We start from the raw sequence: 72089 nt of genomic DNA on the forward strand, positions 1-72089 counted from the left end.
TGTGTGTGTGTGTGTGTGTGTGTGTGTGTGTGTGTGTGTGTGTGTGTGTGTGTGTGTGTGTGTGTGTGTGTGTGTGTGTGTGTGTGTGTGTGTGTGTGTGTGTGTGTATGTGTGTGTGTGTGTGTGTGTTTCTAGTTGCTTATCAGGACTTATTCATACCATCATGAGCGTCAGGTTACTTTTCATAGGTTACTGTTTTCCACTTCATGCATCACACGCATGGGCTTTGTAAACCGAAGGCGTGAATAAACCAAATTCAGTTAGGTGACCGGACTTTGACTCGTCTAGCTTGACCTAATCTTGCCTCTACCTTTAAGTGTTGACATGATTTTGTAGCCCCACGCGACATTAACATAAGATTGACGATAATACAACACTCCCTTTGCCTTCATAACAGTTGCCAAGGCTCGCGACGATCGTGACGCGTAGTAGGCTAGAGCTGCTCCAAAGTTCTGATTATCCTTACAATATTTTTCGCTACCAGTGGCGTCTTCAGCTACGTTCCAGTGCCAACACGTCACCTTTCTGAATGAGATCAATACAACGCCTGCTCTTCCATTTCAAAATGGGTGCCATACGAATGTCAGGGGCCCGCACAAGAGAGGTCTGCACGGATACATTTGCCGCGGTTGTTTAATCAGAGGGATACATTTCCAGCAGTTGTTTAATGGGGGTTACATTTGCCGCAATAGATTAATCTCACTCAATATCACATAACGTTCACATTTGAAGGTTTACTCCTAACTCTTGAGGCAGTCGCGGTTGGTGAACTACTCCGGTTTATTGGTGAAATAGCGCGGGTTTCGCCAGACGGTACAGAATTAAGCACCATAACGAGCGCTTTAACCCGGTGTAATGCTTCATTGCCTTATTAAAGCTTCATGCAAGCTTCACCGAAGTAAATTTCTAGGAAAAAACTTCAAAATTGGGCTTTCCGTTAGAGGTGCTGCTCACGTTTTCTGTGTCTCGCACCATGCGCTATGTCGATCTCATTGCCCATCCACCATTCCTAGATATGACCCCTCTGTAGCGCCGCCACCGACCTCAGCCCCCACGTCATCCACGCAGCGCAGAGGCGTCGGTCAGCCTTGATCCAGTCTCCCCTCCCGGAGCCCCTCGGGGGCTTGTCAGGCACCGCCCTGCCCCGCTGCCAGATGAGTCATCAGGGCGGCCGCCTCCCAGTCGGGAACTCCCAGCGCCCATTACCCCCACTGGCCCACGGTACTCTCCCCATTACACGTCGTGCAGGGCAGGTGCGGCACGGGCTGGCGCGAACGCGCGGCGGCCAGCTGGCGCCAGCTCGTCCCGCCTCGCCGGTCACGGTCGGACGGGATTTCCTGCCGCCGCGCCGCCGCCCCGGCGCTGATGCAAGAATCCCCAGATAGACGCTTCCCGACGCGCGAGATGACCATGAGACTGCCGCAGAGGCAGGTGTGTGCGCACGAGGCGCCCTGCTGGACGGCTCTGCGACGCGGCGCTGTTGGTAGCACGTGACGCGCGACGGGTGGTCACAGTGAGTCACGGACTGGAGCGCGCCCGTGACGTGTCGCCCCAAGTCGGGACTGGGGCGAGCGGGTGTTCTCACAGCGTAGCGTGCATTGATCAAGGTGTAACTCAGCAAACTACATCAATATCAGTTTGAGGAGGCGCAGGAATAATGTGAAACAAGTCAGTTTGATTTCAATTCTTATTATTAATTCATGAGACATACATGAGGAGGAATATGAAAAGGGAGATGAAGTGGGGAAATTGTACGTTAGGAAAAGTAGCAATACCAAAATAATTACTGATTTCATACCCGTCCCCGTGTTAACGGCTAACCTAACTGGCCCCGTGTTAAGGGCTGACCGAAACACAGACTGGTCAACCCAAACTTGGTCTCACTTTTTGTTAGTTTGTTTTTAGTTTTGGGAAACGCAGAGACGCGGGTGACCTAAGACAAGGAATGATCAAAGGTGACCTATTTGTTGTCGTTTTTTTGTTGTTGTGGCGGCTGGAATATTAATGATATCACAGAAACTGACTAAGACTGAGGAAAGTTTTCGAACGTTTTGGCGAGTTTCAAGGGCACCCAGTTAAAGTTGGTTTTACTAACTTCAAGGCCAGAGTTAATTCACTTCAGGGCCGTATGAACAAGGGCAGCGGTTCAGCGACGCCACAGCAGTCTGCATACTGCGGCGATGTCGCTGATACGTCCGACATCCTCGGCGCCAACTGCACTTCTGACAAGCTGGGAACGTGGTACTTACATGAAAAGACCAAGTGATTTTGCCTCATCCGACAGCCTCCGCAAACACAGCACCCGTGTTACCGCACCCTACACCTGCGTAAAGTCGCTGGTAGGGCTTGGCAGTGCCCCGTCAACAGCGAGCGCAGCACAACCCGAACGTGTTTACGTTTGCATCCATCGTGAACACGAATGCGCGAGCGCCCATTCTGTTCCTGACTTTGAGCAGAAAACAGCCAATGAATGGCGGTATTCGCCCCACGTTTCTATGACGTCATGCATGTATAAATGACCTTGAACTAGTCTGTACAAAATAGTCTGCACAACTTTCCGGGCGCCGAGTTCAGAAACAACGGGGATTTGAGCATTAAAAACCATATGACTGTAGACTGCATTGGATGATCTTCAATATGTTTTTTTCAATTAAAACACTGTGCCGCAACAGAGGCTGACCTGCGCTGCCCGACGCTGGTCGGAAGCTGGCTGGGAGGCGGCCGCCTGGTCCCCAGCGGAAGTGGCCGGCCCACACATCCGTGCCGGACCTTGGTCATGCAATATCAGGCCCCGTCGCAAAAACGACAGTGAGCCGCGCCAGCACCCGCTGATCGGTCACGCGCCGTTAAAAAACTGACTGTGAGCAGGCTTCATGGTATGAGGTATGAGGTATAAGGTAGAGATATGAGGCTGTATGCAAAGACGGTTTGCAAGAGCAATGCTCCCACAGATAATTTTTACAGACCATCAAGCGGGTAGATAATGGGTGCGAAAACTGGGTGGCTTTCTAAGGTCTGGCGAAGCTGACACTCGGAATGTGTTCATAAGTGTTTAAACATTTCCTTTGGCCAATGTCGTACAGCTGCAATTTAGTGAGAAGCTCAGTGGCCGATAGCCTGAAGCACTTAAGTACTCAGATCAATAATTAAATGAGAATGATTATAATTCCATACATAGCAGACAAGCTCAGGCCACAGATGGGCCGCATACGCTTAAAATACCGAGGACAGTACAACTCCCCAAATAAGTTTTCTACACCCACAGTCGATAAGAGGCCCCGCAAAATTCCGAATGCCACGGCGTTACATAGACTTGGAAACGTCTCCATTGTGATGCCAATGCCAACTTTGGAGTCGACATTTGCCTTGCACTACTTGAGGACCAATGCCGAATATTCTTAGGAACTGGGCGATACGGCCCTCTGCCCCCCCCCCCCCCCCATTTTCTTACGTGTATGTGTTGGTGCATGGCTGGGTCCCTCGACATGTTCCAAGGCCGTTGAGCCGGTCCAACGGGGTCCCAAGAACGGCCCTAACAGTCCCGAGAACGGTCTAGCGGTCCCGAGAACGGTCGGAGGTCTGGAACATTCTACAGGCCCCAAACTCCAGAAATATTCAGGGTCACGCTGTTACAAGAGACCACGGAGCAAGTGAGATCCTGATTGCGCCCCTTTACCGGGGCGGGCATCGCGCGGTGGCGGCAGCCTGTCTCCACCATCTCCATGCCGCCCAGCAGCGCGGCATTGCCAGGTCGCGGCGGCGGCCCTGACCCCAGGCAGCGACGCGTGACCGACCAGCGGGTGCTGGCGCGGCTCACTGTCGTTTTTGCGACGGGGCCTGACATTGCGTGACCAAGGTTCGGCACGGATGTGTGGACCGGCCACTTCCGCTGGGGACCAGGCGGCCGCCTCCCAGCCAGCTCCCGACCAGCGTCGGGCAGCGCAGGTCAGCCTCTGTTGTGGCACGCCGACGGCTGACGCCCGTGATGGCCGTGCCGGTCGTCATAATTGTGATGCAATTGGTGCGGTTTTGTTGTTCTCCGTGTCCATGCACCCACATTCAGTGGCGTAGCCACGTCCTAGCATTAGAGAAGGGGAATGGGGTATCAGGGTTTGTATCAGGGTTTGCATCAGGGTTTGGACTGGCACCTGACCTGAGATGATGTCGTTAACGGGGAAGTCGGGAAAATACGCTTTTCGCGCCAGTAACTCGCGTCGTATTCTTTTCTTAGGTGGCTCCGCGAGGCATGGTGCTGTCCAAGCGAGACACGGGGAACTGCCCCGCGCTCAGCCAGCCGCGCTGCCAGATCCTCGTGCAGGCAACGTAAGCCTCACCTGCCGTGACCCCGCATCGGTCTTCTCACCTGTGGGTGGCTTCGGCAAGTCAGACGGGAGAGGCAGTTGGATCGTAGTGATAGGCGCATATCTGTTGCTGTTCCGCTGGAGCGCACACCCAACCAGAATGCGTTCATCTGCCGACACATGCAGCCGCTAACACGCTAGGCTGAACATAAACACCAATGTCATAGCGTTTGCATTCTCATAACCAATACAACAGGCTGATCAGAATTGCTGAACGCCACTACGACATAGTAAGCCAGGACAGCGTCACGTATATTTGGCTGTGGGGGAAGGATGCGGGTTGGCGATGGGTGACCTAAGTCAGCCCGGTAAATCTGTGATTCCCCAGCGTGTCACTCTGTGAGTGTCGTCTGCTAAATTTTCGGGATCCCCTTACTTCCGGTAGGTTAGCTCCACCACTGAATGGGCATAGTCCTTGGAATTAAATGACCAGGTGAGCTCACGCTCTTCTTCGGCGTGAGAACGAATGCCGGGAAGACCGAGGAAGGCTTGTCGCTGGTTTGACACACTCTCAGTTGGACGATAAGTTCGGGAGGAAGTGGTGGAAAGTTGAATCAAATAACTTGTGTCTGTATAAAACTGCAGTCTACGGATGCTTAAACGTCAACTTTGTCCACATTGTCACATAAAGCAGGGTGTGCAAACAGGTAAATGCTACCGCATCATCTAATTTTAAGTCTATTTCTAAATACATTGAATAACTTGCACCGCCTTACAGCAGCATTGCGTTGGTTACAGTCGGTCCTATTTTAAAGTCCATGCTATTTTTTCCTAACCACAACGGAGTAAAAGGCAACCAGAAGTTCACTCCCACTATCCCAGCGACGCACAGAACCATACGTTAACACCAAACTGGATAAAGAACAAGCTGCAGCACTTCCTACTACGCGGTAGTAATATGCTAAAAAGGCGCCAAAAGCTGAGCAGGATCGGTGACAGGCCTACATACGCAGTGAGCTTGCTTAAGTCAGCAATGACTGCGCACTTAACCCAAGGGTGGTGAAAGTATATTTCTGTCCTCGAGCGAATTCCTATGGGCAACATCGTCACCAGCAGCTTAATCTTACACCATATGACACAAAATAGCAGTGAAGTCTGAAGTCAATGAAGTCAATAAAGTTATGTCCTCTAGGGCCATCAAGTTCTGGCTTGAATTTGCGATAAAAAGGCGCTTCTCATTGCCGCGATTTAGAAAAGTATGCAAACGCAGCCGAAATGATGATTCATACAATGTCATTCGACTAATGGCAGGATACATGCTGCCGCCTGGGATGTGGGCACATCGGCCCAATTCTGTAGGACAATCCGATCACCAAAGAAGTCTTCATCCACCGTCGGGACTTGCCGGGCTTCAGGTTTAATCTTGACCTACCCCTGGATTCCATTCCCAAAACCCTCAAATGCAAAAAAAGCGGGGACAAGACAGCAGTAATAGCCTTATTCTTGAGCGTAAGTTGTGTGAAAGTATGGGAGGGACATAGCTGGTGTCGGGGAGTCCATGCGCCCTATTCTTTTGAGATATAATGAATACCTGCGAGACGCTAAAAACAAAACAGGGAATACCCCTTTCGGTGACCTTTTTTTGGCAAAACACGCTGAGGCTGAAATCGAGGGAGGTATGGACCATTTGCCGCTTTTAGAGCTCAAAGTCATCTAGAGAGCACAGGACCACCCAGACAGGAATATATGTAAATCCATTCTTATAAAAAGTCGGAGACCAAATCTTAACGTACAGGGCTCATCATGGCCGATTATGCGAACGTGATATATGCTAGCTTAAAATTGTTCACAGGTGTAAGTGATGCCCGACGCGAGATGTGCGATGCCTGTTCAATTGAAATCGCTTGTATGTAAAGCTGATGTGCAATATGTGATGCCTGTGCACTTCAACTCGTTTGCATGGTTGAATGGAACGTGATGTGTGATGCCGATTTGCTCCAATTCGTTTGCACGTACACATATTTTTACGTATTCTAATTCTCAGATATGCACTGAATCGTGGTAATTGCTAGCAATTGCTCTTCGCTGAATCCCCTGAATGCTGGTGTCCTGTAAAAACTGTGACTTGCTGTTTCCAAAAAAAAATCCTGAAAAATCTAGTAGGTTCATCGGCAGACCATTTTGAATTCATTTCTGCTATTGTTTTCGTAAGTGCATGCTGCCAAAATATCAACCCAGCTATATTTCCATTCTCCTGTTCTTTTTCCGAGGAATAAGGCCATTACTACTGTCGACCTCTTTATGGATAATGTTCCTCGCAAGTGCACTCAGCAACTTACATAAAATTAAGGGAAATCTCAACAGCCGGGGCACCTGAATACCTGGCAGCATCGGAACCGGTGGGAGGCGGCACTAGGAGATGAAGTCCAATATTCGAGCCTCATCAAAGCAGTGTACTCTCACAGACATCCCATATACGCCCCGCACCCAAACTCAACTATTACCATAATCTCCAGCCTCCACCATACCATAAACATGCTCCCACACTGACGCGGCGACATGTGTGACCTGGTAGGAGCCCATCGCTACAGCGCAGCGCTCGGTGCACTGATCTAAACCGGTCTTCTGCGCTACCTAGAAAGGAGCAAAGAATATATTAGGTTCCGGGTTGGACTCAGATCGCGATTAAGGTGGCTGCGCGCCTGCTGGGCGAAAGGAGGCGAGAACGGCTTTAAAAAATCATGTGTTTGGGCCACGGAAAGGTACGATCGCTTGGCTGTTTTTAAAAGAATACCGGTTCTTTCACATTTTTATTCACAATCAGCCAAATATTCCTAATAAGGCACGGTCGCACTCCCAATTTAGCGGACTGTTACGTATTTTGACGAACCAAGTCCGCCCAAATTCTTTGTTTAACACCCGCTCGGGTGGGGGGCAAATTGATCCCCTTGAAGTTTTTCCGGAATGGTTTCCGAACGGCGCGGCGTAGCCGCGCCAAATTTTGCATACCGTAGACAACTTAACAGCGGATGGTTTGTTATGTGAAATTTAGATATGCCTTGTAAGGTCTCTGACCTAAGACAGGTCAAAGTCAAGCCATGGATGCAGCGAGGTCAGTTCGTAGAAACTCGTTTAATCGGATGCAACAACGGAGTGTTATACGAAGCCATACATCTCTGAGATACTTTCTTAGGCAGCGCGACAATAGCAGGAACAAATTCTATTGAACTAGGGTCACTAGAAACTAGAACAGGGCACTGACCTATAATACCTCAGGTCAACATTTAGTTTTTAGGAAAATACTACCAGGCGTAGTCGTCGTCATTTATTAAAACACAAGACGCAGAACAGTCTCGTATGATTTTAGGCACCATGACCTTCAAAAGGACAAACAAGATCACTGACCCTTAATGACCACTTGTCCTTTTGTTTAGAAAATGTGTCTCGGTTCTGAGGGTTATTTGGAGATCAGCCTGAAGTTTGATTTTGTTTGATCTTGCTTGACCCGAAGGCCATGACCTAGGAACCTAAAACCCTGACCTAAGTGATTCCACGCACAGGCCAACACACCCTGTTAATTTGGTGTCTCTAGCTCTTTTATTTCCTGAGATCTCAGCCGGGGCCAAATTGACCTCCCCACCCAAGCAAAGGGAACTCAACTGGCCGCCCGGGCGCGCGTTAAAAATTAGCTTTCTCATCGTTCGAACATGTGTTCCTACCAACCTGACGAAGCCTAACTATTGCCAATGTTTGCCGTCTCTTATACCTTTCACATGAAAAAGCTCAACATACATGGATTTATTTTAACGCGCCGAAGACGGGATATTTTGTTGTTGCCAAGCTCATCAGACCGTCAGTGCAAATAATCCACAAAAACTACAAAACACGTAAAAGATGAACAGCATCAACAACTTAATAATAACTAATCGATTTATATTTGTCCACAGAAGTTAAGCGCTACTTCTAAATACACGAAACAAAAGCCTCCAAAAATTTTTGCTTGATCATTGGTATACCCAACTCTTTTGAGCAGCACAACACCTTTCTCATGTCTCAGCCTATGGATCGCGGAAATCTTAGTTAACACGCGTTTATGAACAGCACCATGATGCACAGCAAATTTCCGTCCAATCTATACAGAAAGGAATTGGATGAGCAATGGGTATCATTAACATTTTCAAAAGGGTCCATAGCAAAAGCCCTATCTAGGCGCACCCGGTTCTGCTGGCTGATCCAGCCCCTCAACCTCGTCATAGACGTGCACTTCAATAGGACCAATAGACATAAGGCAACTCTATGTAGGCTTTCAAGGAGTCTCGGCAGGCAGGACTATAATAATACGTTTGTACGCACACCTGACATCAAGACTTCCTTTTTGTTCCTTTTTCCAAGATTTCCTTCATAGCTTGAACCACACACTATGCAACTATCTCAAAATGAAATTAGCCATTCCGGTGCGAAGCCATTGGTGAGCATCATGGGTGACGTGTTCGCGCCCCTTAAACCTGAACCTACGCTTTTCTACTATTTCATTTCTCATCAAATGCACTACCGAGTGACCTTGGAAAAACATGACCCATAAGCGCTTCCAGGGAGAAGCCGACCGGCGCCGACGTCTTCTTCCGCGTAAAGCACGTACCGCGCCGTACCAGCGTCTGCTGCGTCGCAGAACCATGCGCTGCGCCGGTCGGCCGGGCGCGCGGGCCGGCCGAGTGGGCGACACGTCCGCGGTCTCAGGGTCGCGTCGCCCGGCCAGGGGACGATCGGGCCCGATCGGAGGGTGGTCCCCCCACGCGGACGTTCCAGGTGGACGGCGGTTATTCCAGTGCGGAACCGGCCGCCCCCGGCGGGCTGACCTTGACACGCTTGGCCCGGCGTGCCGAGATAAAGGGAGGCCTGGCCGGGAAGCAGGCAGTAAGACTCGGAGGGCTGCGCCTGAGACGACCCACCGCCTGACGTCAACCACCCGAGGTGAGACGAGATGCCGTCTGGGGCAGAGACCAGTCCGAAGCACAGTAACGACTCGTCCCAGGAGTACGTAGAGACTGCGGGCATCGAACTGATCAGCGGTCCATTTTTCGACCTCTCCGATGCATTAGTCGTCCGATGTACTAGTCGTCCGATGCACTAGTCATCCGATATACTAGCGTCCGATGCACTAGTCGTCCGATGGCACTATTCTCGCATGCCTATTCGTCCGATTTACTAGTCTTCGCGATACACTAATCGTTCCCATGCAACTAGTTCCGTCCGAGTACTATTCGTCCCGTGCACTAGTCATCCGTGCACTATCTCCGATGCACTAGTCATCCGATGCACTAGTCTCGATGCACTAGCGCAGTCGTCCGAATTAGCCGTCACGATGCCTAGTCGTCGTCACAATGCACTAGTGTCGATGCACTGTCGTTCATAGCCGTCCCATCACTTCGTATGCACTTTCAGCCTTGTCCGTCATTATGACTTCACAGTTTTTACGTAAATCCATTGTTGAAACGTTACAATTTGCATAACTGGTTTTGCAACGTTGCGAAAGAAAAGCATTGTAGTGCAGCTGTCGGCAAGCCAAGGGCAGTATCGATATCTGACAAAACTAGTGATGTGCGTAACGGTATCACGGTCATCACGCCCCCCACATAGAATGCTTAGGATACACTGTGGGCTCTTGCCACGTGCCCAGCATGTTTTGGGACAACTGTTAGGCGTTTGTGTTTTATACGACCGAAGGACATCAGGACAAACAGCGTTGTGATCATTATGAAGGCTTCCGTGTTTGCTCGGGTTTGTGTCTCGTCGACCGTTTTTGTTTGGCACCTCACGCTCGTTTTATCCTGGTCCCGTCTCCACCGGCTGGCACCGTCCCGCTACAGTACTCTCGGGCTCTGACCAGGGGCATACGTCCTGTTTCAGATGAAGCTTTTGCTGGCACTAGCGCTGGCTCTGTCCGCCGTCCTCGGCGACGACAGCAAAGTCAGCTCCGACCAGCCGGCCAGCGACGTCCAAGTCGCGCTTTGCTGGCCGGCACCTGGGCGGCGTGTACCCTGGTACCGGGTACCCTGGTACCGGGTACCCTGGTACCGGGTACCCTGGCACCGGATACCCTGGTACCGGGTACCCTGGTACCGGATACCCGGGCACCGGATACCCGGGCACTGGGTACCCCGGTACCGGATACCCTGGTGGCAACCCCTACATACGGCCGTCGTACTGCAAGTAAGTTCGGGATGTCTTACCATGATCTCACAACGTAACATCAAAATCTTGCCCCGGCAATTTTCTATTCTGGGGTAGGATCATCCTGTAGTGATCAGTTCTGTCAGTCTAGGGGTTTTCATCGAATTTCACGCAGGGGCATAGAAATGTCCTTAAAGGGAGTGTTCCATGTTTATATGGGGATTTAACTGAAATAGCCATCTTAAAGACCTTTCGGTACTGTTTACAATCCTGCACTTCTTAAGACCTAAGCCCCATAGTTTCTGCGCTACATACCCGCGAAAGTGGGGAACGGCATTCATGACGTCATAACAACGCCATTCAGATCCTGCCGTTGCACAAGCCATGCGCCGGTCAAGGCCAATAAAAATATAATTGTTGAGACGTTCACATCCGACGTTCGCGAGCGCCATTTCCAGATATAACGCCCGTCAATTGGCACTCAATCAATGTTGTGACAGGTACTATGTCGAAATCAAACCATGACGCATTGAGAAGCAGCACTTACTAAACAGTGAACTATGCTGTCTAGAGCAGCCTTTAACCCCTCACAGTACGCCATTAGTTATAAGTGGGCTGTTTCATTGCATCTGATGTGTGCCTCTATATCTTCAAATGTGAAACATTTCCTTTAAAGTGCAAAGTGCGCATGTTCGAAATCAATTCTTTCCATGCGTCGCGGAAAAAAACTGAGGATGGGCGTGTATTCCCAATGTTTCAGATATCAGCACGATGCGTATGATACAGCATGGAAAACATGGACGCACTGGCGATTTGCATCCATGTCTGCCTGTTAGTTTTCCAGATAGCAGTTACATTTCTCGCCCTATCACTACACGACGGCACATGCACTCTCACCGAGTGACGGCGCATGCACCCACATCGAAACAAAATCTTAAATTTAGGCATTAGGTACACTTCTGATCATTTCGACAGACCCCGCTTTTATTTGCTGGTGGGAAGGGATGAAGTCTACTGTTTAGCTGGGGCTATAGCCCCCCCCCCCCCGCTAACTTGGTTTCCCTCCGCCACCCCCAAACTTGGGGAAAGTGGGGCAGATCCGGGGAGAGATCCGTTTGTTGGCGCATTTTGGGAGAATTTGCAAAACTTTTACTGCTAAGCCCCTTCACACACTCATTTGGCAGAGTCACTTGCACTTTGATATTTAGACATTCATATTTACGTTTCGATCTTGAACGCATAACAAATCTCAGTCTGACAGGATATGGACGCCCATGATGGACCTGGCATGGGTGTAGGCTTCCAAGCCAATCGTCAGTAACCATTTCAACGGCCCTGCAAAACTGGTTAAAACTGGTTGGCGCCGGCGTATCCATGTCTGCGCGAAACGACCAACCTTGACGTCTCCGCTCGGTTCTGACCGCTGTGCCCGCCGACAGGAACTGGTGCCGACGGGACAACTACTACCCAGGGCTGGGCCGGCAGCAGTACTACTGCTGCGACAGGCGCGGACCGGACGTGTACAGGCCCCAGCCGCTGGTGGTCGGCCCCCCGCGGCCCTACGTCTACCCCGGAGGACAGCAGAGTGAGTATGCCTCAGTCGCTGGTAGGCGGCCCCCCACGACCCTACGTCTACCCAGGCGGACAGCTGAGTGAGTATGTCCCAGCCGCTGGTGGTCGGCCCCCCCCCCCCCACGACCCTACGTCTACCCCGGTGGACAGCTGAGTGAGTATGCCCCAGCCGCCGGTGGTCGGCCCCACGCGGCCCTACGTCCACCCCGGAGGACAGCTGAGTGAGTATGCCCCAGCCACTGGTGGTCGGCCCCACGCCGTCTTGCGTGTACCCCGGAGGACAGCTGAGTGAGTATGCCCCAGCCGCTGGTGGTCGGGCCCCCGCGACCCCACGTCTATCCCGGAGGACAGCTGAGTGAGTATGCCCCAGCCGCTGGTGGTTGGCCCCGCGCCGCCTTGCGTGTACCCCGGCGGAGAGCTGAGTGAGTATGCCCCAGCCGCTGGTGGTCGGGCCCTCGCGACCCTACGTCTACCCCGGAGGACAGCTGAGTGAGTATGCCTCAGTCGCTGGTGGTCGGCCCCACGCCGCCTTGCGTGTACCCCGGAGGACAGCTGAGTGAGTATGCCCCAGCCGCTGGTGGTCGGGCCCCCGCGACCCCACGTCTACCCCGGAGGACAGCTGAGTGAGTATGCCCCAGCCGCTGGTGGTCGGGCCCCCGCGACCCCACGTCTACCCCGAAGGACAGCTGAGTGAGTATGCCCCAGCCGCCGGTGGTCGGCCCCACGCGGCCCTACGTCTACCCCGGCGGAGAGCTGAGTGAGTATGCGCTTGTCGCTAGAGAAGTCGACTACAGCGGCAGGGGCTCCAACTGAAGTGTTGTTGTGCCAACTATGTTCGCGCCTGTGGGCGGGGAAGCGGCGAGCAATCCCACGTCCGCATGCAGGCAGCAAACTCAGCTGACTCGAGACCATGTGTAAGTTGTATCCCGGCGACGCTTTAGTTTTAGCGGAGGATAAGAATGACTTCTCACCTGCTGTAACCCGACGGCACAAAAATAGGTGTGCCGCTATATGTAACAATTTGCGTCTGCCTTTCATGCACACAGACTGCACGCGACAAGATTTTGCATCAGAGGATGATGTTAACACCCCTTCACCCCTTTCGTGCTGTACTCTGTAACGTTGCCATGCACATACTAAAAAAAGCTTAGTATCAAGCACTGCCTGCTCGGTAGGGCGGGGCGCGGCTGGTCGGGTTGGTCGGGCGCGGCGGTCTCTGTTGAGAAGGATAAAGCGCAGCGGTGTGTGTTGAGGACAGCGCGCAGCAGTGTCTGTTGAGAATGACAGAGAGCAGCGGCGTCTATTGAGGACAGAGCGCAGCGGTGTCTGTTGACTGTCTCAGAGAACAGCGGCGCCTGTTAAGGACAGCGCGCAGCTATGTCTGTTGAGGTGGATGGAGCGCAGCGGCGTTCGATGAGAATGACAGAGCGCAGCAGTGTCTGTTGAGGATGACAGAGCGCAGCGGCGTTTGATGAGAAGGACAGAGCGCAGCTGTGTCTGTTGAGAAGGACAGAGCGCAGCGATGTCTGTTAAGGAGGACGGAGTGCAGCGGTATCTGTTAAGGGGGACAGAGCGCAGCGGCGTTTGCTGGGGACAGAGCGCAGCAGTGTCTGTCCATTGCGGTCGTATGAGTGACGCGGCAGTCCCGTTCTCGTTTTAGAGGTGTGCCCGCCGCCGCAGCCCGTCTGCCTGCGCGCCTACGGCCTGGCATCTCCCCCGACTGAGTGCTACAGCGACTCGGAATGCTCCACGGCCGACAGCTGCTGCTTCGACACCTGCCTCAACCACAAGGTGTGCAAGACCGCTGACTATGTGGACACGCGGACGGGGCCGTACTCCCCGCAGAGGGGCGGCTCCAGGCGCAGGCACGGGCAGAACGCGCACCGCCGCAGGGGCGGCGGCGGCGGCCCGCTCGCCGGCCTCCTCAGCGTCTTCGCGCGCGACGCCGCGCACGACGACCCGATTGTCGCCAGTGACGATGCGGCCGTCGTCAGCGCCGACGACCACAGCGGCGGCAAGGTGCGCTTTGCGAGCGAGAAGAAGGCGGCCCTGGATAAGACGCCCGGGTCGGGCGTCGACGCCGCGTGAGCGCCCCTGCACCCATTGCTCACCGGCCACCGGCCATCAGGTGGCTGGTATTGGTGTCAAGGTCGGTGGTGTCCCGTGGGTGTCGAGCGGCAGGACCGGTGCGTGAGTCACTGGGCCCACTGCCGGGTCATTTCCATTCTCCAGCGGCGAGCGGCGATGGTGCCCACACTGACCACCGCTTCCGCATGAGAACGCGACGTTGCGACAGACAGCTCGTACATTTCCGTGGCGTACTAGGAGGTGCTCTGTGACTGGCGGGTGACCTTGTGGCGACCTTGTGGTATGCATGAGGTGTGTGTCGCGGATAGCGAGAGTGTTGTAGTGATGGCTTTACGCCAACAACGCGGGAAGGCACCTGAGGGATCACGGGCATTTGAATTGTCAACACGTAAACTGGAGCCTTGAGAAAGCTTATGGCAATATTTTCCCGGGCGTTAAAGTTCTGGAAGATTGCCTCATTTCTCCTTTTTTATTTATGAACGTTTCCCAATGAGCGCTGAGATGTTAATTTATTCGAATGCAATAGGTTGAAGTGAAAAGTGGCGGCGTCGATAGTGATGTTGCACCATGAACGTTTGCCATTGTTTTGCTGACCTCTGTATCAATGCGTAAAATAATATGCGTGCGTCAAATAAAGCAGAAATAATACTACTCTCTGGAAATATAAAGCTGCGCTACTACAACCTTGATGTGGTGTCAATTGACATATCTACCGCCACGCAGGGGTGGAATTTTGCTTTTTTCATTTGGGGGGCCGAGGTCATGAACATTTCCCATCCTATCTCCCAGACGCCTTTCTTTATGAATTGGCATCGCACTGGTATGTTCGAAGTCACATACATACCGATCTTTGCAAAATTTTCGAACACTTCCCATACAAGACGCAGACACTTAGGAATCCGAACAGCGTTGCTTTGAGCGCCTTTGAAGTATGTGCAATATTTCACAGATGACAATTTGTGGGACAGCGGATGGGCTTTTGTATCCTAATTATGCTTTTTCGTAGATATTTCACAGCTTACGAAAACGTGATATACCAATTCTTACCTCAGTTTAATCCAAACATGGATTGGGTGTGGGTGAAAACCAAAACCAACCAAAAGTCGTTATAACATGATGCGATATAGACGGCGCTAGCGATGAGGGTAGCGCCAGCCATATAGGTGGCGCTAGCACTGCACTGCTGGTACCAAGAGTAGAGGGATGCTTACATGATCATAGATCATTTCTATTAGGGATGTATGTCTGGCGGCAAAATAGGTTTATGATAAGGTGCCGGCCTTTCACCCACAGCACCGTTGCTGCCTCTAAAATTTTGTCAGAGCTCCAATACATTTTTACTACCCTTATCGTGAAGGTCGTGTCACTTTACATACTTTCCGGTCTGTCTCCCCGCTCCAATGCTGATTCGAGCCCCCCATACTTATGTGAGTCTCTCGATGCACATGTGCAAAATTAAGTATAAAAGCAAAATTCAGGAAATATCTTTAAAATGCTGGTACAGCAGGTGCCTATCTCAAGGCATCGCTATTATATATTTCAGGTAAATTTTACATCACATCGTATCCTGTATGCATCTTATGTGCCTTCCTTATTTCTATTTCTTTGTAAGTAAGGTCAATCTGGAACCATTTCTAGACTTTTTACGCGATAACTAATTGATCGGGACAAAAATCACTGTCATGCGGCAGCTTTTAAGCAAAAGGTGCCCGCATGTATTTACCTGTCTGCGCAATTTTTAAGCGAACGGTGGCTGTACGCATTCACCTGTCTGCGCAGCTTCTAAGCAAAAGGTGGCTGTATGCGTGCACCTATCTGCGCAGTTTTTAAGCGAAAGATGGCTGTACGCATTCATCTGTCTGCGCAGGTTTTAAGCAAAAGGTGGCTGTATGCATTCACCTGTCTGTGCGGCTTTTAAGCAAAAGGTGGCCGTATGCATTCACCTGTCTGCGCAGCTTTTAAGCAAAAGTGTCTGTATGCATTCACCTGTCTGCGCAGCTTGCCACCAATGAGCGTTTATTTTATACATAAGCAAGTTGTTAACTTCACCGTTCTACGACTTCCTCATGAGCCTGATGTTTTCTTAAATTGGGGCACATGCAAGGCTACACAATGGAGGAGGGGAGCGCAACTACAACATGAAAACTAAGTTAAGCATGCCGCAGGCCGATGTTTTTTAAATGCAATCCTCGACGCCAAGAACACAACTGAAGTGGTCAAAATAAGTGAAGAAACCAGGTTTTGGGGTAAATGTTAAGTCAAACTTACAGGCTGAGCCACATAGCTGATTTAAAAAAGAGACACCTCTGCTCAAGATCAAGTTAGGGGCGAGGTCAAGATTGAATGCGAGGAGTGATCACAATGCCAAATGTAATGCCTGACATACAGTTCACGTGCACTAGTCAGGAATGGGGCATGAAACAAACATTTTGCCTCGTTCGTATCCGTTTACTTCTACACAAATACAAAAGAAATCGATACCTCATGCCAAGAAAGGGCCACATACTGAAAGCAATGGTCAACTTAAGTCAGTGACCTCAGATACAATCAGATTGCTGTTTAAAAATGAGGTTGTGACGCTGTTGTGAAGCTAAGTTAATCAGGCAAGACTACGACCACATCACAACGTATTATAGTGGATGCCATCTTCAACCATATTTTGGTCCGACGTGGCTTAGCTTAGAGAATGCTACCTATTTAAATGCATGGAAACAAGCATGAGATGTGATGAAATGAGCTCTTTTACAACCATCGGTAAACTTTGCAAGTGGAAAAGACTACTCTGGGCAACACAATTTCTCTACCTAATAAATCAGCCCCACAGTACGTCATTGTTTGATCGCGTCATAGTACCTCGCACAACATTTATTGAGAGCCAATCAATGGCCGTCGTATCTGTAAATCGTACTTTCGAGCACCAGATACGAACGACTCGACAATTATGTTTTTTCGGCCTTGATCGCCGCTTGGCCTTTGATGTGGCGGTATTTGAATGAGGTTATTATGACGTTATAAATGCCACGGTGACATTGAAGTAGTCGGCACATCTTTGCGGGCGTGTAGCTCAGAAACTAGAGAAATTTTGGTCTTACGGAGGGCATGTCTTTGAACTGCACCGAATGATTTTCAACATGACTTCACTTCAAGCACTTTACAAATATGGAAGACCCCCTTTAAACCCAACTAGGTTCCTAACCGGACATCCCATGGAATACAAGCTCGGAGTGCATTTCAAATTGTTGCAGGTGACGTATCAAAAGTATCAAGATGTAAACAGTAACTAAGCTGCAGCTGTTTGAACGAAACTGCCACGCAGGGCAACTGCTTAACCCGGCCCACCAATTCAAGGCTCTCAGAAATCGGTACCTGGGAGATATTTTATAGAGGCATCATTCACAGTCCCGAATGCATCTCAAGTTTAGTCTTCGGAGCTTTCAGATTCCAGGATATCTTGGAAAATATTTTAGTACCTTTTTTCGCCAGTCGCGATAGCTCAACTGGTTCAAGCGTGTGCCATCCGATCCACCCACCCGCTGCATGGTCGGTTCGAGTTACTTTGGGCGCTCGCTATTTTGTGCTGGACGGGAATGGCCTACGGCCGGTGGTAGCAACCGCGTTAAAATTCGACTGATATGAGAGGGTAGGACGCATCGTCCCCAACACTGCGGCGCCTAAAATTTTCGCAGCCAGATACTGATGATGACCTTGAGCTTTGTAATCGGGTAGCAGGGGGCTCGCACAACGAACACTGTTAAGCATGAGCTCCCAGAACTCCCAGATTTTTTTTCCACAACCAGACATGCCAAAACTTATGCCAGAAAGTGGTTCGATCGCTCATTCGTCCATTCGCTAAATCAACCGAAAGTGGCCCTTAGGATGCCTATTCACTGTCATTGGATTATTTTTGCGTCTCTGACTACCAGAAAACCATGACATGCTTGTTGAAATACGATGTCAAGCAATCATTAGGATATAGCATGCGAATATTCGACGCTTTAGATTAGTGCTCCTGGCCATGAGGCCCCTGGTTACGGTCGGTTTTGTCCGCCGACTTTCCTTTATACTCGGCGAGGGATTACTGAGAGTCACATCACCAAATATTTATCGTTTTTGATGTTGTGCTCCCATGATGCTGAAAATGATAGTGAAATGTTTCGAAATGTTCACCAATCGCCTTACTTGTAGGTACACGACTCCTCTCATTATCCGAGCTGTCGTCGCACACAGCGGTATCAGTGTTATCACACACATGGCCTCGTTTTAACAACTAAAGCACGGCAGCAGTTATTTGTGGTTAATAAAATACAAAACGCAGAAACATCGCCACCGATGTTAGCGCTGTTTATCTACATGCGATTCACCGCTTGTGAGCGGAAATCCAGAGCAAGTCAAAGATAGTAAGAACGGATATTTTACTTGGGTTCCCCATCTTGCGAAATAAGACACCATGTACAGTGTGTGGTGTATTAGATATGCAGCAGTTTTGGGCGAAGCATGGCAAGGAATGACTGAAAATACTCCGTGAGACACTTCCAACGACTGAGACATTGGTGTCAAATTTAGGGCAGAGTGGAGTGGGTGTCAACACCTATCAAATTATGCCGAGGAAAAACGTGACCATAGCAAAGGTTACAGCCATATGTATCTAACACCAGATTGAGACACCGATATTGGCAGCATAATGCATTTACGGCCACAGCCCCGTAACACGAGATAACGACTGCATATAACTGCGTTTTCCTCCGGTATCGCTGGTGCCACACATAACTGAATTGCCACGTGCTGAGCGAACGTGGCATTTTTTAAGCTGAAATTTTATGATTTGTCCATTGCAAGCAAGTACCTACGTTCGCGCTGTTTGGGACCGATATATTTTTGTGCACATTCACTCGCCCACATAAGATACAAATTTATGGTTAAGAACGCCAAAATGGCAGGCGATGGCCGTTCTAAACGGACCAACAGCGTTGCACAAGCTGGATCTCTTCGTCAAGACCTTAACTTCCTTTTTGAAGCCGACGAACAGAAGAAAAGGAAACAGCGCCAGCGGAGTTCAAATTCCAGAACACATTCGAAGAAGAAACTGCCAAGGCTAAAGGCAACAACCACTAAAGTACTCAACAAAAAGAGCTTAAAAGCATCTGAGGCACTGTCTAAAAAACCACGGATACGAAACGCAAAAGAAGAAGAGAGTGATAACGACGAGAAACAACATAAGGTGGTCTTAAACCGAAATGGGTCAAAAAGAAGTAGACGTGCGATGCTGCATTGCAGGCAGCCGAGAAGATCTGCAATCGACGCGGCTTCGTCGATGTCATCGGCATCATCTAGGTCTCGAGGGTCTGGGTCTGCTGTCGACGGGTCCCTGAGGAGCCGATCTTGTTCTTCGGCATCCCAGGCTTCCAGCTCCCAGTCAGCTGCATCAGGCTCCCGGCAGGCACAGTCTGGGCCTCGACTTCAGTCGACCGCTGCCAAACCATCCACGTCCAGCCAGAAGAGTCAACCCAAGTTCAAGCGACGCAATTCCCCTCATCCACGTCTTTTGCGAGCAAAACGTACGAAAACTGCCAGCAGCCGGAAGTCCAGATCAAGATCCAGGACCTCTTCAGCCAGCCAAAGGTCTACGTCAAAACAGTCGCACGCCAAGAGAAAGCGTTCGTTGATTAAGAAGCGGCCTACTAGTTCGATGAAAATGAAAAGAAAGAATGTTATCAAGCGTGGTAAATGAAGTGGGGGCGATCCGTAACCTTTGTAGCGTTTATTTTATTTCATTTCAAATTTATGGTGGCTGTTCTGGCTGTGTGTATATGATTGTGAAAGACTATCACGAAGAATACGAATAGGTTAGCCACGAATGAATCATGTCACTATTAAATTACGCCATAACAGATTTTGTAGAAAAGTACAACAAATAATAAACAAATAAACCTTCAAATAAAATGTGATTGTAGTGTTGTGTGCGGCTCATGAACAGAGGACATGCTAGTGGTGCAAAATGCTCGTTATGGTCCATGCAAATGCTTTTATAAGAAATAAGCAGCCAAATACCCACCATTGTGTTGATTTCGAATCATATTCATCCATTTCCGATTTCTTTAATCGCTTGTGATATCAAAACTACCGTAAAGCTTGTCAAAAACTGTTTGAACTCTGTTCTGTGGTACAAATCTGAACAAAAAGCATAGTAGTCGCGCATCAACCGTGTGTCGGCCGGGTGATATTGTCCGCAAATGTTTGTATTCATTAGCCCAAAAATTAAGGCTCTTTACATTTCAGATGAACCCCATGAACCCACAGCAGATGAACCCACAACATGCACACAGATAATCACCATATATAAGCTTGCATTATGCAGCCGCGTCTGTCCCAAAGCGGTTTGATTGTCATTCTTCTTCACTTTGTGTTCACCAGACTACAACGTTGGTCAGCCCTGCAGAAACATCAACACATGAAACCGGGACAGACGTTTGGGAGAGACGTGCGGGTCACATGAAGCTGGTTTTCGGCAATCAAAAACTCCGCCTACTGTCGGACATAAAGACAGTTTAAAATTTTGTATTGAGAACATGGGCAAAACATAAATATATTTTGACAAAAGCTTATATTCTTCAAATATTTTGGTTAAGAAGGCTGTCGTATTGTGTTGGTGAAATGAGGCGCACACAGGGGCGGTGCCTCAGATTCTGAACTGGGAGGGGGGAGGATTTTCCAACGGGGCCTTCTAAGCAAAATGGGGGCTCCTCACAAGGGGTATACTAGGAAAAATTGCATTCAAGGGGAGGAGTTGAGGTAGGGATACGTGCTCCCTTATCGAATTTTTACATGTGTCAACAGTCATGTAGATGAATGTCGACAATTCAAGATCTAGAAAAAGTGTCTCCTGTTTTTTGCTGGGGTCTTCTTGAACCAGCAAAGGGCCTCCCAATCCCAAAACAGGGCTTCCTGTGCCAGAAAAATGCTTCCTGATGCATAGAGAGGCCTCCTCATTCGGGAAAAGATCCTGCTGATTTAGGAAGGAGACCACCAAATCCAGCAAAGGGGCTCGTCATCCTGAAGCAGGATGCGGATATCTGATACGCAGGCTCATAATCAGGCGGGCGCGCTGGGCGTCCGTGCATCCCCTGGAATGTGATGTGCCCCCTGGCCTTGTTCCGTGCAGCTCCCGTGCTTAAGGTACAAGGGTTTCACGACGATAGGATGGAACAGTTCCTTGCCTTCAAGTCTGCAACAATCGTAACGAAAACACGCTGACGTCAGCACTTCAATCATGCCAAGTTTGTTACCAATTTCTAACCCTGTATCAGTCGTCGCGGCTGCATTTAGAGGGATTATTGGTGTTTTTGTGCTGTCAGATGTTTCTTGCCACCATACGATGCTTCCAGATTTATCTGAAACCAGGTGATATTGAGGCGGTCGGCTCATAAGTAGCAGTAATGGAATGCTGCGCGTCATTACCTTAATTTTCTGGCTAATGAATACCAAACCAAAATGGCTTCAACTTTGGCTTTAATCAGAGTCTAAATTATGATTCTGGCTTTAAGCCCGACCTCCCCCCCCCCCCTGCCTGCATCCTTACTAGCTTCGGCCCAATACAATCTTGAACTGATATCGCCAGCTTCGTCACGCTAATTTTTGCACTGCAGCTGCGACTTAACTTCACAAAAACACGTGCGCCCGTCCTGATATCTCAATATACCTACCACACAACCTCTGGACGCTGTGGGACATACATGCCTAAAATCAAGCACCTGTCCACCATTTTCAGGACCAACTGGCACCCGACGACGGCCAGGCACCTACTGTCCGAAGCGCTGCGCGTATGCTGGTCCACAAGACGAGTACGATAGTCGAAACAACTTTTCAATCCGTTATGTTCGCACTTGGTCTCAACCGATCCATAAAACCCTGATTACATTTTTATTTTTTCCCTAGAAGTTGAGCAAACGCAAAGTACTTTGTTTTACAGAACAATGTTGTGCACAAAATTCAGCCTTGGGTCCGACATCGTGCTTTAAATTGATCAGTCAGCTTGGGCTTCGTTTTTTCTATGTTCGAAGCCATTGACTCGCATTCCGCCCAAAGCGCGAAGCCACTGGCTTCGGTTTCGGATTCTCGTGTCATGCAATGGTCGCAATGTTCATTCATAAGAAGTACCCACTCGGCATTTAAAGGGAGCGCTCCAAATTTGTATGGGGTTTTGAGCTTTAACAGTCATCTTGAAGATCTTTCGATGCGCTAACGGCCCTAGCGTTCTTAACACGTAATACCCTCTTGTCTCTGAGTTACACGCCCGCGAAAATGTACGTGCCACTTCGTGACCGCTATTTCTAGGTTACTCAGGTATCCATGCCGCCGTAAATGGCGCCATTCAAAGCCTACCCTTTCACTAGCCATGTGGTGTTGAGGATCAATAAACGTATAATTGTCGAGTCGTTCATATGTGCGTTAGTGACCACAATTTACAGACAAAGCGGCCGTCAATGGGCTCTCAGCCAATGTTGTGCAAGCTATGGCAGATTAAACACGGATTGGATTTTGTGCAAATAATAAAAACTGCAATACATAAACTGCAAATAATAAAAACTGCAAACTTTGCGTTTGATGCGCGACTCCCAGACCCTCCTTTATTTCGCCCGTGTTGCTGCCAAAGGCTTCCGACGCAACAAAGTAAAGAAACAAGTCACCCCATCTATAAATTTCTCTGATTTGCGCGAAGTAGGTACATCCACACTTTCCAAGAGCGAGCTAGTATCCAACACATATTCCGATACATAATTGTATCCGTAGAAAGGAGATCAAAAAGAGATATTTCAACATTCTAACGTACCTTTATCTGGCCGGTGTATTGCTTTGGTCTGTCGCTCTCATGTTACCGTAGCATGCATGCATGCAAACATGCACCACGCAACACTCGTAAGACAAGGCATTTGCGGCATTTACAATGTTTTCCTTGCGTCCGTTAGTCATGTTTTTTATTTCCCCCTTTCAGGCGACTCAGCTTACTTGAGGTGCAAAATATTTGTTAAAAGCGGCGTCGGTTAAGCTGGAAATAACACGGGCACAGGTAAGCGAAGGGGTTCGTGTCTTTGTCCATCTCTTTGTCCACCTTTCTGGTGATTCACTAGTGCACTCTCTGGGCTTTGGGCTGGTAGGGGTCTCCTAGTTTGTAACGAAGGTCTCTTAGTTCAAACCGAGTGCATCCCAGTTCATATTGGGACCCCCTTGTTCAAAACGGAGCCTCTTGACCATGACGGGACCTCATAGTTCATAAACGGGCATCCTAGTTCATAATGTGGGCTTTTGTGGGCTTAGGGCATAATTTGGGCTTTCTAGTTCATAGCGGGGACCTAGTACGTAAGAGGACATCTTGTTCAAAATGGGAGGATTCGAGCTCATAACTGGGCCTCCCATCTCATAATGGGGCCACCTCGCTCATAACGGATGCCGCCGTTTGATAACAGAAACCTCATAATCTATAACGAAGGCCTCCTGGTTTGTAATGAGGGCCTCCTAGTTCAAAACGGGGTCCTCCTAGTTCAAACCGTGGCCTTCTGGCTCATCAAGCGAATCTCCTAGTTCATAACGGTTGCCAACTGGGTCAGTTAAGGGCTTCTCTAACACAAAATTGGGCTTCCAGGTTCAGAGCACTGCTTCCTTATTCACACACAGGTGGTCTCACGACCCAGAAGACGCGTCTCTCGATGTAGAAAATGGACTTCTGAGCCCGATGTAGTACCATCTAGCTAAGATATGGGGGCCTCCTCAATCCAAATTTTGTTTACCCACATGAGCCTTTGTTTGGGCAAAAGGTGCCTTAAAAAATGGGGGCAAAACATGTTCTTGTCCCCATGCCAGCCGGCAGGGGGAGAGCAACAGCCCCCTCTGTACCCCCCCCCCCCCCCCCTGCTGCGCTGCACCTAAACGTACACACAGTATCTGGGGCAACTGTGAATAAAGGTGAAATTTAAGCGCATTTTTACAATTGGCCCCGTGCTGTGCAGGTCATTGATCGAGCAATGAATGCCCACAAAAAAGTGCAAGTACATAAAAGAGTTCCTCAGGTTTTTAGGCGTACCACTAACGGCTGATCCAAGATTTTGGCAGGGGATTGACAAGCCTTTCTGTGGTGCCCCCTGGAACTTGGTGCCTTCCCCCTTCTGCAAAAATTGCACGGATTTCGGCCACTTCATTTTCAGATCCTTATTTTACTAATCGGTGGGGGGCTAAATATTGGATGATATGTATGTACATAGCGTGCTGAACTGCAATAATTTCCAAAAAGTGGTGAACCTTGTCTTCATAATACTTCAAAGAAATTAATTAATACTTCAAAGAAAACATGACAAAACGCCTTAAACGTGTCTTCTAGAGACCGTGGAGGTCCGGGAGAACACGACTTGATTGACAACCCATCGTCAGCTTGCCTACAACGGTACCTGCAGAAGTTGTATTTGGTAGGTCGGTAGCCTTACAGTGAATGGTTTTGTGTATTATATTGAATCTGTTATGTATTAGATTGGTTACATATCATATTGAATCTGTAACCTGTTATGTAATGTTAGCATGGAAATCATCAAATCTTGTGCTAGATGTTCTTACCTTTTTTTGGAAGAGTACGGAAATTGTTACACGCGCACGCGTGGGGGTCAAACTTATGTACATTGTAAGGTCGCTGACCTATGGCAGGTCAAAGTCAGGTCATGGTTTCAGCGAAGGCAGTTTGTAGGGAATCGTTCAATCTGGTACAACGATGGAGCGTTAGAGAAATCCATACATGTACCTCTTTAGAGAACACAACAATTGAATGAACAAATCACATTGACCTAGGGTCAGGTATAAAGATCACACCAACGTCAAAACCAACCTGTGTTATATTTCTATGGCTTACTGTGTGTGGCGTATTTTCTGGCGTCCACTTTGAGTTTATTGACAACAGGAATGCTATTAAAGGTCATAATAGGTCATTGACCTACAATGACCCAACACGAGAGTTCGCTTTTAGGAACATACAGCCTAGCGTGATCTAAGTGGCTGATTCAAATGCAAAACTCACAGCAGTCTTCTATGATTTTGGTCACCATTACCTTCGAAAGGTAAAAAAGATCACTGACCTTAAATGAGCATGTGACATCTTTCTCAGAGCAGTCATCTAGGTTGTAAGAGCCCTTCAGAGACCAACCTGGAATTCTACCTTTTTTGACCATATCTGACCCGAAGGTCATAACCTAGGAACCAAAAACTATGACATAAGTGAGTTCACGTACAGGCCAATACATCCTGCGAATTCCTGTGCATTTGGTGTTTCTAGCTCTCTTAGTTTCGAGATCTCATGAGGGTCAAACTGACCCCCACTCGAGCGAAGGGTACCCAACCGGCCAGCCGGGCGCGTATTAAAAGGCGCGAGCAATGCGTGCACATCTAATTATCTCGCAATCGAAGTCAAACATATATCTGAATACGCGGTTGCTATTACGTGCAGCAAAACTGCCAAAAAAAGCCAACAAAAAAAAATGTGCCGCACGTCGTCGCCACTCTGGTATGGAGCACTAGCGACAACGACTACAGGAGCCATCCTAGGGCTCATGGGCTATGACACTGCCAGGGTTCGCTCACGGGTTCTTAAGCTGAGAGTCAAAGGGCTACTCGTCACACACCACTTGTCCATTATGCCCCCTGGATATCTGACACTTTTGGTTTTTATCCGTTTGGTCACATCAGTACCAAACTGAATATGTCATCGGGCACAGGCAGTTTTTATGGTAGATACATTTTTACCATTTGTGCCCGAAAGTGTGTTTCATCCACAATGTTTTGCGTATCCCAAAAAGAGGAATGAAATGCCCAGTCACCAACTAAGCATATGCTAGGGTTACATGCTCAGATCCTTATCCGTTAGCCGTTTAAGTGTAAAACCTCATAACAAGCTTGATTTTTTCGTAACGCCAAAGCGGAACGACTCATTTGCAGGTCTAGGATGTTATGCACATACCCGGCTAGATATGCATGTGTTGCTGGAAAATATGCTTTATTCACGCTTCAGTGTGAATGCCCTTATCATCTGTATTTGGTCGACTACAAATACGTTCAACTACTAGTGTTGTTTGCCTCACACATTTACGCTTTCCACATGGATAAATCTCGCTGCGTGTAACGTTCACTGCAAACTGTAAATTGATTTCTAGGTTTCTGTCAAGAGCCGAAGAGTAAATAAAAGCGCGCACCAGATGGGTGACGAGCCTCTTTCCGCTGGCTACGCTAACCTGGGCTGTAGCCAGGGCGCAGCCGATCACGGTTAGAGAGGGGTACCGTGGTTAACAAAGGACCCCTGCTGGTGAAAAGGCAGCACGATGGTTCATTTGGCCGTTTCTATAAGCGATGACAGTCAGGGGCGTTGCCAACACTGACTCGAGGCTTTACAAAGATAATGAGGGATTCGTAGATTGACCGCCAGTGTGGAACGAAAGAGGCTCCAAAATTGGCGCTCATGTGTCCAACTTTTGTTCGCTCGGGGAATCCCAAGCTTTCTTTGGAATCCATCAACAAAATAAAACAAGTTTAAAGCAAGTACGCTTTAAGCACGCTCGCCAGGAACACCAACGTCTGGCGTTGCAGTCTGCAGGGGTCTCGCGGCGTCTGCTTCACAGCTCTAACACTTGACGAGGGTCAACGCACAGGCGAAAAAGACCACGTATTTTGTACCACGGAATGTGGTACTTTCGAATGCTTCAAAAACCAACTCAATTCGTATGCGTGCAGAGAGCACTCCTGAGGTCAGGTCGGCCGTTGGTTTCGCCAGTGCGATTCTCAGATTGATAATCGGCATCGATTACCGCGTAGGCGTGGAGGGGGGGGGGGGGGGGTGGAATGACTAGTGCGATTCTCAGATTGATAGTCGGCATCCCTTACCACGTATTAGAGGGTGGAGTGACATATATCATGTCCAAGTATCATCAGGGTGATTTATTCCAATCTATGCGATAGATGAAAGCCATGATTCAGTCAGCTGACTCCCAACAGCTCCCTCTTCCTGTCAGTGTACTCTGACTGCGAATGCGCAAGCGTCTTGGAAAGTGCGCAACAAACACGTGTTTTTCATGTAGTTGAAAACTAAAGCGATCAGTTTGGTGCGTATTTAGGCATTCATTGCATAACTGAGCCAGTCCGAGTGTCATTGGGAGAGTGCGTCTGTCGTATATACTGTAAGACATGTGTAGTGCTCTTCCCAGGGGTTTAGGCGTGGCACGAACTTTCCTCCAAGATGCCGGGTGATACGCGTCGTACCAGCTGTGCATGGGGGTGGGGTGGGGTGCTGAATCAGTGATCAATGTACCGCCATTATGTCATTAATGTCAAATGTTGACTGACATGATTATCACTACTTATTGTTATGTGGGAAACAAGTTTACACTTACATTACCCATAAACACCCATAATTTCTACCCGAGTAATCAAAACCGAGGCGGGGGTAGTCGTGAAACAAATCCTAATCGATATAAAGGGCAGAGAGGTATCATGTCGCAACGACTAATTACAAAAGAGCACAGGTGAGCGCATTTGATCCACATGTCCTACACATTCAGCTTGCTTACGATGCAACTTCAGATGTGACAAAAATCGCAAAACACAAGTTCTTCATACATGACACACTTTGCCTTGTGGAGAGGCAAGTTATCTGATTTAAAAGGAGGTCATTCAGAAGTCACTTCCAAGTGAAAAATGATGACAATCTTCTTAGATCTATAAACACCACATTTCCCCTACAGCACCACCGACTCATAGCACATGGCGTAATCTTGATTGCTCACATTACTATAATTGGCAATATCGTACATTGAACCAACCTCGAAAAGGCCATATAAAATTTGCTGGTCATGAGCTGAAGGGCCCTTCTGTCCAGCCCGGGTAACCCAGCAGCTGCTATTCTGGTGGTACAGGGACCAGGGCGCCCCAGTCAATCCGGAGGCCCTCAGAGGGAATATCATATACTGGTTCCGTTCCTGATGCGGCAGGCCCTCCGACCTGGCAATCTCTCACAGGATGGATGCAGGGGCCGGCCCTGATGAGAAAGGATTCCTTACCAGCACCGTGAGTCTGATGGTTGGCACCGAGACACGCATTCGGCTTATGGGGCCTTGCCTGAAGCGGTGCGGAGGGCCCCACGTTTGGCGCTGGGGCCTCTGCCTGACACAGGGCTTTTCCACTGTCTCATTGTGGGTGCGAACTCTTGCATCGTCATTCCTCGCACCTCCTTGTATTTGAAGAGGCTTTTCAACAATCGGGATCCTGTTTCTGTTCCTGATCAGCAAATGTACCCCTGCCGACTTAGGGCCCGTTGCCGAGATGGGCTGCCGTCTGGGATACTGTAAACCCCTGACCAGCGCAGACACCCTTCACTGTTTTAGCGGCCCGACGAATGCAACAGGTTTCTGATTAACATTTGCAGGCCCCGGTTCCGTCCCTGTTTGAGAAAGAAGTCCAGGGTTCAGAGCGGCGCGGAACCGACTGTTCAGTATTGGTGGCCTCAGTCAGCTGACTGACAAGGATTCTGTAATCTATTCGCCGAAAGAACCGATCTGGGATTTTGTCAGGTTGGAAGGTACAGAAGCTATTCGCCCCTTATTTTGACGCCTGTTGAAAATACAGATTTAGGGTTCTTTGAATGACCTGTTTGGATTTGGTGACTACTGAAAATGAAGGTTGTGCTGTCCAAAAATAAGAGTTTTGAAGACCCATTACCGAATGGACCGATCTCAGATTTTGTCAATAGGCAGGCTCGAACACTGCAGTGCCTCCTCGCAATTTCTGATCTCTCGAAAATAATGTTTTAGGGTCCTTTGTTGTGCCCCTTAAAATAAAGGTAATGATGTTCCGCAAAAATATTGCATCTCTCTCTCTCCCTCTCTTTCTCTTTCTCTCTCTCTCTCTCCTCTCTCTCTCTCTCTCTCTCTCTCTCTCTCTCTCTCTTTCTTCCTTTCTGTTTTTTCTCTCTCTCTTTCTCTCTTTCACGCTCACACCCACACACACGTACGCACGCAGGCACGCACAGATAGCAACAGATCGCGGTCGGGTCTACCTGCCACTTACCATCCGTCAATGTCATCAGTGCTAATCTGCTTCCGGCATGCACTGACCGGTAGCGCATAACTTCTTTTATTGATAACGAGCCCCACCTGGGCTGCAGCACACTGTCACTATGACACCAATGACGTCACTATGCTGTCAGCGTACTTCCGTCTGACCAATCGACACGTTCTGCCGAGCCTCTGTGAACTCCCGCTGAACGATCACAGTATCTTTGGGAATGTTATCGCAGTACTAACCTGTTTCCCCCGGGTGACGTCATCAATCGGAGTCGAAGAGCCCACCCTGTGTACAAACTGAGGAGATGGTCACTTCGCGTGTTGACTCCTTAGATGCAATTGATGCTGTATGTACGCTTGGATGTTTACATACTTCGGACGCAGTCCTTTTTATGAGTTTCCTTTTTCCTTCATAATTCACAGGCAGTAATGCTATTTTTCTAAAAAATGATCCGTCAACCTGACCATTCTTCGCGTGCAGTTTCACGGAAGGATTAAGGCGATATATTAGTACCACGGATGGGAAACTATCGTTATCTTCTGGTGCGTAAATATGTACACTGCTTACGTACTGACACCCGAGAGGAGAACGAAAGTTGGAATAGTTATTCCATCTGTCATTTTCTTGAGTGCAGTGATGTGCAATAAATGCGAGCTATGCAATTTAGGTTAAACATTTAGTTCATACCAAGCAATTGGCAGTCGGAAACTGAAGGTAGTATGACGCAAATACTACCATATTTAAAACATGTAGAATTAAACGAATGCTATGTTCAAAATTTATGCAAGAATCTGTCAAGAAATTGTACACCGCATTACGCTGAGCGCACATCTTGCGAATTGGATGTTAGCAAACAATGCAGCACATTACATAGGGAACTGGTAGATCAATTTCATGAGCCATCAGCCTCGACCTCGTGACCTTTCGATTATGGATGCGGCACGTAGCCAGTGGTGCTGTTGATATCGTTGGGCATGTCCCGAAAGTTGAAACATACACGCCGTGCCGTACTTGAAAACTTTGACCTGGGGGGCCGTGAGGGTTTGCATCTCTAGACCGGAAATAGGCAATGGATCGGTGCAAGATATTCTGGAGCAGGTTGTACCACTGGAGATTTCTTCGGAAGTCATTCACCAGAGCACGACTAGATAAGCGCCCTCCAAAAACTTTACCTCACAGATCCGCTGGAGTGCAGGCCCTCTCATGTTAAGTTTTACGAACTTTTGATGCAAAATAGTGCTGCCACCTTTGATTGATTTCGAAAGCCCGCGCCACCCTGCAACATGTTAAAACCCGCCACGCCCCGCAGGGGTTTTTGAGAAAAATGCCCGCACAGGGTCAAAAATACTGTTTTTTTGATGCAAATAGTCCCCATATTTACCATAAGTTTAGTCCCACGACAAAAAGCTGTAACAGATTTACAAGGCTATTTGCTGTTTTAATGCAGCATTTCGAGACTAGCGCTGACAAATCTTAGCTGTCATTCCTGGTACAGATGCTTGTACATAACCTCAGCAAACCAGTTGACCTAGAAGAAAAACACTACCGGGAACACACCGATACGTATTGCTTTAGTACTTGTGATCATAACAACCGCTGTTGTTGAACTTATCACTTTCCTTTACTTCAGAGCGTAGAATTTTAACGCATTGCAAAGAAACCAGGCTCTCAGGGGGGGGGGGGGGCAAGAACACACAATTTTCTCGTTCAAATGTATCAAATTCGTTAAGTCCAGACCAAGATTCTCTTGGCTCTTCAGACAGTACTTAAAAATCTTAAGACCCAGACCTTAAAAGCGAGGAAGCACGAAGCAGTGTTATTCTGGAAAACACTACTTAGCTTGCATTTAGTTCATTTACTTAGGAACTTAATTTGCATTTTTGCACATGCTCATGTAATCCCTTTAATGTCCTGAATATGTGCATATATGCCTTTTAAAAACACAAAATTAGATATCCATAGCTTCAGTGTGGTTGGGATTAAAAACTATACAAGTTTCATTTTCACGAAGAAGCAAAGCAGTCTATATTGACAACCAAACAGACTCACAAATTCACACGTGCCACGGATGATATACGACTCAAACATTGCTGAACTGCAAACACCTCAATTAACAGCCTTCTCCATTGCATGCATAGCAGTGGCAGCAATGCCTGAACGATGGCTGATTACGCTCGCTTGCATACAGTAAGTAGCGAGGCTTGCAATATTCCTGAAGAGATGCTTCCAAAGCTGGATTCATTTCATACTGAAAATCTATTTGCCCGTGAGTGTAAACGCAATACCATAAAATCTCAGAACAGGCAACGGTCCACGCCTCATGGCAAATCAAATGTGGTCCGGTGCGTCATGAATGACTTCACGCCAAACGTTTTAGCTGTGAACAGCTGATTACACGTCACTCCTGACCACCAAATAAACCTCGTTTGTAGGCCGCGTAAACGTTGTTGGATAGTACCAAGACGACACAAACACCAGAATATTTTGAGTTCAAGTAGCTGAAGTGCCTTAGCGTGCTGGCGCGATGATAGCATGTGCTTACTGAAATAAAATTAAACAACGTTTTCACTCAACCTGATCCAACATGACCGAATCTCCCAGAGCACCACATGCTCTCTTTGTAACGCGCGCCGAGTCTTCCCAACGCTAACCTCGGGCTGTTTCCTGCCGTGTCAGCTCGCTGCATCTGCCACGCGTCCGACTGAGCGCCACCCAGCGACACTTTACGTACCGCGCGACCGTCGCGTGGAACCGGCTGCCCGCAACGGCCGCCGTGCCTCCTCGCCGTTATAAATCGCTAACTCGTCAACTGAAACTGTGTGTCTATGCGCATGTGTGCGTCTCTGTACTGTGCGTGGTTCTTTTTCCTTGTACGACTAGGCGCAGAATAACCACCACGTGAATGCACGTTAAATAAAATAACTGTAGCTGTAACTGCAACTGTATGACTTCTGGGCTATTCATTATTTCGTGGCACCGCTTGCCCACGATAACATTATAAGGCTTGTGGCCAAATCAGCCGGTTTCTTATAATCGCATATAAATTGCATGTATCATAACATTGGATCAGGTTACATTGGGAGCACGCTCGACCACTTCCTTTTACGTGTCAGCAATGCCTAAAGCTGCTTTTCATCAAATCAAAACGTGCCCTACGTGATCAAAATACTGTCCCTACACGCCAAGGTGTTTTTATTTCAAGCAGTAAGATTTCGAAGTTTGTAAAAATGCGCCCCTTTCGTCATTGTTTGACGGCGTCATGGAATAAACCATTCCATGACACCATCAAACAATGACAAACAAGACATAAACACAAAATTAGACAAAAGACGTTAAACGTTAAACGTTCAATAAAAGACAGCAATGCTTGGCAACATCTGGCAGCCAGACCTAAAGAATACCTCGAAACACACGAAAGCTGACACCAACCGGCCATTCTCGTCGCGGGCGCTGTGTTGGACGGTGTTTTTGTGAATGGCTTGTTCGGGGATTTTTTGTCTTGGTATTGGTCGTAAGAGAAGCCTTGGTGGGCTGTGACATGCGCAACGTAGCGGTCGCAAGCTTCTAGGGCAGATTATTGACATCAAAGCTCAATATGCTGTGAATGCTGTCATATAGCGTCATGGATCTCTTACCAAAACCTGCCAATGACTGTAAAGGATGTCAATATTGTATTGTTGACTTGTTCTTGCCTGCAGCGCTGTAGTCCTGACATTGATATCATGTGATGTGCACAGCAGTTACTTTCTTCATTCGTTGTGGCTGGAAATGAAGTTGCATGCCAACATGAATATATCTGTTACATTGCTATGAGGTGATTGCCAAAGCATTGCTATTTCTATGACAAAGATGGCAAGGCCAAGCTACCAAGCCAAGCCAAGCCAAGTCAAGCTACTTCTGGCTTACGGCTATTATGCAATTAATAGTTAGACCTGATGTAACCATTGTGGAAGAACATCATTCTCGCTGGTGGTAGTCCTTTGGCGTTGTGAAATCAGTTGTTACGTCATTCAAAAATTATAAGCTATTGTCTCACAGGCTTGGCATAGAGTTGTCAGCCAATGTGGTACATTGCGTAGTGTCACGGGCTATCAGTGTGATCATGGCACTACCTTACTGCTGTAATGTGGCATTATGTAATATCGCATTATGAACAATGATACTGTTTTTGTACTGCAATCCCTGCTGATGTCATAATAAATTCCATCATGAAAAGATGGGTCAAGCATGCATTCTTGTATTGACTCCGCATCTGACACACGACTGACCAAAAACACATGATGCAATATGTAAAACACTTTCAGCAAAGCACACATTAAGTGACATCACTTGCTCAGCCTGTTTTGGGAATCCACAAAACATAGGTGACATGGCAAAGATGGAAACATGTCTTCTCCTTCCACAGCCATGCAACATGCTGCAGCCATCAGGCTGCTTCATTCAAAAATATCATTCACACAAGCAATAACACATGCGTAACAATAAAATCTTACATCCACATCCAATAAGTGACATCACTTGCTCAGCCTGTTTTGGGAATCCACAAAACATAGGTGACATGGCAAAGATGGAAACATGTCTTCTCCTTCCACAGCCATGCAACATGCTGCAGCCATCAGGCTGCTTCATTCAAAAATATCATTCACACAAGCAATAACACATGCGTAACAATAAAATCTTACATATAGTGGAATGACACTGCAAACCTGTTGACCTTGCACAACGCTGGAGACATAACAAGTGCATGTCGTTATGGTTAGATGGGCAAAATACAAGGAAGTGATGAAGCTGCTGGTGCGCACAAGGCCCATGTGAAGAATATTCTTAAGCGTTATCCAAGAAACCAACAGCAATACTTCTCCACCTTTCTCAGCACCCAGCATCCCACACAAGTTTCAGTAACTATAACAATGATAACCCAAGCAATGCCTGCCTGCATTCCAAATTTGTTGTATTTAATGCAACTCAAGAGGTTGTATTTTTAGGACACAATTTTTCATGATTGAAATTTGTCCTACCACGTGTGTTAAATATTTAACAAAATATATATCTGAAATTACTGTAATACTTCCCTAATTTTATAATGCCTTGCTAACCCATAAACCCGTGTAAGGTTCTTTGCTCCGGTGCACAAGGCGCCGACCGATCTGTATGTAAGAAATACGTCAGAAGAAGAAAAAAACGCCAGCAGGCAAAAAAGTCAGATTTGCCGTTGCATCATCCATTTTATAACGTTGGGGGACAATGTCCTTTTTTCGGTGCTGTGCTTTTTTGCAGACAGTGGTGTTCTCTTCTTGTAACATTGACCTATGGTCCAGAAATAAGGAAAATGTCCCGTTGGCGACGAGTGCCGCACAACCCAAAAGGGCTCACGCTTGCGTTCGCGTCACGCATTCAGCAGATAAATTTTACTAACAGCCAATCATCTTTCGCGGCTTGTATCATACATGCCGCATCATCGCTCTTGCGAATGTATCAGCGGCCATGATGTTTTGACCATAAGCAGAAAACAGCCTGTAATATTACGGCAATTGTATGACGTTTATTTGACAACATCAATGCCGAAGCGACTTTGAAGGAGTCTCCCGGTAAACCTTTCCGCATTTTTGCGGGCGTATAACTCAGGAACCAGAGGGCTTTGGGTCTGGGCCGTGAACTGCATCAAGAGGTCCTCAATATCGCTATTTCAGTTTAAAACCCCATGTAAAGGTGGAACATTTCCTGTAAGTGTCGTTAACAGCTGCCAGCATTGACCAACCTTGGTCGTTCTTTTGCCTGTGTCGAGGCCGACCTTTGTGCGCCGCAATCGCCCTTCGATGCTGCCGCATGGCGCGCCATTGTCCCGGTGGCTAAACGAACCATGGGCGAAACCGCAAGATTTGGCATGCGTCCAGCGGACATTATTACTTTGTCTAGGTTAGAAAGTCTGCAGATAAGTTCTCAGTTACAGAACACTGGTTTGGTGATGAGGTGTTTTGGATCTGGCGGACTTGCCATTCGTTTTAACTCCAATGCAAAGCCCTCCTTTCCATTTAATCTAAGCAGGACCTGTTGGATGGCGTTTGTTGTTTGAAGATGACCCGACATCTGGAGCCTGTCAGCTTTGCCAGGCTGTTGGCATCATGGGTATCGTATTTGATAAAAGGTCTTTAGCATTACCTATCATTTATTGTTCATAAGTTCAGGATAGCTCTTACTCTTTTGTGAGCTGTGGAGATTTCGACCACTCATAATATTTCGTACAGTTTAACTACAAGCTGTAGTGTTACAGTGCTCAACCCATGCTATTCCACTGGTGAGGTTATTGAATGTGCCATGGCAAATTTATTTATGAAAGAGTATACTTGGTGTGTGGAAAACCTAAACATTAGATGTGTTGCTTCTTTGTCGTCACATATTCTGCAGCACTTCTCTTCTCATGAATAGGTGTTACCCGTAACTAATGTATAATGGATTGTACTACGCGCCGTAAGCACACAGGCTGGAATAATTTCTATTTTGATATTACCCCATATTACCGCCATTACCGGTAACTTTGTCAGAAATACTCAGACCTGCGGGGTTTTAAACCCGCATGTTGCGGGCTGGCGTGCTGAAAAGTGACAGCTCTGATGCGGAACGAAGGGGACACGTGCGTGACAACACAACACTGACCGGTCCGATTGGGCCCGGAGGCGCAGCCAGTTTGGCAAGGGTATGAGATCACCGGGTTGATTAAAGGCTTCGCGCTGGTGAAAGTACCAACAGGAAAAAAAATCATTTCCTCCAATTAATTTCGGTTGGGCCAGGGCTGTTTGTTATCGCTATTTGCTGCAATGATTTACTGAAGAATGAACTAAAAGCCACCCGAATATCCAATTTGGCCAGAATTTAGAAGTCAACAAAATAAAGGAGCCAAATTTTAGGTGACTGCATCGAATAGCACACCGGCGCTTTTCATTTTGACAGCGCAGCCTTTTCCTGGGTTATGCAGAGATTATTGACCCGAGGCCCCTTGATTAAACATCAAGTAGATCGAAGGGGAGTGAATATTTATGTGAATGTGCCCAACCCATTTTCACTTGGAGATGTTCATTCTCCCTTCAGAATGGAATGGTGATAAAATATATTACATGGCTTTGATTACGCGCACTCGCAGTCACTAGAAGCAAAAACGCCGGTGTTTGCCGTTACAGTCTCCGCACAGACCCCGCAGCTCACACCAGGCGGCTGCCAACAGACGGGAAAAAACGACCAAGGTGTAATCGATTCGGAGGTGTCGAGACCAGTCATATTTACAGATTTTACCTACACAATGTTCAGCTTCATAATCGGAATGAGTTTTACGTGGCTAGCACCACAAACTTTTGAAGACCGAAGTACACTTTATTCACGGGGTACTTAACACACAAGGTACCTGCCAGCTACCATGCTAGGGACAGCCCCGTGTTGGGGCCGAAGGCCCCTAATAGATATAAAAGGCGAAACGGAAAAAGACGAATGTTAAAAAGTCGAAATGAATACAAGCTTACAGGGATAAAAGTTGAACCGGAAAAGGTTGAGGGACAAAGAGCCGACAGGGATAGCATTCCGTAGGGAAACAAGCCGGTTAGGAACAGGTCGAAAGGGATAAAAGACTGGAAAACACATCAGCATGGGGAATAGAGGCACCAATAGAAGCATGAACCATTGCCTGGTGTTTATAAAATAACTGGTAGGGGCTGGGAACTCAAAGCCTGGTGTCTATCAAAAGCCAATAAGAACAAGACACTAATTCCTGCTGTCTGTGAAGAAACCACTCGGTGTTATTGTTTTCCATTTCTCGACATTTTCAAAAGCCGCAATTTCGCCCCATTCTTTCCGGGTTTCTTTTGCATTTTTAAAGGGCGAGATTTTACAACGAATGGTCTTCAATTTTTCTCCATGCCACTGTTCGGATTCCCATTCGACTTTTTATCCACTGCAGCGTTTTCCAAGGTGAACCATCATCAAATTTGACCACTATCTTCTTTGATCTCTGTCGACCCTTAATCCTGTTCACTTGCTATCATTTAACATTTTCCCCATTCAACTTGCATCCATTTAAATTATTTTTGTTTGGGTTTTTAATTCGATTTTTTTCTGTTCAGTTTGTTTATTCCACATTCGTCCGGGAACCTAGACAAACACACACACACAACCCAAATAGAGCAGCCTTGCATACAACGTTTTGCCTATGCCCAATGAAGCATGCTTAAAATCGGCCTAGTAAAACTCTGAAATTCGTTACCGCTTACGTGGCAACACTAAACCAGCGATGATGAAAAATCTAGTAATGCCGTCAATAAGATATGCGATTTACTGATAGCCATCACAAAAGGATCCTGGGAACGGACAAGTAGGCGAGGGCACTAGAGATACTGTGGTCCCACCTTCAGCAATGATCCCTTCTGGTAAAGAATGCTCCCAGGGATCAAGGGTCCCCTGGAAATGCAGCGCATAGAGATCCAAGGGGTTCTTTTGGCAGTTGCCTTGACAGAGGATTATGAGAAGTTCCATCACCACCTTGGCCGAGGTTTCTGGATGTCCAGGAGGCCATCTTTGACGACGGCCGTAGAAGACCCGCATGTTTCCCCCCCCCCCCCCCCCACCCTCCACAATGCTTGCTATTTAGAAGCTTTCTAGAGGCCCCTGTGGGGACAAGAAACCCATGGACCCTTTATGCTTAACTGGACATTTTTCACCTCCATGGGCCTGTTTGTTCTTCGACTCGCGGGACACCCTCCAAAAATGGACGTTAAGGGACCGTCAGAGATACAGGGACGCCATTCAGGGGTACGTGGACCTCCTGTGAGGAGCGGGCCAAGGCACCCTAGTGCCTCATTGGCGGCGTTTCTGACTCAATAATGAGGGAAACGCTCGGTAAGGCTAATTATACAGATGGCATGGGGTAGGCCACACTAGTTGGGTCACTCCAATCAAGTGGATCAATTTTGTCCAATTCTGCAATGACGGCTGGTGTATTGATTTGATCCGACTGTGGTGTGATGGTGTTTTTTTATCAATTTGATCTGAACCCTTTGAGTGGATGGATGTCTGGGATCAGCGCTCACGCTAAGCAGAGCTTGTTGTGTGAGCCCTGACCCCCACCGTCCGATCACGCAATTCCAGGCAACGGCAGAATTTAGTGGCGAAGGCTTAACGTGCCGCAATGCTCGGCACGATCCGTCCACTCACTCTGACGTCAACTGACGTTTAGCGCGACCGCCGCCACCGGCCGCAGGCCATACTTGCTAAGGGCAAATAGCGAGCGCCCAAAAGCGACCCGAACCCACACTGCCACAGGTGGGTGGATCGGGAGGCAGACGCTCTAACCAACTGAGGCACCAGGACGGACCGGTCGGTTACCGTCGTTATCGTCTATTTAATTGCTTCTATGCCCTTCACTTGTATCCCATTTACTTTAAGTCTTTTCTCTCGTGGCGGCTGTCCTTGGAGGTCTGAACATGACAGTGCAACCACAATCATTGCTAGTCAAAACTTAGAGCTGACTTCGTGGCCAGCACCGGTCGCCGAGTTAAGTACTTAGTCAATTCTGGTTGATATCAATGTCACGGAACTTAAGGTAAGGCTCTATGGGTCCGTCGTAAGAGAGGGGTGTGCCGATGCCGTCCAAGGAACATGCTCCCGTTCACCAGAGCGATTCTAACCTTCCCTTTTAGCTTTGGGGTTTGCAACCCCGAGGGCTGTGTCCCAAAACAAATCCACATATCGGCGTCATGTCAGCCATTCGGGGACTGTCACACACTCGTCACCGTCACTGATTGACTGTGGATACAGGCAGCTGTCAGAGACGACCAGCCTTCGAGGCGTCGGATACAGGCAGCCGTCAGAGACGACCAGCCGTAGAGGCGTCGGATACAGGCAGCCGTCAGAGACGACCAGCCGTCGAGGTGTCGCATACAGGCAGCTGTCAGAGACGACCAGCCGTCGAGGCGTCGGATACAGGCAGCCGTCAGAGACGACCAGCCTTCGAGGCGTCGGATACAGGCAACCGTCAGAGACGACCAGCCGTCGAGGCGTCGGATACAGGCAGCCAATAGAGACGACCAGCCTTCGAGGCGTCGGATGCAGGCAGCCGTCAGAGACGACCAGCCGTCGGGGCGTCGCGGCAAGACGGTCATCCACAACGGAGTAACAGGTGCTGCGGAGCATGCAACAACGAGTCACAGTGTTGAATTCTCGTGTTGCAGACATGCAGATTTAGGCCATTTTGTGTCAGTGCCATTCAGGGTTAAGCTCAGCATGACCTCAGATAACCCTGGTTGACCCGTCGGACTCCGACGTGATTTAAACGAACAGAAATTGGTTCTAGAAACTACCTGACAAAAAGCGGCATGAATTAAGCACAGTTGTACAACAGCATGTCTGGTCGAAGGCGTCGCTCAACCGTGCATTGCTGATATCTTGGATCAACTGGATCCCGACCGCGTGCTGCACATGACCGGTCATGCCTACTTTAGTAGTCCTTTCTCTTAATTGTGTAGTCAAATCCGTCTTGGATCATCCCATATGTCATTAGTTTTTATGCTTGAAAAGAGCGTGTTTCATATCTCAGGTATCTCAATTAATGTCGCTCCCCGTTGCAGTTGCATACACCTTCCGATCTGAGTGTCAAATGCAGCCCAATATTCACTCTACCCCATGTATATCCACAACCACAGTTGATAGCCTTTGGTCGCATGTTAACGTTCAGGTGGCGAGAACAGGCTAACGAGCTCTTTATTCGTAAAATTTTCCCCACACAGCTCCCGCGGCGCACGGTCAATAACCTGCCCCCTGACGTGTCATCACATGTCATCAAATGTCATCACGCTATGTCATCATAAACATGAAGGGCGGCACTTAGCACTACACAGCCAAAACAGTGACAGTTGCGCACACACTCGCGGCCAGAACAATTCCAAAGAAGCAGCTCTACGGCTGGAATAAACAGGCATTACCGTGCCCGTTCCACCTGTGCACCACAGCGCCCGCAGCCGGAGCGGGTCGGCCGGCTACAGAGGGCACAGCAGCGGGCTAGCCGGTTACGGGGGCACAGGAGCGGGCTGGCCGCCGACCTGAGCCCCATCACCCACTCCACACCTTTGGGCCTAAGGCGGGGCGGGGCGTTCGCGGGTTTGGGGGGGGGGGGGGCGGTGTGAGACTTGATCGCCGCACCTCTGACGGCGAGACCCGTCGGGGAAGCACAGTGACAGCGGCGCACACCGCCGCGGTGTGAGACTTGATCGCCGCACCTCTGACGGCGTGACCCGTCGGGGAAGCACAGTGACAGCGGCGCACACCGCCGGCCGTGGTGCAGCCGGCGGCCAACGTCACGCGGGGAAAGGAGACGGACGAGACCAGTGCCGAGCTGAACGGGCCCAGCACAGAGCTGAGCGAGCCCAGCACAGAGCTGAACGAGCCCAGCACAGAGCTGAACGATCCCAGCGCAGAGCTGAGCGAGCCCAACACAGAGCTGAACGAGCCCAGCACAGAGCTGAGCAAGCCCAGCACAGAGCTGAGCGAGCCCAGCATAGAGCTGAGCGATCCCAGCACAGAGCTGAGCGATCCCAGCACCGAGCTGAGTGAGCCCAGCACATAGCTGAGCGAGCCTAGCACCAATTTGAGCGAGTCCAGCACCAAGTTGAGTCAGTCCAGCATCCAACTGAGCGAGCCCAGCACCAAGCTGAGTAAGCTCAGCAACACCCCAAGCGAGCTCAGTACCGAGCGGACGAACCCCGGCCAGCTCCGAGCAACGGCGGCGTGTTTGTCGCTTCCCCGGCGTGGTGGCGTGGAGCAGCCATGCTTGCCGATGGGACTGGACTGGTGCCACACGTCATTAAAACGACTCCATTCCCAAATATCCCGGACCTGCGCACACCATAACTCTAAGCATAGAGCTTGACCTAGAGGTGGGCAGTCAGACGCTGTGATATTACGGTTGTTTGACCGGCCGATGCCGGATGACCTACAACGCTCCTTTCAATGATGAATGATGAGCATCCATGGCTGAAAATCGTTAGCCGTAAATTGCTCCTGAAACGGAAACGCATCAGTGGCTTTTATCGCAATGCCCGTGCTCCTAAGCTTTGGTAAGTAAACATATTCGGAGTGAGCAGCTTTATCTGAATGTCACCTATGGCCCGGTGGGCTGTGCAGCACATATCCCGAAATGTTGAAAACATGTGGTGAACATAAAAAAGACATTACAGTCTAAGCCAATCCACAACAGATGTGGCAATCTGCTCAACCAGTGACAATCTGCGCCAATCCACAACAGATGTGACAATCTACCCAGTCCACGACAGGTGTGAAAACCTGCGTCAATCCACAACATATGTGACAGTCAGCTCAATCCACAGCAGGCGTAATAATCTGCGCCAATCCACTCCAGAGCTGGGAAGCTACAGTGTGGTGGCCGCAACAAAAGCCTGTTGGGTTTGTTCGACCGTCAAGCTGTAAAACCGCGTTTTCCATGGGTTAGACTACTTAGCCGTGGGGAAACTGCGCTTGACCACGGTTCACTCTCCGGAACTGGAAGGTACGTTCTTGATACAGACTGTGCAGAAGACAGAAACAATGAACGCTGAATCCAAGAAACTCTACGACGAGAGTCGCTTCACAACTCAGCTGTGTTTATTTCTGACTAATATATACATTTTTTAGCCATTTACCGCCGTAGGTAGTCATTTTGCCGTCATGGGCGGAAAATGACAACAGTAGTCGGCGCGCGCTAAAACTCCAATCAACAACGAGAGGCGCTTGAGCCGCCGAGAGCGTGACTGAGGGTTCTCGAGATAAGAACTGCATCTGCGTCGCTCGCTGTGCATTACACACCGTGTTCCTAATGGCTCCGTGGCACTGGCGGCGATGATGACGTCATTATCGAGCGTCATCGTAGCCGTTGTATCCAAACACGTTCTGTTAGCGGGTGACTTCAACTTTCCTGACGTCACCTGGAGGAAAACGGATGCTGTTGAGTGAGCGACCCTGGTGCTGGAGCGCCGATCTCGCAACGGCCCCCAATCCACCCCATACTATGGGGCCGTGCCCATGTTCACCCGTTGCCCTTTCGCAATCACCTGTATCCACCCGTTATCCAGCCGTTTGCCATTACCGACAGCTTAGTTCTAGACTGAGATGCTTCACGGAGGATGACACACACACACATACCCGTTTCGTTCTGATACGGACAAAGTAGTCTAAATAAGACCATTTCTAAATAAAAGAAGCCCAACCAGTAACATTTTGTACCATTCCTTGCAATCTTCACTACCTGCACGACATTTGGTGAAGGTCTCACCCATGCCCGTATCCATACTAGTACTGCTCCCAAAAGCTGTGTTCAGCCCATCCCGTTCCGATGCCGTACGGGTACCCAATAGGTTTTCCAACCCGTTAAGTCCTCCACCAGCGACGCTTCGTCGAGGAGCTGACCCGCGAACCGATCTGACCTGGTCTGCCAAAGTCGGATGGACCTAATCATGTGCATCCGACTTTGAACAGAGACGTCCGGAAGGTGACGTTCTCTCCGGCCACATGGGGACGGCATGTGAAGCCTCGTTAGAGTGTGAGCCCGTTGCCCTTGTAATGGACGTTCAACGCTCAGCTGCAAGCGCGAGGACTGAGATCGCATGCGTGCAGCGCTGAGGCGAGGACTGGGATCGCATGCGTGCAGCGCTGGGGCGAGGACTGAGATCGCATGCGTGCGGCGCTGAGGGGAGGACCGAGACCGCATGGCTGCAGCGCTGAGGCTGATTCTGAGCTTCCCGTCGGATAGACTATACGGATCGACAACGACGCCGGGATTTTCTGCGATCTGCTAACCGTGGTGATCATGGACCGCGCACCAGTGGATAACCTGAACCATCGAAATCCTTCCTGGTTTGACAAAGCCCCTGGGCGTTCGTCCTCGTGAAAATGCCACGCACCGTCAGATAGGCAGGGCGACATCCCTGACACGAAGGCGTCATCGCAATAGAAACGCAGAGGGATAGGGCGAGAGTACGTCATTTATTTTATCAATCCGCGCATGGCAGATGGATCAGTGGAGCCGATTGAACCGGGCCCGAAAGTTAAGGCAACACAAAGGGCTACGACCGGACCGAAAGTTTAAATTTCACGGGCTACCTAAATTAAGCGGGTTGCAAATGGACTAAATTTGAGCAAAACGCTGACTAGACAAAGAAGCACCACTGCAGCAATCCTATACAAGGAGCAGTAGTCTCATAAAGATACTGGTTTCGATTATGGGTGATAGAAAGGTATCCTGGATTATTGATTGAAACGTGCCTTTGAACGAAATTTTTCAATTCTGAAAACAGTTTCCACATAAGGGGCTGCTAACTGATAACGGCAGCGGTTTGATAGGATGTTGACAAGTCGATAACTATCATTTGTATAGGCACCAGGGCATATGATGGGCAATCACAGACAAGTTACCTAACACACATGATGAAAACACAACATTTAGCCACACTGGTAGTAACCTGATCGGTGACAATAAGACAGCACTGCATTACTCGAATTATTTAAAGAAATGCAGCTAGTGTTACAAAAAAACATGCGCTACGGGTCTGCATTATCAGCTGAACGTTTTCTTTGCTGGCAGTTGCTAATGACGATTTCGGTTTTAGGGCGCACCGACTGCATGGATCATATGACGTCCATCTTATGCTGACAGCTATCGACTTTCAATACACCAGGCAGCACTGATGATCAACAACGTTATAAAGCAAATATTGTTCAAATTAAACATTGATGTATCTCCACTGGTTTTATAATGTGTATTTTCTTTTGCAGATAATACCCTTATTGTTATCCAAACAAACGCTACGTGTTTAGGCACTGTCCTGACTGAATTTTCTCTTCATGCACTTGCTATTTTAAGTTGCGATTTAACCCCACAACAATTCCTAAATGTCCGAATCCTGTCCCAGATATACGGTGAGATATACTTCCCTGCATGCCAGGTTAATATTGAAGCTTTTCGGTTGCTAGCAGCTGACAGCATCCAGTCAGAATGCTTTCAATTGACCCATTGCTCTCTTGCGCTCATGCTCTCTCATTGCTCTCATGCTCTCTTGCGCCTCACTACCGGTAGCCAAATGTTATGAGGACTTGTGCTGTGGCAGACTTAGTTAACTATACAGAGGTTACCAACCCACGGCGACCGAGCTACCGCGAACTGCAGTGATCTTTTGTCCGATCTGTTTCTGTCCGACCCGCCAGCTCAGTTGGTTAGATAGAGCGCCTGTCATCCGATTCACCCATCTATGGGCATATCGGCGCTCGATATTTGCCTGTGAGCGGGACGGCCTGCTGCTGGTGACACAGACCACGCAAAAAGTCCAGTGACGTCAGGCGGCGGGGTGGACCGTGCCCGGCATTGCCGCACGCCAGGCTTTCGCGGCGTTGACCCGGAATTTCACGATGGCACAGTGTGGTCAGGGCGCATACAACAAACACCGATAACTGCGGGCGCTCATTTCAGAAATACACCCAATCAAATGGATTGGATTGAACCTCATCAATGAAGCGAGCGCCCCAAACGCCTCCGCCCACAACTCTAGCGGCGCTGTCACATCCACAACACAACGCTATGGCACAGCGTTGGCGGCCCGCGCGAGCCAAAGGCGCACTGGACCTACTTGCCAGCGAAACTGTTCCGTCCGCCCAGTGCGCCCGCTCAGTCCTGCGTCGGCGCGAGCTGTCCCGCGAGCGTCCGCCCACGCCGCGCCGCCGGCTGAGCTTTGGCGACTCCATTAGAGTCGGTTCTGCGGGCGACGTGTGCGTGGGACGTGGCGTCGGATCCGCGGACCGGAGGTACTGTCCGACGTGCGCCACATTAGCCGCGATGGTGAGCGTGCTGACGCGGCGTCCAAACAAGCGACCCGTGCGTCGCTACGCAGATCCGCGCCTCGACACGACAATGTTGCGCAACAGATCCTGCGCTTGATGTGGGCAACTCCTGCATTTCCAGAGCTTACAGTTATGAATGTTTAGAATGCCTGAATTTTAGTATTGTATTGAATATGGCTCATCCGGAATACACAAGGTACTATCCAAACGACGCTACCAAGCAAACATTCAGACAATGAGAAAACTCTACTTTTCGTGGTAGTGTTGCTGGAATTAACAGACAATAATGCAACTTGAACCCGGGATATGATGAACAAAAGCGAATAAAAAACATGTAGTGAATGAACGGAGTAAAGATCATTCGGGGCCATTTTAAGAATTCAGCTTTTGAAAACCAAACAATTGCTAGTGCCGCCGTGCTCTAGAAAATGGCATGAAGGCTGCAACCTATTGACTGACACGTGAGTTGTATGTACTGATATATGAGTAGTTGCCACTCACTGACCTATGACTGGATCTCCAAAAAATATCCAAGATTCAAAAGGCCCTTTGACAAAGGATCCTTTGACAAAAATTTCAACAATTCCCAGGTCCCAGAGTCGTTCGACAAAATGGTAAAAATACCGGATCCCAGAACCTTTCTCGGCGAAATTTGGAAGACAGATCTAGGATCCCAAAATACCATAATATTTTAGATACCAGAAGATTATTTAACGTCTATTAACAATTACGCAACTATTTGCAACGCAACATTTCAACCCAGCACCCCGCCACATCTGACCTGGCAAGAACTCGCGAGCTTTTGGCTGGGCTGTGGGCCTGACTAAGCAGGCCTTTGCAAGGCAAAAATGTGCAAGTAAAGCAATGAATCTTGGGCCCTAAAATTGAGTTAAAACCCTGAAAAATTACAGTGCACGGCCAAACAAACAGGTGGAAAACCATATTTTTATATTTCTGGCCAGGGCCCCAGTGACAGAGAACCCATGAAATGACCTCAGATGTAAGAGATGAGATATGAGAGATGAGAGATGAGAGATGAGCGATGAAATTGTGAATGTGAGATGCAGTCAACTTTTTTGTTTCACACACACACGACACATAGAAGTATCAGTTATTTCAGATATATCTATATCTGTATAGATATGCATGCATATATATATATATATATATATATATATATATATAATTACATGGACATGCATACATACGAATGCCACTACCAATGTTTAATAAAGTGACAGGCAAATAGTGTTACTTTTATTGCCCTCGCCTTGGCCATTGGTCACCATAGCTTGCAGTTACTGAGGTTCACATGCGCAAAAGTTGTAAAAGTGTGATTCGTAGCACATAATGTTGAGCTAAAAAATTCAAGCGTGCATTTTTTCATTCATTTAAGACGATGTCATCTAAGACCATTGGACCATTATACGATGCCTTTCACCCGTTTCAGCGCATATGTCTCATCTGTATATTTGGTCCCGTTTGCTTAAGCCATCTCTTTCGATAGTCAGTAGGCCAAATGAGGTTGAGCGTATTTCTTAGATGGGCTGTATTCAGTCTTCCTTTCCGTAAAAATATTGATTTAGCATTGCAAAAACACATCACGGCTTTTTAGCTTGGGTAAAGATAGCCCCAATAGCTCAATAGCACAGGGGTAAGTCGCACAAATAGCATTCTGGGACAAAATGTTATTGCTCTCCTTGTACCTAGAAACAGAAATAGCGCGGTGACGATCATAGCGGTAGGAAACGTAGATGATGGTCAAAAGAAACTGGTGTATTCTAAGATGTCGTGCGGCATTCATTCCGCGCTGCTGCATGATGCGTCCGCCTAAGGAGATCAAACACCTGAATGACTGAATTTATTTCTTAGACATTGATTATGAATTACTGGTACATCCGTAAAATCATAGCCCACATCCTCATTAGAGTCACAGTATAATGAGATGCACTGAAATTCTGTGAGGTAAACGGCGGAAATGGGAAATTTTAGGAGCAGTGTCGCACAACAAATGTCTCCACTTTTCTGGAGTCGCATTCTATTTTTGGCTGGGTGTAGTGTGATTAACTGACAAGGCTTCCCACGATTTTAGATAACAACAGTCTGTGTCAATATGAGTGTCAAAACTTGTTCCACAAAACGCGAGTTACCACACTCAGATGAAAAAAAACATGGGTAAAATTGCTGGTACATTATGGTGAGTGGACCCCTATTCTCTGCCTTCCCACTTGTAATTGGAAACTGGCATCACGATATTTCACATGTAATTGGGTACTACAGAAACTCCATAGTCCTAGTGCTTTTCCCTCTGCTTTGTGGGGAATATCACTGGTGTTAACAAACCATGTCATGAATCAGATGGCACGGACATTACATTTTCATGCACATAGTATGCATGGGTCTAAAATGCAGACAGAACTGCAAAGCACATATTTCACGGGAATCCCAAAGTGATTAAGTTTGCTTTTACGGCTTAGAATCAAAATTCGAGATACCTCATTCTGGGCTTATGACACTAAAGACATCCTCATGGCATTGGCGGTGTGACTGCAGTGCTAGGTAGCAAGTCTGAAATATTTCTGATGTTCATACTTAACAGCCAGGCACATGCAAACCTCAGAGATTATCAGATTGAATTTTATGTAACCACATACAGAACATAGATAAGACTGACACGAAAGTTAAGTATACAAGGCACTTCAATACTTTCCAGATTAATTACATGTTTTCAATGAAGAAAGAAAATGGCTGAACACTACCGCTTCCCGCCATGTTCAGGCCCATGCTTCATAACCTATCATATGATGATAAGGCTCACTTTGTCATCTCAGTTATACCTTTCCTAGCGCAGTAAGTGGTAACACGCCCTCGGGTTGGAGTCAAGTTGACCCCCCGAAGGTTTTCTGGAATGGTATTTAAATGGCGCGGCGTAGCCGCGCCAACTTTTGCGTAGCTCTAGACAATTGGATAGAAGATCGTTTGGTACAAGAAATATATGTAATTTGTAAGATCGCTGACTTACGGCAGGTCGAAGTCAGGCCATGGATTCAGCGAAGTCAATTTCTAGAGAATCATTCGAATAATCCAACAGCGAAGTATTGGACGAGGCCACACATCTCTGAAATACTTTTTAGGGAATACAACAATTGAATGAACAAATTCCATTGGTCTTTGGTCAGGTATGAAGGTCATACCAGTGTCAAAACCAATATGTTTTATTACTCTAGGGCTTGCTGCATGGGATAGCTTTGTATGTTCATTTCGAATTTATTGATAACAGGAACCGCATTATTAATCTCTCATGAACTTGTCAGATCATAGTAGGTTACTGACCTAAACGACCCAGATCGACATTTTGTCTTCAGAACCATACTGCCTAGCGTAATCTCACCACGAGTTTTCGGAGGTCAAACAATGTCACTGACCTTAAATGAGCATGTAACTTTTTGCTTAGAATAAGTACCTAGATCCTGACTGCATTTTGGTGACCAGCCTGCAGCTTGACCTTGTTTGATCTTATTTGCCCCGAAGGTCATGATCTGGGAACCTCGAACTTTGGCCTAAATGAGCTCACGTACAGGTCAACACACCATGTTAATTTGTTTTCCCTAACTTTCTTAGTTCCCGAGATCTCGGGGGGTCGAATTGACCCCTCATCCGAGCGAAGGGTATCCGACCCGGCCACACGGGCGCGTGCTAAGAAAAAAATGAGATGTACAGGCAGCAGCTAGCACAAATAACTTATGGTAGAACGGATCACTGGCCAAGTATGCATGCCATAGTATAGTGATATTACACAAGGCTGAAAGTTGATCTTGCACATATATGCAATCATGACACATGACTTGATTGCCAATGGGATAACAGGATGCCAGTGAGAAGAGGAAAGACATGACATTGACAATCTTATAGCAGCAATCAAAGTTGAAGCTCAAATTATGGCATTTAAACAGCTTTGCCGAGCATACGTCTGGCCTTCATACGAAAACATCTTGCGCGGTTGCATAACTAGGTCTTAGCATATTTCTAAAATTTTAAGATCAGCCCTTAAATGTCAACAGATCTTCCAGAAAACCTTCCAATATTCAAGATCTGATAAAATTCTCTGGTGACTTTTAAAAAATACAGAGTTTGAGAAAATCTGTTTACAAAGTTTCGGTAGAGATTCAGAATCACAAAAGATCCAACATCGTTTAAAAAACGCGATCACACAGGATTCATCGACAAAATTTGAAAAAATCACGGCTTTAAAGGATGCTTTGACAAACTTGAGAAGATCTAGAACACCAGAAGGTCCGTGATCTGGATATTAGGAACCAATCTTCGTTTTTTTTTTTGGGGGGGGACCTTGACTTATGTCAGCCACCCATTGCGTCTGAACCAAAACACAAAACAAAACAGAACAACAGTGCATCTGTTGTGATAGCAGTGAATGGAATTCAAGTATTTAATTTTGGGGGCTCGCAGGCACGGTGACCTATCCTAATTTTAGTCCGGTTGCGCCAGATTTCCAATATAATGTTGAAAATAACTTATCAGTTTAATTAAGTCACATCAACGCTATGAATATGCATGGATGAGTAATTCAACAGAATTTTCGCAAAAGCAAATCCTTTGATCTGATCTGTGGTGTCATCAGTGGTACAAAGGTCAACAGATTTCCGTGCGCGGTCGTAGCCAGATTCTTGATAAGAAGGTGAAGCATACGGTTGGCAAAGAGCTCCTGAAGGTAAAGGCCCCCCAAATAAAAATCACCGAAATTGGTTAACTCAATTTCGGGAGGGCACGATTTTCTCCTTTTCCTCACCCTTTTTATTGCTATTAAAGTCAGATGGTACCGACAGATGCAGTTCAGTTCGCATTTTGCAGGCTAATAAACGGAAGGAACCGGGCGTTAAATGAATGCATAGGATAAGCCACCGGCGCTCTTCATTTTATAATGGGCTCGCAGACTCACTTAGCACTGGGAGGTTTGGCAACATTTTCTGGGTTTTACAGAGCCTCGTGCACGTAGATCGTATGTGGATCGAGGTGGGCACAACAATTTGTGCTGCCATGACTAACCCCTGCTATTCAGAGAACGTTCGATCTCCATTCAGAATCGAGCAGTGAAAACGACTGCATAACGTAGCTTTGAACACGCGCGCAAGTCCAAGAAACCAAAACCCCGTTACCCGGCGTTGCAATCTCCGTAGGCTGCGCGGTTTCGGCCCCGTGGGGTAATGCCTACCCGTAACACTAGGCGGTGGATGACGGATGGACGAAAATGACGACCTGTCTGGAAGATGCAGCTATTAACACTAGGACCTTAATGTGTACGTTTAGAACGTAGTCCGGGGGCAGTTTCACCTGTCGACTTTGGCATTAATAAAAGGAGCGAATCAGCGTTTACAACGCCACGGACTGGTGGTGGAATTTGGTGTTGAAGCTGGAAGAGCAAACATGTAATTTCTGGGGTGTTACATAGACCTTAAGATTATTTATTTCTTCATTAATTTGTAAATTTTATTCATTAACTTTTCTCGAGTTGCTACATCTGTTAAGCGGTTGAAATGACGACTTCCAAATGATGCAGGTGAGGTATACAGCCTACTCTAAGCTTTGAATGGTACAGATTTATTTCGACAGGTTTTTGGAAGCATGATTTTACGACGGTCGTTCTCGCGCCCCCAGCGTCCACCGCCTGATGTTTTCTGCAGCGGCCAACACCGTTTCGTTCGATGGAGACTGCAATCCCGCCATCTGTATTCTTTCTCCTAAGATTGCGAGCAAGCAAACTCAAAACATATTATGCGTTTTGTTTCACCAGTCCATTCTGGAAGTTGATGGACGTCCGCAGGAAAGCGTGCGTTGACCTCTTATTTTTGGCTTAATCTCGATCCACTTCATTGAACACTGCTGAGACCCATCAACCTTTTCCGGGCAATGGTGCCCGCGGATAGAATACTGTGGGGGGGGGGGGGGGGTACATTATCGTTCCCAGCCAAGGGATGAATGACCATCCCCCCTTAACTCGAGGTACCAACCGGCCGCAATTCTGGCAACAGGGGCGGGGTCCCTTGGTTGATTTAGAAGCCATTGGAAAGCTGCATGCTATATTGAACCCTCCCTGATCCGGGAGGCCTTCCGACTCGCATAGCTGGCCCCGGATCGATTCAGGGGCCCTCATTGACGCAGCAAGATGTGTTATCGCCGCAGGGGGTCAAAACATTGGCGCAGGTATTCATGTTCGGCTTAACGGGCCTTGGCTGAGATGGGGTGAAGGGCTACCGTTCGGTACTGAAACCCCGACTGGTCCTTCCACTGTCTCGCTGTGGGCTCCCAACGTAAGTCTTCATACCTCCTTTCATTGTAAGAGGCTCCCGATCAGAGGTGTACATGGTTAAAAATCCTGCAATCGCGACCACAACCGAATCCGTAACCGACCGTCACCAAAGGGCTCGAATCCGCAACGGCGCTTAACCGAAGGGCTCGAATCCGCAACGGCTCTAAACCGAAGGGCTCGAATCTGCAACGGCTCTTAATCGAAGGGCTCAATTCCTCAATGGCTCTTAATCGAAGGGCTCGAATCTGCAACGGCTCTTAACCGAAGGGCCCAAATCCACAATGGCTCTTAACCGAAGGGCTCGAATCCGTAACGGCCCTTAACCGCAAGGCTGGAATTCGAGTGTTTCCGATGCGAGCGCATGATGAGTGAGCTAGAAGAATACTCCCAAAGGACTGATAACCCTCCGCGCCGCGTGTGGATCCTTACGTTGTCCCCATTTACGATGCAGAGAACTGCCGAGTTCTTTTCGGAAAAAGGTATGTCGGGGCTTTGAACTCAAAGAGGAGCACGGAATTTTACCAGGGCTGTTTGCCTACTCGAGGGGGGGGGGGGATATCTGGCGAGAAAAGCCACTCCGTATTTTGAGATTTTTTCCAATCCTTTCCAAGCTGACAACCGCCTCCCATATTTCGAACTTGTGGGGTTCACGTTACGTTTTATTACATGCTTATGAGAAAAAGCTCAAAATCGCGTGGGAAAATGGTTCGGTATGCATTGCAAATGTTTTTAATGCCACAGTCAGTGCCTCTTGTGCAATGACCATTCCAAGCACGACGCTCAGGCATTGTGAAATTTTTTAAAACCATTTTGACACATAGGTTTGTTCTATTGTTTCATCGTAGTGAACAAAATCGCCGCCGAACGTAGCGCCTCAACCACACAACACGAATATGCTGGAGGCTGTAACTCCGAAACCGATCAACTGATAGACCTGAAAATGTCAGCCTTGCTGACAGCCCTTGTGACCCACTACGATCAACGTCCAAGAGATGAGCCAACAAAATAGACTTTTCGTATTGTCGATTTGTCGTGGAAGGCCCCAGGGCATATTTGTGTCTGTCAGGTAAGGGGAAGATTTTAGATCTGAGTTCTGAGAGAGATCTTTAGATCAAGAGATCTGAACGGAGGAAGATTTTAGTGCAAGGTATTTTCACCATAGATCTAAATGCATAAATTTTCTATGGATAAGACAGTAGCATTAGCCTTATTCCTCGGAGAAAAACCAGGAGAATGAAGATATGGTTGAGTTGATATTTCGGCAACATGCCTTTATCTAAACAATAACAGTCGAAAACTTCTGCTATTGTTTCAAAATAGCAACGATAGCGGAAGAAACAATAGCAGAAAAAAGAATAGCGGAAGAAAACTTCTGCCATTGCTTTGATAAAGGCATGTTGCCGAAATATCAACCCGACTATATCTCCATTCTTTTGGTTTTTCTCCGAGGAATAAAGCTAATACGACTGTCTTATCTGTGTGAATAATGTTCCTGGCTAATGCACTGAACAACTTATGTAGCAGTTTTCCCTTTGGGTTAACTTATGTGATTCAGATTGATTACCTTTTTAACGGTAATGACTCAGTTCACGGCTCACAATAAATTTGTACGGGATAGAATCGTCTCACTTGCGATTTTTCCGGACATGATGTGGCCCGCGAATCGTTGACCAATTCATCTTTCATCGAACAAAACTCTGCGCCCCAGAGCCATCCTGCGTAGGCAAATCGCCATTCTCATGAAGCCGCTGTACTCCACCGGCGCTGTGACGACCTGCATGAGTCAGGGTAGAGGGCGTGGGAGGGGGAGTCCGCAGCGGCAAGATCTGACTTCATCTTCATTTGCAGTTCACACAGAGCGTGCGATTGAGACAACACCACCAGTCACGCCGGCGTCGTCCGGAGGAGGAGCCGCTCGGGCGTAGGAGGAGCAGCCTCGACGCGTCAGGGCTCTTCCGATGGAAGGGGCATGGATGTCTAGATGCCAGGGAGCTAGGATCGCCTTTGAACTAGGGTGGGAGTGAAAAATTCCGTCGCAAAAAGACCGTGCGGGAGTGAAAAAAAATTCACAAAAGAGGGAACTTATGAGCTTATGACTGATGCTTCAGCATGTAATGAGCATACAAAATTATTAACACCAATAATTTGATGCTGCACTTTGCACTTCCCTTCCACAGCATTTTTAACACAAAACGAAGCAAAGGAATTCAATAACAAGATAACAGCAGAAAATTCAACAAGCATAAAACACTCAAGCAAAAGAAAAATCTTGGACTCCTATACATCAGCCAATCACCTAGTCAAACACAATAGACATGCCTCTAGCTTCTGTCAAGATGGGGTCAGGGAAAACAAACATTTTGTCAATGTTTCTTACAAAACGCCAATGCTTATTTCCAGGAAAGTAGCCTAACTGTGCCTAACCTTAAGAGGCCTTACTTCATCTCATCCTGTCTAACATGTTTATATCTCAGCAGCAGTTGTGAGTAACTGATTCTTGCGCGATTCCTATTGCCACTCGCCATGCACTTAGCGAACTTAACCGAACTTAGACTAGCCTATATGTTGGACATCATCTCAACTCACCTACCTGTTGACAGCAGCACTTGTAATAAAAACATGATAGAGCGAATTTTTGGCTGGTTTCAACTTGCATTTTTATTCAGTTCATTTGTGCATGCTTGTTGACATCATACAAAGTTAACAACACACAAATTCAAACACTTTGAATCACTTTGAACAAGTTATTTTCATTACCATGGTTAACCTATGTCAAGGGCAATAATGGGTATGCTCCACAAAACAATCTCTCTTCTCCAAAAATAACATAACTTTTAGATGACAATTGCTGCTCGCCTTTTCAGCTGAAGCAAAGGCATCTACTTAGGTTTGTTTATTCATATTTAGTGACAAAGTTTAAGATGTTGGCTTCACATTTCAAATGGGTTGGTCTGACTGTTTGTTACATACTAATATTTAACTCATATTATAACTGCTATGCAGCTTAGAGTATCCCTGTGTTAAAAATACACTGCATTTATACAGTGCAGTCATTTGCCAGTCAGCAATCCATGACAACTACAGAAAACATCTGGTTAAAGCAGCCATGAGGGACCACTTCAAGAAATTTCGAGCAAATAATCAAGAATATGGAACAAAACCAGCCCACTGCATGCCTTGTGGCATTATAATTTGTCTTACGACAAGACTCGATGGATTAACACATAGCTGACTCTGGTTACCAGTCATGTGTTGGAAGCAGGTAAGGTAAGCAACTACTTGGTCCACAGAAGACTTACTGGCTTCTTCCTGCTCCCCACAACAAAAAGTCAGTACTTTTTGCATGGTCTGCTGGCAGACAGAGTCATCCCACTCACCCCCTAAATATAAATATCAATCATGCCCACCAACCTACGAGATTAAAATGCGAAGCAAGTAAGAGGTGTGCATGATAAACATCTCCAGTGGGCAGAATTTCGCCATCAAACACTTCTGTATTAGCTACGTCAGGTCTGTTTAAAAGCTCTGTATGACAGCGTTAGGATAGCCTTGTCAGGTAGCCTGGTGACTTAGACGCTCGAAAGGCTTAGATTCATCATTATTGAGCACCGCCATGAACCAAGAAAACGGTTAACCAAGGGTTTGACAGGGCAAAAATGGCGGTAAAAATAAGTTCCGTACTTCAAATTGTCTCCTTCATTCCCTTTGAATTGTTTACTCTTGGGTGCATATCAAGCATGTTTGGGCGGCTGGCGAATTAATCAAATTTGTGTATGCAATAGGTACAAGTTTGTAGTTGGAGCATCTTGTAGCGAAAATGGTCAACATTTTAAGCAACAGACAGTACTTCTAAAGGCAGCCGAAAAGGAAGGAAGAATAAAGTAGTATCATACTCGTATGATACCAAGAAAAGCAAAAGTAGTTGAATGAGTATAAAGACTGATAATTTTCTGGCAAAATTTTGTAATCGCTGACTTGACTTAAAATCTGTTAAGATAAGTGCTCAAGTGGTGATATTCATCTTGTAAATCTAATTTAGAACACATGTCTTGAATTTTTAACTCCTGCATTTCGGAAGTGATGCAATTTAGTGGTCAAGTTTCCTCGGGAAAAGGAAATACGTTGAACAAAATTATCTACCAGGCCTTGCTGGTGTTTGCGCCAGGCTCTGCTTTCGTTGTGTGGTCGTGAGACCAAAAAATAGGGGATGCGTGAAAACCTTGCATTTGGCACACAGCTGCCGATTGGGATATATTTTGTAAACAAACCAAACTTAATGCATGCAATCGGCTGCAGTCGCTGGGGTTTTTGGGCTTGGAGGTACCTGGGGCCCTTGCTCTGTGCATACCTAGACATGATTCAGATGTAGGTGAGGCATGGCATAGCCATAGGTGTCCAGGCTCTGTGGAGCCTTGTTTTTGCTTGGTGGTTTCAAGTGAGCTCGGTTATTGAATGACATCTGAAAACCTCAGAAAGGGAGATAGAGGTTTGGCATGTGCGATTAGACAATGTCAGGCAGCAGTGAAAAATTCACATAAAATATGGGGAAAGGAGTGAAAAATTCCTCTTCATAGGGTGCTGCTTTACACCCAAAGTCGGCAATTCTAGGACACTGCTGGATGGGCGGGGAAACGACCCGGCGCGCAGACATACGCGGCGGGGCGGCCGGCCAGGGCGCACCGAGACTAAACGGGGGGAGCAGAACGCCGGCACAGCGACCATCACGTCGCGGGAGATCCAGACGGCCGTGCGCCTGCTGCTGCCCGGCGAGCTGGCCAAGCGCGCCGTGTCGGAAGGCACCAAGGCCGTCACCAAGCACACGAGCAGCAAGTAAGGCGCCTCGTGCATCTTTGCCGGTCACAACATCATCGTCATCACCATCACCATCGCGTGATCGGCGGGAGAAATTGTGACCCCGTGACACGTTACGCCCGACGTGTCGCGTGAAAGCCGGCGGCGCCCGGCGGCAGGTGCCGCTCCCGCACTGTGGGTGTGGGCGTGAGGGCGGCGCGAGCTCGCTTCTTCCGCCGAGGGGAGAGCCGGTGAAGTCCCCGTCCCGCGTCCCGCTGTGTCCACAGCGCTCAACAGCGGGCGGAACGAGGTCAGCAGACCGCCGGAGGGAACGCACCACGATCGGGCGCGCCGCAGACCGACGTCCGTCGGCAGCAGGGGCTTCCGCCATTGGCGTGTGGCGGGTCCTGAAGGAGTGTATTTAAGGTGGCCGAGGCGGTGCCTCTGCTCATATTTTTCGACAGACAAGTCCCAAACTTTCTGGAGATTTTGAGCTGAGTTACATGCATCTTTATCATGAAATGGTTAATTTCCTGCCTTCGTCTGGGAGAAGTGCGACGTTGATGTATGTCACAAAAGTAGTCTGCACCGCGTGCGCGTTGCCGATCATCACGTGGTCACTGCATCACCCAAAGCATAAATAAACAAACCATTTTATTTGGTTGCGGCGAATTGTTGGTGGTGCTCGCGTCTGGTGGTGCTTGTCCATGGAAGAACCGCGGTCCGCCGGGTTTCCGTGGGATCGGAATGTGCGGAATAATGTGTTCCGATCGAAATGAAGAATATTCTCAACTCTCATCGATTTAGGACAAAAACAGTTCGGTCGCAAAGTCAAGTTGTCAAAACTCGTTGGCTTCAGGCGGAATAGACCAATGCGAAGCTTCTGGGTAATTACGTAAGTTGTTCAGTACATTAGCGAGGAACATTCTTCGCATAGATTTGACAGTAGTAATAGCTTTATTCCTCGGTAAAAACCAGGAAAATGGATATATAGTTGGGTTGATGTTTCGGCAACATACCGGTGTGCGGAATGTTACTGAAACGGCATGTTGCTGAAATATCAATTCGACTATAACTCCATTCTCCTGTTTTTTTCCGAGGGACAAGGCTATTACTACTGTTTCATCTTCTGGACAATTATACGCTTTAAAATTGGGAGCTGGGAGTGCTGAGTCAATTTTGCGAACATTACCTTCTGTATTTCTAGATATTGAAATTTGAAGACCACTTGAGGTACTGACGCCGAACCGGAAAAGCTGGATTTGCATCTCCAATCGTGAGGCCCGTTTATGGGGTATCATTGACGTATGGTTAGATTTTCACCTGATACTAGCTCAGGACTAGAGCTGTCGCTTTTTGAGATTTGGGGTATCCGTAACGGCGCCGCACTCCAACTTGAAAACCCGCATGCGCTCGCGCGCGGCAAGTGCTTCCCAAGAGGCCTACGGGCCCGCCAGCCTTATTTTTTATTCAAGGAGCACATATCCAAATTTATATTTTTTTTTAACGAGAAGTTCTAAGAAGGCTACAAACGTTTCATCTGTTTTTGTTTGTTCTGTTTTGTTCTTGTTATGGCTTACATGTAGGAGCTTTGAGGCATCTACGGTCTTTTATAAACGCGTGATAAAACCGTTTAATTTTTTTTCATTTCAAAATATTTAACTATTCTGAAAAGACCGCTGAGGAACCAACACATGCAATCCACTTGGCCACCTCATAAAACCTTCTTTGTTGAAGGCAACATCCTCTTGGTGCTTGAGAAGGCTCCCCATAAAAGCCAACAAGTTATACCTTGAGAGAAATAAGTCAAACTTATGCAACAAGCATCCGAATGCAAAACGCACAACAATATTAAAGTTGTATCTCACTCGGTTTACATGATGGCTTTTCAGTTCTAGATACGCATTTATGTAGGCATGCCTTTATAAACAAAAACTGACCATCAAAAGCACAAATGTAGTGGGTACTTTGAACTAGTCGGCCATGCTGTCAACTTCACAGCGAAACATTAGTATTTCCACTGAAAACGGATAGCTTCGCGCAAAAACACGTGCCATTGAATGAACATCATGGACAGCCTCGCCCATGGCCAATAGGCACCACAACAATATTTCCAATTGCATAGACGCAGTGGGTACCTGAATGATGTCTGATTACGCTTGCCTGCGTCCATCAACAGGGCATAAGGGTTTACCACAAAACTGTTCTTTTTAAGTTGGAATTACGCTCCAAATGTCCTCAATACGAGTATTCACGAAATGTCGGCCAGCCTCGGCATCCTGTCATATGTAAAGTAACGGAAAGTATGCGTAATGTTCCGCGAAAGACGAATGCGCCATAGATAACCTCATGTCTTGTCCAAACAACTGATACTGGGGACAACTGATAATCCATTTAAACGTGGCCAGCAACTACGAGCCCGTCCCTACACCACGTTAAGGTCGTCTCGTGCATCCGAGTTTGTTGAACAGGTGTCAGCAATAAACCAGCCTCGGACAACCTTTGTGCGCGGATTTCGTCCATAGATGCGTTTGTTTCGAAACATTGCTGGGATCGTTGGGATGACTTGGTCATCGGTATCTTCCTGTGGTTTTCCTTCAGATTAAGCACCAAATCATTGTATGCACATGGCAAAAAGCGTTGCGACATAAAATTACATAATTTATGGATAAGGTCTGCACTGGAGAAAACTGAATTGGTGTTTTGTTATGGATTTCATAGACGCGCCTGGAATTGCGCCATAGAGTCATGCTTTCAGTTCAAGCCGGACATTGGGTGGTGTTTGCTGTTTAAGCATGTCCTGCGTAATTGCAGCCATCAATGTGCATACAAACCATTGTGTGTGTGCATGAGACCTGCGTTCTCTATGACCCGTGATTCATTTGACAAAGTGTGCAAAATCCAGGAGGGTAGTTTTTCAAGACATCTTGTGGGGTGGACTGAGCAGGGATAAGTAGCTAAACTTGTTTTGTTATTCGTGCCTGGAGCTGGAGCCCATGAATTGAATGGGAAACTTCATCTATGGTTGACGTTTCTACAACTGTGGGATTATGTCCGAATAATTATTGCTGTTATGTTCATATTTCATGCTCTCAGAATGCAGAGCTAAGTAGCTGTACCTAACTATAGGCTGGACAATTATTAAGGGTAGCCTTCTCTTGAACCTACAGCATGTCATGGCTTATCCGTTTACGAAATGGCATACAATGCATAAATGGAAAACGTGATTATGATATGCAACTTCCCTGTTTTACAATTTGAGTGCACACAATTAGCTTTTCTATTTTCGCCAGCATTCGTTACCAGCAGTTGCGAAGCTGGTTAGGCATAAATATGTGATAAAAAACGGAAGAGTAAATTTGTTATGTGATTTTTAAGCTTTCATGTTGCGTGCCTATGGGCTCAAACTTGGCGACATTAGTCAGGATGTTGCCGGCCAATGCTAGGTCAGGAATCCACGCCTTACGTCTAGCAAACCTGACAAAGAAAAAACTTCATGAACGAAGGAGCATGATATGACAAACGGCACGCGCCAGAACCAGCCAAGTCGCGCCGCGGGCTTGCCCGGCCCATGACGGCCTCTAGCGACCGTGAGAGCAGACGGCGAAGGGAGGATGACGCACTCTCAAAGCGCTGGGGTGTTACGTCACACCGTTTTGCGCTCGCGGTTGGCGCCGCCTCTGGTCGCCCGGGGGCGCGGCGAAGACGTGATGTCACCCGATCTCACCGACACCGTTCTAGCGGCCACGCGCCGGCATGATGTCATAGGACACGGGCGGCAGGCGTTCCGAAGGTAAAGCCCCAGTGCCGGACTGCCCGGTAAAATAGCATCATGTGTTCGCTGTGGTTTCTCGTGCGCCAGTCGTAGCCAGGGCGGGCAGAAGGACCTCAGTAGGCGCATGCGATACGCTTAGCCGATTTCGGGTACGACGCAGGAGCCAGACCGGCGTACAGTCCCTTCCACGCGCAGGAACAGACTGGGTCTCGCTACCCGAACGCAGCAGAGGGGCTGCCAGGCCGTGTAACAAGGCAGTATCGCAATCGGTCAGTTTACAGATGACACACGAATTTCGGTCACGGGTAAAAGCTGTTTTTGGCAAGCATCACTTCGTCCAAAGAGACCGCTCTCAATTCCCACCACCGATGGTTTTGTCAAAATGGCGCAAGGTCAACACCACTTAAACTCATATCCTGGTATTGGGCGCTGAACACACCAGTGTGTTGGAGCCTCCCTCCCATCACTTTCAAATCACTTGGGTCTGTAGTAAGGACTGCAAGGACGGTGAAAACCTGAGGCTCTACTTGACCACTTTTTGAAATACCAGGCACACACTGACACCATGGCTTCCAAGTATACAGATGCCCGGGTGGCTCTCAACCGCGCCTGTCACGCGATATCTGCGAACGCGCTGAAAATCATTGTGCAGGGTCTTGCTCTCTCAACCGGTAGTTACTGCATGAGCGTGTACGGATCGTGAGGTGGCATGGATTGCTGGCGTGCAGCAGATCGTCAACTTTTGCGAGTAAGTGGCCAGTGGTCGCAGACGCTGTGACACCATCTCAGCTGTTATCGAGCAGCTCAGCGGGAGGTGAGCGGCTCAGTTAGCCGAGTATCACGCTGTCTGCACGGTCCAACGAGCATAAGGACCGGTGCTCTCGAGTACATCAGCAAAACCGTCGATTCGCGCCATACCGCGAGCTACACGGCTATACCATCCGAAATGCGAATGGCGTAACACTGCCTTACTTGGAGCCTCGAGCCTCGAGGCCGAACTCAATTAGCTACAAACCAGACCTTTTCTATTAGTTATAAATCTGGACACAATCGGTGTGTTGCGTAGAAACAATATGACCTATTGCTACATTAAGGATATATCTAATTACTACTATTATTATTAGCTAATTGTTGACTATAATACATAGTGGTGCAGGTCACGAATGGTCCGTGCACGACCATCTCGGTCAATAAATGCCAGGCAATTGATATGAGCAAGCTGAAGAAGGTGTCACAAGATCCCTCGGTTGCAGTATTCAGCCGAGGCGGTCTTGGCGTCTCCAACACTGACAGGGAGCGCAACAACGTCGCCGACCCCGGACAGGCACCACAACCGGCGCCCTGGGTCCGACCCCGGCCAGGCACCGGGACCGGCGCTCGCCCCGGGTCCACTCAGGGACCCCGGCCAGGCACTGCGACCGGCGCCCCGGGTCCGACCCCGGCCAGGCACTCGTTCCGGGTCCACTCAGGGATCTGACCAGCGGGTATGGAGTCTCGACCCTTTCCTTGAATTATCAGCAAACCTCATTTGCTGGCATTCTAACGATCTTAGATGTGTGGAGTCAAGACACAACTTTTTCTAAAAAAAGCAGCCGGCCCGCTCCTGCCACCCAGGGATCCAGGTAGCAAAATGTATGGTTCCACCCGAACCATGGCCGCACCGGTTGTGTGATGGTACGTGCAAGTAAGGTATAACAAAGACAGAACTATTTGTCACTCAAGTGACATAAAACATTTAACACTGCCTCAAAATTGTGAGCATTGTAGAACGCAGCAGAAAGCTTTCTAGGACAAGAAAAACTGAGAAAATAACGTTCATGGCGTTTTTCCGCATCTCATATAGCCCGCAGACTTCATCTTGCGACCTCAATCGAATGTTTCGTTGACGCCATAAGTTGAACTGGATTTGCTGACATAGGCCTGTACACAGATACAGATGTTGGAAGAGATGGGAAAGGCAAACCGGGTGAAAGCATTCTTGGAACACATGTGTTACTAATTAGTGGCATCGCCGTAAGCTTGAACTGCAACGTGTGTAACAGATACAATTGTCGTAGTCGTAAATTGTTTGTTCTTCAGGGACAAATACAAAAGTCTACGACACTTTTTCAGCTTCTATAAGTATTGCGCATGCATACACCAACAACTGCGGACTGTATTGACCAGTTGAATGGGACTACTAGGACAACTGAATGCAAGCAGTTTCCCATTCTTTTCATTGATCATTTCTATGTATTGTAATTTGTCAGGTATAGTTTGTGTAAGAAACCAGAGAGTTAAAATGCACCTTACACTCACAATGATAACCAGGTGGCTGACTTGTGTTTGCGGGGTGGCATGTAAGGCGCATGGTTACATTCGTGTGTGAATTGAGGCGAAACTTCGGAGGTGGAACGTGGGGGTAGACAGATCTCAGATGTCCGCCACGTCGCCGAACCCGCCCGGGTGTCTAGGCCCGTCCTGAACACCGCTCCTGCGCGCAGTTCCGTCTCCGGTCCCCTTTCCCTAGCCCTGGATGACGAAAGTGAAAGCCAGGTGCTGTGTTACCGTAGGTGTGATGAAAACTGTTACAATCAGCCAATGTTTCTCCTATTCTGTTTATGCTCGCCACGATTTCGTAAACAAATTATCGTAAAATGTTGTTAAATGTTTCTGAGGGATCATACAAATAATCCCTGAGGGTTTTTTAAATAGTTATGCAGGATTTATGGGTGATTTCTATTGGACTTTGAAGAAGATTCCTGTAAGGTTTTGCATAGAATTCCCGTGATATTTTTGTAGGGTGCTTACTGAAATTTTGTATAGAATTGCCTTCAGTTCGTGGATAATTCCTAAACGACATTTGGCAGACCTTCTGACTAATTTGTGGCGGATTCCTACCAGATTTCGCGAAGAATTCCTGTGGGACCTTGCGGGGGGTTTCCGTGGGATGTTGCGGAAGATTCCCGTGTGCTTTAGATGAATGACTCCGTTAGGATTACGCCAAGTATTAACACGCGCCCGGATGGCCGGCTAGACACCCTTCGCTAGGGTAGGGGGTCAAGTTGACCGCCCTAAGATCTCGGGAACTAAGAAAGCTGGAGACACTGAATTTGCAGGGTGTGTTGGCCTGTACGTGAGCTCGGTCCGATCAAAAGTTTGAGGTCACTTGGTTATAACCTTTGGTTCAAGTAAGGTCAAACAAGGCCAAATTCCAGTTTGGTCTACAAAGTGCCCCCAGCACCTAGATAACTGTTTCTAAGGAAAAGGTCACGAGCTCATTTCCGGCCAGTGACCTTGCTTGATCTTTTGAAGGTCATGGTGACCAAAATAATTAAATAATGTCCTGAGTTTTGCATTTGAATAAGTAACAAAGCCTACGCTAGGCATTATGTTCCATGTTTCTAAAAAAGCATCGACCTGGGTCATCTTAGGTCAATGACCTATTCTGACATCTAAGATTCAATGGAAAATGTATGATGCGGTTCCTGTTATCAATGAGCACCAAGTGAGCACCGAAAACTACCCCATACAGCAAGCCCTAGAGCAATAAAACACGTTGGTTTTGACCTTTGTCTGACCCTCATACCTGACATCAGCTCAATGCTATTTCTGCATTTAATTGTTGTGTTGCCAAAAAAGCATTTCAAAGATGTATAGCTTCGTCAAACACTTCGTTGTTGCATCAGATCGAACGATTCCCTAGAAATTGACTTCGCTGAAACCATTGCCTGATTTTGACCTGCCATAGGTCAGTGCCCTTACATATTGTATCTAAATTTCTTGCACTAAACGATCCGCTATTCAATTGTCAACAGCTTTGCAAAACTTGGCGCGGCTACACCGCGCCGTTCGGAAACCATTTTGGAAAAACCTTCGGGGGGATGTCAATTTGACTCCCACCCGAGCGCGTTTTAATATAGGAGTCCCTCTAACAATTTCGCACAAGTGTATTATAGAGCTGTTCCTTCACGAATCGTGTAAGACAGTCCTGCAGGACACCTACTGGAGTTCTTCGCTAGAGCAGTTTGTGCACAGATTACGGGCTCTGTTCAACACCTTTATCACATTCAGAAAACGTACACAAACGGGTGGTTCCGCAAGAGCCAGTTGGTTTCTGTCGTCAGCTGCTATCAACTGTTGCACCCAGTTCTGATGGCAAAGGAGGGAGTGGGCCGATCAGCTGTTAAACTCACGTTTTAGATTCTTAACGCTGGACTAAAGTTTGGGGCAGTAGTCACTGTTCTGAGCACTTTGTATCAAAACGTCATTGTTCATTGGAATATCTGACAATTTCTGTTGAAAATGATGCTACAAGCATTTTTACACCTGGACCTCATCTTAAGACTAAATTGGATGTAACGTTCCCAATGTTGCATTATCTGGGACAGTTCCAATTACTGCCATTTGCGCCGACGGCACGCTGGCCGTTACAGTTGGCGATGGTGACGCGCTGGCCGTTACAGTTGGCGATGGTGACGCGCTGGCCGTTACAGTTGGCGATGGTGATGCGCTGGCCGTTACAGTTGGCGATGGTGATGCGCTGGCCGTTACAGGCGGCGATGGTGATGTGCTGGCCGTTACAGTTGCAGATGCCCGACCGTCCCCGCCGGCCATTATAATGCGCGTCACCTAGGCTACTTCCCAGATTGTATTAATCTGCAAATGTCGGATGAGTCCGTGGGGTGGATTGGGATGGATGAAAAAATTTGGACAGCATACGGATTATGACCGAATTGTATAATTTCCCAGGCCACACGGGTTTAACAGATCGAGAACCAATTGAAGTTGCTGAATTTACAACACCCATTGTGACAATCCCACGAAAACGGCTTCCACCGAACACAAAAATTGGTTTCAATCATGGACAACGAAAAGACATTCTGGATTATGGAAGTGGGCATGTTACCGAGTGGATAATTCCAAAAAAGGCTCGTAGCAAATTATGATTACAGTTTGAGGATATTTACCAAGCGAACACTTACCATAAATACAAGTGACATGGCAACTGTGGCTGATTGCATGCAATGTTCCTAAAGCACATGGAGAATGCGCCATGCATAGTCACACCAATACAAGAAAGCAAAAAAATGAATTCAGATTTTTTTTCATTTTCAGTTTTGTTTCTACCAACTTGATCATGGTCAACGTCAAAAAAGCGTGTCTCCTGAACTACTCTTTAACTTCTCTACGTCTTTACTCATCTACCAGCCTACGAGTCGTCTTCAACAACAAACAGGTTACTACTGTTAGGCCTTAGTGTCAGCTATCTTTTCTCAGCTACAACCCCCTGTATCGATGTGATCATCCGGAAGCTTTGTCGTAACATTACCAAAATTGATATATCATAACAAGATGACATTGCATTGCTGCATTAGGGTTAAGTATTCACTAAGTGCTGTAAGATAGAGACATTTTGGGTCTGCACTCATTTCAGTATTTTGTTTTTGGAACTCTTATCAATGCCACCGCGGCTGGCATGACGGTTCGAGATCGAAAATCAAGTTATTAACTTTTCCTATGTTGCGTGCGAGCATGTATTTGGCATCTGGCAAGAAATGCGTGAAGAAATATCTAAATAAAATTAGTCTCTTCATCGCCTCGTCATCTAGGACGCGTGCCAAGTTGTCATTGTGGCGTCCTCTGGCTTTGCGTGCCAAACATACTTGGCGAATGGATTCACTGGCGCGTTGTCTTCAAGGGAGTACTTCGTACTTGTATGGGGTTTTGAAATGAAATAATCAACTTGGAGACCATTCGGTACAGTCCACAGTAATGCCCTTTATAAGACCTAGAACGCTCTGGTTTCTGAGCTACACACCCGCGAAGATGTGCAGGCTATTCCGTGCGAACTATTTCATGGCCACCCAGGCATAATGGAGCTATGACAGCGTCAATCCAAGCCTGCTATTTCATTGGCTATGCGGCGTTGAAGATCAATACAAATGTCATTGTCGAGTCGTTCATATCTGGCCTTCATGAGTACTAATTCCAGGTATAACGGCCATCAATTGACTCTCAACCAATGTTGTGCAAGCTTTGTAAGATGCTAACACGAATTACATTTTGTGCTGCCTGACACAAAAAGTTTTACGTTCTACCTAGTTATTACGAAAATACGACTTGTAATGGAATAACTTAAGAAAAGCGCTGAAGCCGAATATGTGTGAGATATTTACAAGTATGGTAGCTACAAGAAAAAATAAAATTAACTGATAAATATGCAAGAACACCACGAGAATGGGCCGAAACAAATGTACATAAGGTTATTTGGCTCAGCGAACACTTCCAGTACGGGCTGCCACCTCTCGGCAGATTGAAGAACTACAAGTGAGTGCTTCCATACAAAACTTTCCATGACGCAATAAAAAATGGCGTATTGAGGAGCATATGTATTAAGACAACTTTCGTTAGCTAGAGCAGTTTTTCCCCTTAAGGTATAACAATGGTTGTGACTAAACGTATTTCGTCAAATCTTATGCTTGCTTCAATATCTTCAAATGTGGAGGGCCCTTTGAGATGCATGTGACATTAAATAAAACACACGGGTAAGCAGACGTTCGTTGCGGAAGCCGGTGCCCGTTGTGAGCATCGCTAACGTCCTAACATCTTAACAGTATAGTTATTAACGACAGATCGGCGCACACTGCCTCCAACCGACTCACGCGTTTGCACAACCGCGTATACCCGGAGAAATGTTAAAACAGTGGTCGGCCACAGCTGGTGGGCATTAGCCGTAACGTACCGTTGCCTGGCATGCGCATGCATGCGTAACAGAATCCCAAGAAGTCCGGGGGCGCCATACAATGAGCTGTGTTGCTGGGTAGGCGAGCAGCTACCGGACGTGGGTTTCTTGGAGTGTTTCAGCAAAGGAAATCGGTCACTTTCTTTCCACTAGCGTCACCAGGCACCTAGGCCCACGCGCTTCTCCTGCTACAGCAGAGCGGAGGCTAACTAGCGTCGGATTATGTATATGTGCTACTAGGTTTAAGTACGTCGGCAATAATCGCTCTTTAATCGCTGCCACTATCGCCGCACAATCGCTACCAACCCGCGGCATGGGCAGGATAAAGGCCTCACCTACCAGCGACATTGGAAGCAAACTTTTGACAAACTCGAAAGCCTGCCTCTTTTATTCATTTCGCAAGCTGTGCGTAACCTTGACAGAAGCCGTCCAACCGGCGAGGCACCTGCAATGCGCATTGTGCTTACAGGCGGACGCAGTCGGGGAGCGAAGGATGTGGGCAGAATCAGACACGACTGAATCGGCTCGCATTCAGCTTTAACTAACAGCGGGTCCGCCGGGCCAGGCCTGAGAATGCACGGTGTGCCAGTTAAAGCCACCGAGACAGCTGATGTACGCGTCAGGGTGCATGGCAGAGGCCACAGAGACAGCTGACAGGCGTGCCAAGGTGCATAGCAGAGGCCGCAGAGACAGCTGACGGGCATGCCAGGGTGTGTGGCAGAGGCCGTAGAGACAGCTGACGAACGCGCCAAGGTATATGACAGAGGCCGCAGAGACAGCTGACGGACGCGCCAGGATGTATGACAGAGACCGCAGAGATAGCTGACGGGCGCGCCAGGGTGTATGGCCGAGGCCACAGAGACAGCTGACGGGCACGCCAGGGTGTACGGCAGAGGCCGCAGAGACAGCTGACGGGCGCGCCAGGGTGTATGGCAGGGGCTGCAGAGACAGCTGACGGGCGCGCCAGGGTGTATGACAGAGGTCGCAGAGACAGCTGACGGCCGCGTCAGGGTGTATGGCAGAGGCCGCAGAGACAGCTGACAGGCGCGCCAGGGTGTATGGCAGAGGCCGCAGAGACAGCTGACGGCCGCGTCAGGGTATATGGCAGAGGCTGCAGAGACAGCTGACGGACGCGCTAGCGTGTATGGCAGAGGCTGCAGAGACAGCTGACGGGCACGCCAGGGTGTACGGCAGAGGCTGCAGAGACAGCTGACGGCCGCGTCAGGGTGTATGGCAGAGGCTGCAGAGACAGCTGACGGACGCACCAGGGTATATGACAGAGGCCGCAGAGACAGCTGACGGACGCGTCAGGGTGTACGTCAGAGGCCGCAGAGACAGCTGACAGACGCGTCAGGGTGTATGGCTGAGAGCTCACCGATTGGACGCCTGGTAACCTCACAACGCTGCCGTACGTCATAAAACGTCCGCTTTAGCTCGGTAGTCGCGATTGCGGAAGATACCGTTTTCGTAGGATGGCTTTGTCTTATATATCGTCGCACTTCATAACCTGAAGCCGCCAGATATCCTGGTTCCAAACGCTTCCCAGGGAGTTAAAACCGATCTTGGCATGTCGTCGAGAAAGCCACCAGGCAGCCGCGCGGCGCGTCCCAACGCAGGAGCTGACAGGGTGACCTAACAACGACGCGCTGGCCCAGCGGCCTGACAGCGATGCGCTGACACGGCGACCTAACAACGATGCGCTGGCACACTGGCCTGACAGCGATGCACTGACACGGCGGCCTGACAACGATGCGCTGACACAGCGATCTGATAGCGGTGCGCTGATACAGCGGCCTGACAACGATGCGCTGACACAGCGGTCTGATAGCGGTGCGCTGATACAGCAGCCTGACAACGATGCGCTGACACAGCGGCCAGCTACACGCCATTGCAGCCGGGACGAACGTCACGCATTAATCTAATTCGTGTTGCGATTGGTCAGACGATAGTCACACCCTTATCCTCGTAGAAAAACAGGAGAATGGAGAGATAGATGCGTTAAGGTAGAAAATGCGTGGGCATCTCCATGACTTTGCTGTATAACAAGAGGCTACCGCGTGACCAATCCCTCGTCCTGGAAATGAAACTGAGAACCAATGAGCATCAGATGCAAGGGGTCTGCAGAAAACCTCCAGCGTTTTCCAATGTCTGGTGACGATGGGAATGCGTACACCCATACGTGGGAAATGCACTTCAGCAGAAATCCCAAGCCACGTCAGCCTGCTGGACACATAACTCAGCTGCACTGCTAAGGACCAGAGGTGCAGGAACTCGAGAAGATTGAGGTGGGTTGGGGCGGGGTAAAAAGGGTTTGGGTTCATTGATATTGCGCAACACTATAGGTTTTCTCTGTGGTGTTGCGCACCAGTGGCCCCTGTTGCATGGGTGCCAAATGCAGCGAAGCCGTCGGCGAGTGTCGGCGACACCAGCTGGGCCATGCATCCGGGGAGGGGCTGGAGAAGTTTTCCAACGTTGGCCGCCATTAGGGAGGTGGGGTTCCAGATGGGTGCTCCGCTCCACAGCGAGTGGAATGAAGTATGCATCAAAGCTTAGAAAATGTACGTAAGATTGGGGGCGACAGTTATCAAAGGATAGTGAAATGGAAAAATGGAAATGGGAATAGAACCAGCTGAGCTTTCGCATACGTGTTTTTAGTTTACAAAATAATCGGTTTACGAATATATAGGGGAAGGCGGCACTGATCTTTGTGGTTGGAGCAACAATATGTATCAGCAAAAGTAAAAAAGAAAACGTGGCTGGGTGCTTTTTCCGCGGCGTTAAAATGCTGTGCATTCTCTGTTGGCATCTAGGAGAGGATGTGCAGCCCCTGCAGAGCCCCGGCGCTGGTGTCAACAGGCAGGGGGGACCCCAGGACCCCACGAAACCAGCAGGGGGGGGGGGCACTGTAGCGGGGAAGGCCACTGCTGACTTGACCATCCAGGGTGGTGGTACTGCTGGCTGGTCCGACACGACAGGGCGGGGGTATCGCTGGCATACCTGACAGGCCACGGCGGGAGTACTGCTGGCACACCTGACAGGCCACGGCGGAAGTACTGCTGGCACACCTGACAGACCACGGCGGGAGTACTGCTGGCACACCTGACAGACCACGGCGGGAGTACTGCTAGCACACCTGACAGGCCACGGCGGGAGTACTGCTGGCACACCTGACAGACCACGGCGGGAGTACTGCTGGCACACCTGACAGGCCACGGCGGGAGTACTGCTGGCACACCTGACAGGCCACGGCGGGAGTACTGCTGGCACACCTGACAGACCACGGCGGGAGTACCGCTGGCACACCTGACAGACCACGGCGGGAGTACTGCTGGCACACCTGACAGGCCACGGCGGGAGTACTGCTGGCTCACCTGACAGACCACGGCGGGAGTACTGCTGGCACACCTGACAGGCCACGGCGGGAGTACTGCTGGCACACCTGACAGGCCACGGCGGGAGTACTGCTGGCACACCTGACAGACCACGGCGGGAGTACTGCTGGCACACCTGAAAGGCCACGGCGGGAGTACTGCTGGCACACCTGACAGGCCACGGCGGGAGTACTTGCTGGCACACCCGACAGACCACGGCGGGAGTACTGCTGGCACACCTGACAGGCCACGGCGGGAGTACTGCTGGCACAACCTGACAGACCACGGCGGGAGTACTGCTGGGCCACACCTGACAGACCACGGCGGGAGTACTGCTGGCACACCTGACAGACCACGGCGGGATGTACTGCTGGCACACCTGACAGGCCACGGCCGGGAGTACTGCTGGCACACCTGACAGGCCACGGCGGGAGTACTGCTGGCACACCTGACAGACCACGGCGGGAGTACTGCTGGCACACCTGACAGGCCACGGCGGGAGTACTGCTGGCACACCTGACAGACCACGGCGGGAGCACTGCTGGCACACCTGACAGACCACGGGCGGGAGTCTACTGCTGGCAACACCTGACAGACCACGGCGGGAGTACTGCTGGCACACCTGACAGGCCACGGCGGGAGTACTGCTGGCACAACCCTGACAGACCACGGCGGGAGTAAACTGCTGGCACACCCGACAGACCACGGCGGGAGTACTGCTGGCACACCTGACAGACCACGGCGGGAGTACTGCTGGCACACCTGACAGGCCACGGCGGGAGTACTGGCTGGCACACCTGACAGCCACGGCGGGAGTACTGCTGGCACACCTGACAGACCACGGCGGGAGTACTGCTGGCACACCTGACAGGCCACGGCGGGAGTACCGCTGGCACCCTGACAGGCCACGGCGGAGTACTGCTGGCACCCTGACAGGCCACGTCGGGAGTACTGCTGGCACACCTGACAGACCACGGCGGGAGTACTGCTGGCACACCCGACAGACCACGGCGGGAGTACTGCTGGCACACCTGACAGACCACGGCGGGAGTACTGCTGGCACACCTGACAGGCCACGGCGGGAGTACTGCTGGACACACCTGACAGACCACGGCGGGAGTACTGCTGGCACACCTGACAGGACCACGGCGGGGAGTACTGCTGGCACACCTGACAGGCCACGGCGGGAGTACCGCTGGCACACCTGACAGGCCACGGCGGGAGTACTGCTGGCACACCTGACAGGCCACGGCGGGAGTACTGCTGGCACACCTGACAGGCCACGGCGGGAGTAACTGCTAGCACACCTGAAAGGCCAGGACGGGAGTGCTTCTGTCTGACCTGACACGCCAGGGCGGGGGAGCTGCTGTCTGACCTGACAGGCCAGGGCGGCCCCCGCGTCGGCTGCGCCGGCCACCGGCAGCCTGTCTCCGTCACTTCCCACGTTTGAACAGCGTGGCGGGTCGGCATCCCCTCCATCTCCCACCAACAACTTTGAGAGGTCACAGCCGGAGCGTCCTGGCACGAACAGGTTCACTTGGACCGTTGTGTATCTACCAGCGGATGTCATTGTCATTTGCCATTGGGTACAAAACATGTAATTCTACGAAAGTGACGAGAAGAAAATTATCCATTGGCCCGTAAACTGGTGTGGATTTTCAGGTAGAAGTAGAGCAAGGTTACGAATCCATTCCAGAGCTGTCTTAGCAGGTTTCATTTTCTTTTGGGTAAGCGAGGGTCCAAATAATGGCTGCAATGCGACTTAGGCGCTTATGAAGCACATGCATGAATGTTGGAGGTTCCAGACGTCAGCAACGGCATGCATGGCAGGGCAAACAGCGCGACAAACAGAAACACGAGGGGAAACAGCAGTTATTATACAATATATTCGACGGGATGTTGTAATATGCATAATAACAATTGGGAAGAAGCTATGCAATATGATAACATGGCATGCACATATAATTTGTTCGCCTGTGGGGTGGTAGAATAGAGTTTTTGGTGCTACACTTGTATCCCGATTCCTTTC

General features: G+C 48.5%; 1 protein-coding gene across 1 annotated transcript; it reads left to right on the forward strand.

The window, feature by feature from the left end:
- Positions 1–4246: 4246 nt before the first annotated feature.
- On the forward strand, positions 4247–14812 carry LOC119089910 (myosin heavy chain IB). Its single transcript, XM_037212716.1, has 4 exons — positions 4247–4318; positions 10231–10511; positions 11912–12057; positions 13705–14812. Exons 1-4 carry the CDS (start codon positions 4247–4249, stop codon positions 14130–14132), a joined length of 927 nt encoding a protein of 308 aa, XP_037068611.1. The 3' UTR covers positions 14133–14812.
- Positions 14813–72089: the final 57277 nt, after the last annotated feature.

This window comes from Pollicipes pollicipes, unplaced genomic scaffold (assembly GCF_011947565.3).
Source record: "Pollicipes pollicipes isolate AB1234 unplaced genomic scaffold, Ppol_2.1 Scaffold_3087;HRSCAF=3621_pilon_pilon_pilon, whole genome shotgun sequence".
NCBI lineage: Eukaryota > Metazoa > Arthropoda > Thecostraca > Pollicipedomorpha > Pollicipedidae > Pollicipes > Pollicipes pollicipes.

Coding starts and splice junctions, on each gene's coding strand:
- LOC119089910 (XM_037212716.1), top strand. CDS start 4,247: ATGGTGCTGTCCAAGCGAGACACGGGGAACTGCCCCGCGCTCAGCCAG. Junction 10,512..11,911: donor ATACGGCCGTCGTACTGCAA/GTAAGTTCGGGA, acceptor GCCCGCCGACAG/GAACTGGTGCCGACGGGACA. Junction 12,058..13,704: donor CTACCCCGGAGGACAGCAGA/GTGAGTATGCCT, acceptor TTCTCGTTTTAG/AGGTGTGCCCGCCGCCGCAG.